General features: G+C 36.9%; 1 long non-coding RNA gene across 2 annotated transcripts; it reads right to left on the bottom strand.

The window, feature by feature from the left end:
• Positions 1-9,383: 9,383 nt before the first annotated feature.
• Positions 9,384-24,516, bottom strand: LOC122453963. Of its 2 annotated transcripts, none has more exons than XR_006273243.1 (3): positions 24,234-24,516; positions 14,596-14,717; positions 9,384-9,690 (listed from the first exon to the last, which is right to left on the bottom strand). It is a non-coding gene; the product is annotated as an uncharacterized LOC122453963 (long non-coding RNA). The 2 variants fall into 2 exon arrangements; XR_006273242.1 differs by lacking the exon at positions 9,384-9,690 and adding an exon at positions 13,976-14,000.
• Positions 24,517-72,089: the final 47,573 nt, after the last annotated feature.

Below are 72,089 nucleotides of genomic sequence, written 5' to 3' on the forward strand. Positions count from 1 at the left end.
CAAATAACTTGTGTTTTGAAAGACAGCAAATGCCTTCTGGTATAATCAGCTTGTTTCAATTCCAAAGTAAGTCATGGTGTTTCCATATTATGTTGAAGTGCCTGCTTAAGCACAAACTTAATAAAAAGTGGCCCTAAATAAAGATCTTTCTTAATGTAGATGAGACCACATGAAACCTAGGAGAAAGAAAAAAAGCAACACCCATAATTTTTAAGGACTAATTCCAAAAGCAAGATGGAACCAGAGACTCAGACAAGGATGTCCCCTATGGCCTTTATAGTTCATTGTAAATAAGGATATGTTGACAACAGTTCTCATGGTAAACTACAGTACTAACCTTGCTCATCAAATCTTTCCATACTGTGCATAAATCTCCAAGTGATGCAACCCCTTTCAGTATATATAGATACTATAGCCAAGCAAGGTCAAGATTCTGATGATTTAATAAAAACACTGTCTTCTGACTTAAAATACATATCCCTTGGTATGTTTTATATTATACTTCTTTACATTGTGTCTTTTATCCCTGCATGCAAAGTTGTGTGGAAATATCTTCCTGTGTGTTTCTGTCTTTTCTTTTGTGGCTGTATTTTTTTAAAATCTACTATCTACATTCTCAGAAGAAAGTCAGAACTACAGAAACCTGAGACTACACAGAGACTTCTTGAAATTAGGAAACCTTGAATGTTCCCAGATTTTCTATATTTTCTCTACATATTTAGAGGCAAAAATAAATAAATAAAAAGATTCCACATTTGTCAGCTAACTTGGAGAAATAAAAATAACTCCGTGCTTGAGGCAGCAAGAAAGGAAGAAGAGTGAAACTACATCCCACTCTTCAGCCAGTCTTGGGAGGAGAAGAATCCCGAAGAATAAAGTGATAACCCACCTCAGGAAAGAAATGTAGACATGTCCTCAAGAGCCATAGGTTACAGCCTGCAGACTGGGTGCATTTGAGAACTAAGTGCTAACAGGGTTAGTGGTAGAATGCCTAGATGGTTCCAGAACATGCAAAGTGGTATTCAATATTGAAATAGGCAAGGATTATGGTGTCAGACATGGGGTTTTCAGTCTAATGCTGTTCCAAAGACTAGAAATATGACTTTGAAGAAGTCATAGCTTCTGACTCTGTTTCTTCTCCAGCAAAACAGGCATGTGTATACCACCTCGAAGAACTTTTTGTAAGGACTTAAAAAGATGATCTATGAGCACATCTATCTCAGTGTCTGGAACATTAAACGCTTATGGAATAAAGGAAAATATAAATGCAATACTGCAAATTACACAGAACAATAACATGCTCAAAATATACCTTTCTGATTGCCCTACCAAGCTCACTGAGCCAGTTTAAACCCAGTAAAATAATGTATTATCTCCTAGAATCAAAATCATTAAATATTTAAGATGTAAGAATCCATATAATTTTATATTTGAAGTTATTAAGCTTCTATGTATTTGTTTACATTTTCAAGGGAAAAATGGTTAATCATCTTCACTATTTCTTAAAGTGAAGTGAATTATATTTGATTTATATATCTATACAAGATCATTGCCAAAATTTTATGCACTATCACCTTATTAAACTCTATGACAAAAGAAATAGCTAATACCATAGTTAAACAGCTCCTAAGTTTGGCTTTACTGTCTGAGTAACTCAGAAAACAGAAATTTCACCAAATATTTAATTAATTCATCAAGTTTAAATAGAAAATTCCTCAAATCTGTAAAGAACCACAAAATAAAACATTCTCCATACATACTTATTTTGCTGAATATTTGCTTCAGGAGAGAGCTAAATAAAGCCTAAAAACACAGTGAAAAGCTTGAAAAAGAACTAGAAAATATTTTAAAAGAATCATCAGAACTGAAGAAAAATAACAATGAAACACACACTAGAAGGAATGAACAGCAGACCAGGTGACACAGAAGAACGTACAGATGATCTGGAAAAATAGAATAGTGGATATCACACAATCAGAACAGCAAAAATAAAAACAAATTTTAACAAGTAAAAGGGACTTTTGGGATACCATCAAGCATACCAAAATTCACATTTTAGGAGTCTCAGAAGCAGAAGAGAGAGAGAAAGGGGCCAAAAATATATTTAATGAAATTATGGCTGAAAACGTCCCAAACCCAAAGAAAGAAATAGAGATCAAGATCCAGGAAGCATAGAGGATCCCAAAAAAGATGAACCCAAACAGACCCACACTAAGAATATCCTAACAAATAAGGCAAAAGTTAAAGAGAGAATTCTAAAATCATCAAGAGAAAAACGGAGTCATAGACAGGGGAACTCCTGTAAGGCGATCAGATGATTTTTTTTTTGCAGAAACTGCAACAGGCAGTGGCATGATATACTTAGGGTGCTAAAAGAGAAAAATTTGAAACCTAGGATATTCTACTCAGCAAGATTATCATTTATAATTAAAAGATAAATAAAGAACCCACCCAAGCAGAAACTAAGGGTTCATCAATACTGGCATACATACTTTGAGACACGTATAAAACAGGAACATGTGAACCAGAATTAAAGAAAAATGGTTAGTAGAAATCAGCTTTCAGAAGACACAGATGTCAGAACCATACAAGAATTTTTAAATAATGTAATAAATATATTAAGGGATTTAGGACCAATTTATGAGAAAATGTAGGTAATTTGCACCAAAAATGTGGAAAGTATAAAAGAACCAAATGAAAATTGCAGAATTGAAAAATACAAAATCAGAAATGAAGAAGTCATGTGATGATCATAGCAGCAGGATTTATATAACAGAGAAAGGATCAGTAAACTTAAGTACAGGAAAAATGAACCAACTGAGCAAAAAGAGAAAAAAGAATTTTTAAAACCTAAAGAGAGCAAGCAAAATGTGGACTAACAGCACACATCATTCAGTATGTGTAGTTTGAAGTCCCAGAGGGATTCCCTGGTAGCTCAGCTGGTAAGAATCTGCCTGCAATGCAGGAGACCTGGGTTTGATCCTTGGGTTGGGAAGATCCCCTGGAGAACAGCTACCCACTCCAGTATTCTGGCCTGGAGAATTCCATGGACTGTATAGTCCACGGGGCCGCAAAGAGTCAGACATGACTGAGAGACGTTCACTCACTCACTTGAAGTCACAGAAGAGGGGAGAAAAAAATAGGAAATATTTATTTTAAATAATAATGGTTAAGAATTTTCTGAAATAAGTGAAAGACGTTGTAATGGTTAATTTTATGTGTCAGCTTGACTGGGTCATGGGGTGCACAGGTATTTAGCTAAATATTATTTGTGGGTGTCTGTGAGGGTGTTTCTCAATGATATTAGCATTTCAATCACTAGACTCAGTAAAGCATATTGCCTTCTACAGTGTGAGTGGGCACTATCCGATTCCTTGAGGGCGTGAATAGAACAGAAAAAGGAGGGCAGAATTCATTCCCTCTCTGCCTGACTGCTTGAGCTGGAACATTCATCTTCTCCTGCCCTCAGACTGCAATTTACACCATAGCCTCTCCTGATTCTCAGGCCTTTGAACTAGGACTAGAATTACACCACTAGTTTTCTTGGATATCCAAATTGCAGATGGCATATTTTAAGATTCTCAGCCTCCATAATCATGTGTGTCAATTCTTTGTAATCTCTCTGTATCTATCGACCTATCTGTCTGTATATCTATCTATATATACATTCTATTTTTGGAGAACCCTACCTAATTTGGATAAATCCAAAAGAATAGCACTCATCTCAATATATTCAAAATAATCAAAAATTTTTAACACTAATTTGAAATTTAAAATTCTCAGTGAATAGTAATAGATAGGAATTCACCAAATAAAAAAAAGCGAGTTATGAAAAGAATTAACATTTTTCATAACAGTGAAACACTGAAAGGTGTCCCCCTACAACTGGGATTAAAGATATCTCACCTCACCACTTCTTTACAGTACAAAACTGGAAGTCTTTAGTGCAAAAAGACAAAATAGCCAGAATAGAAAGAAATTAAAAGCAACCAACATTTACAGATAACATTGTGGTATATGAATAAAACCCTAGAGATCCTCCAAAAATTTATTAGGACTAACAGATGAATTAGCAAGGCCTCAGAATATAAGATTGGTATACAAAAATTGATAATATTTAAATACTATAAGCAAATAATTAGAAAGTATTATTTTAAAACAACACCTTTCACAATAGCATCAAAACTATCACATACCTGAAACTAAATCTAAAAAAAAAAAAAAGAAAAGAAGATCTTTACACTAAAAAATAAAAACTATTCCTAAAATTAATTAAAGATCTAAATAAATGTGAAGATATACTATGTTCATAAAACAGGGAGATAAATTTGTATTAATAGATTCTCTTTATCTTCAAATTGATGGATAGATTTAGTGAAATTTCAGTTAATTATTCAGTAGATAATTTTGTAGAAAATGACAAGGAATTTTTAAAATGTGTATGCAAAGACAAAGGACCTAGAAGAAACTAAGCAATGTTAAAAGAGAAGAAAACAAAATTAAAATCTTGCATTATCTGATTTCAAGGCTACAAATATCATGTAGTATTCACGTGAAGACAGACATGTCTGTCAATGGAACAGAATGGAGTTCAGAAATGGAACACACACATACGGTCAACTGGTTTACAAAAAAGGTCTCAAGATAATGTAATGGAGGAAATTACAGTCTATTCAATTAACTGTACTACAACAATGTGATATACATATGGAAAAATAAATAAGCCTCTACATTTACTTCACACTATATGTAAAAAATTAACTCATCACTGATCTAACTATAAAATATAGAGCACAAAACTTCTAGAAGAAAAAGTGAGAGAATATATTCATGACCTTAGGGAGACAGATATTACTTACCCAAAACATATTAACCATAAAAGAAAAGGAAAAATTAAAATTTTATCTTAGTTTCATCATAATCATCAAAAGTTAAAGATTCATCAAATTAAAAATGTCTAGCAAAAGAAACCATTAACACAAAGCTAAAGTAATCAAAGGGGCTTCCCTGATAGCTTAGTTGGTAAAGAATCTGCCTGCAATGCAGGAGACCTGGGTTCGACCCCTGGGTTGGGAAGATCCCCTGGAGAAGAGAAAGGCTACCTCACTCCAGTATTCTGACCTGGAGAATTTCATGAACTGTATAGTCCATGGGGTCACAAAGAGTTGGACACGACTGAGCAACTTTCCCTTTCAAAGTAATCAAAACTGTATGGCCCTGGCATACAGATGGACATACATATCACTGGAATAAAATTCAGAGTCCAGAAATAAACTCATATTGCTCATATTTATTGCAATTTATTGCTCAATTTATTGCAATTGATTTCCAACAAGGGGACCAAGACAATTCAATGAGGAAAGAAATAATCTATTCAATAAATGGTACTGGGACAATTGGATAACTACATTCAAAAGAATCAAACTGAAACTGTGCCTCATACCATGTATAAAAAATAATTCAAAATGGATCAATGACCTAGTTTTAAGAGATAAGATAAAACTATGAAACTCTAGAATAAAACCTAGATGTAAATCTTTGTGACTTTGGATTAGGCAATGGTTAATTAGACATAACATCTAAAATACAAGCAACCAAAGAAAACTAAGCTTTATCAAATAGATTCAAGGGATTGGATCTGATAGAATGCCTGAAGAACTATGGACAGAGATTCATAAAATTGTATAGGAGAGTATGATCAAAACCGTTCCAAAGATAAAGCAATGCAGGAATGCAAATTGATTGTCTAAGGAGGCCTTACAAATAGGTAAGAAAAGAAGAGAAGCAAAAGGCAAGGAGAAAGAAAAATATATACCCAACTGAATTCAGACTTCCAAAGAATAGCAAAGAGAGATAAAAAGCCTTCTTAAGTGAACAATGCAAAGAAATAGAGGAAAACAATAGAATGGGAAAGACTAGAAATCTCTTCAAGAAAATTAGAGAAACCAAGAGAACATTTCTTGCAAAGACAGGCAAAACAAAGGACAGAAAATGGCAAGGATCTCCTAACAGAAGCAGAAGAGATTAACAAGAGGTGACAAGAATACACAAAACTGTACAAAAAAGGTCTTAATGACCGGGATAACCATACTGGTATGGTCTCTCACCTAGAGCCAGACATCCTGGAGTATGAAGTCAGACGGGCCTTAGGAAGCATCACTATGAACAAAGCTAGTGGAGGTGAAGGAATTCCAGCTGAGCTATTTCAAATCCTAAAAGATGGTGCTGTTAAAGTGCTGTACTCAATATGCCAGCAAATTTGGAAAACTCAGCAGTGTCCACAGGACTGGAAAAGGCCAGTTTTCATTCCAGTCCCAAAAAAGGACAAAGTCAAAGACTGCTCAAACTACCACACAACTATGCTCATTTCACACGCTAGCAAGGTAATGCTCAAATCCTTCAAGCTAGGCTTCAGCAGTTCATGAACCAAGAACTTCCAGATGTACAAGTTGGGTTAACAAAAGCAGAGGAACCAGAGATCAAATTGCCAATATCTGTTGGATCATAGAAAAAGCAAGGAAATTCCAGAAAAACATCTACTTCTGCTTCATTGACTACACTAAAGCCTTTGATTGTGTGGATCACAAAAAAAACTGTGGAAAGTTCAGAAAGAGATGGAATACCAGACCACCTTCCCTGCCTCCTGAGAAGCCTCTATGTGGGTCAAGAAGCAACAGCTAGAACTGGACATGGAACAATGGACTGGTTCAAAACTGGGAAAGGAGTACATCAAGGCTGTATATTGTCACCCTGCTTATTTAACTTATATGCAGAGGACATAATGGGAAATGCCAGGCTGAATGAAGCACAAGTTAGACTCAAGATTGTGGCAGAAATATCAGTAACCTCACATATGCAGATGATTCTACTCTTATGGCATAAAGTGAAGAGCAACTAAAGAGTCTCTTGATGAAGGTGGAAAAGGAGAGTGAAAAAGCTGGCTTAAAACTCAACATTCAAAAAATGGAGATAATGGCATCTAATCCCATCACTTCATGGCAAATAGGGGAAAAAATGGTAACAGTGGCAGATTTTAATTTCTTGGGCTCCAAAATCACTGCAGACAGTTACTGAAGCTATGAAATTAAAAGGTGCTTGCTCCTTGGAAGAAAAGCTATGACCAACCTAGGCAGCATATTAAAAAGTAGAGACATCTCTTTGCCAAGAAATGACCATATAGTCAAAGCTATGGTTTTTACAGTAGTCATGTACAGATGTAAGAGTTGTACCATAAAGAAGTCTGGGCACCAAAGAATTGATGCTTTCATCTCCAAACTGTGGTGTTGGAGAAGACTCTTGAGAGTCCTTTGGACTGTAGAGAGATCAAACCAGTCACCTAAAGGAAATCAGTTCTGACTGTTCCTTGGAAGGACTGATGCTGAAGCTGAAGCTCTAATCCTTTGACCACCTGATGCAAAAGCCGACTCACTGGAAAAGACCCTGATGCTGGGAAAGAGTGAGGGCCCAAGGAGAAGTGGGCAACAGAGGGTGAGATGGCTGGAAGGACATGCGTTTGAGCAAGCTCTGGGAGGGAGTGAAAGACAGGCAAGTCTGGTGTGTTGAGTCCATGGGGTCACAAAGAGTCAGATATCAGCTAGTGACTGAACAACAACAAAGGCTTTATCAAAACTAACACTTTTGTGCCTCAAAGGGCACTATAAAGAAAACAAATCTACAATCCAAGAATGGGAGAAAATATTTGCAAACCATGGATCTAACAAGGGTCTGGTATCCAGAATATATAAAGAAAACTCTCATAGCACAATAATTTTAAAAAAAACTTATAAATAAGCAAAAGATCTGGATGGATATTCCTCCAAAGAGGATACAGAAGTGGTTAATAAGCACATGAAAAGATGCTTATTAGTCATTAGAAAAATGAAAATCAAAACCATAGTAGTAACTATAATTTTAAAAAACGGTCAATAGCAATGGTTTGCAAGGGTATGGAGAAATTAGAACCCTCATACATTATTGGTGAAAAGGTAAAATAGTACAGTTAGTGTGGGAAACAGTTTGTCACTTCCTCATAAAGTTTAACAGACAGTTACCATATGGAATTGCTCGTAATTCAATTCTAAGTAATTGTCTTAGTTCAGGCTAATATAACAAAAATACCATAGATTGGTTGGCTTAAACAATAAACATTATTTTTCACAGTTCTGCAAGCTGGGAAGCTCAGGATCAAGGCACCAGCAGATCCACTGTCTGAAGAGAACCTGCTTTCTGGCTTGGAGACAGCCAATTTTGTTCCATATCCTCTCTGGATAGAGAGATAGGAAGCAAATGCTTCCTGGAGGAGAAGACCTGGAGGAGAGATAGGAAGCAAATGCTTTTATGAGGGCATTAATGCCTCATAAGAAAGGCTCCACCTTCAAGAACCAATCACCTCCCAGAGGCCCCATTTCTAAATGCCATCATATTAGAGATTAGGATTTCAACATATGAATGTTGGGGGAACACAAATCAGTCTATAGTAAGAATACACTCAGGAGAACTGAAAATATATCCTTACATAAAACCTTATACATGGATACTCATGGCAGTATTATTCTTAACAGCCAAAATAAGTAGAAACAACACACTATCCATCTACTGATAAATAGAAGCCACACACAAGAGGCCACAGATTGTATGATTTCATGTATATCCTCTGTCCAGAACAGGCAAATCCATAGAGACAAAAAATATATTAGCAGCTGCCAGGGCCTGAAGGAAAAGGAGGAAATGGGGCACAAATGATAATGGATATGGGATTTATTCTAAATTTTATGCTATGTGAATAATTTCTCAGTCAGTAAAAGAAACCAATAAGGAAAGAGACAATACAGAAACTAGAAGAAAATGTTCAGAAAATATTTATCTAACACAGGGCTTATAGAATATAAGGATAAGTCTAATCAAAAAAGGATATTGATACATGGAACAACATGGATGAATCTTAAAAACTCATTGGGTCAAAGAAACCAAACCCAAAAGACTCTATACTGTAAGATTTAATTTATATGAAGTCCAGGAACATGCAAAACTAATATGTTCTTTTTAGTATATGGAGGTGGGTAGGAAAAAAGCCTAGAAAGGGGCACAAGGAAGCTTCGTGGGTGATGGAAATGGTTTATATTAATTTGGGTGGTAATTACACAGAGTTGAAAACCTTTTGAACTGTAAACTTAAAAATGTTCATATTAAATAAAGTATAACTCTATTTTAAGAATTAAAAACAGAAAACATCTCTAAGCAATATATCAATTTTACAAATTACTCAGACTCCATAAAGTATCAAAGAATTTAGATTCAGGATTTTGAATTTAGATTCAAAAGAATTTTGAATTTATGGACTAAGGATTAGGTACTCTTTTTCCCTGGCCTATTTTTTGGTTCATTCTTAACTTTGATAACTATGTTTATATGATATGTATTTGTGCTTCCATTTTGCCAAATTCAAACAACGATATTTAAAACTAGATTAAATAACCTCAGTATACACATGCACATACTCACAGAAATACTCCTTTCTAGCAACATTAAGTGCTTTTGACATCCTTTTTATAATGAAATGAAAGCATATGTCTGCAATTACTAGTACTATAAGCTTTCAAAATTATGGGAGTAATGTGAACTACTTTCTTCAAAGACAACTGAATTAAACATACTCACAGAGGAATCACAGATATGGATCCTGATTTTTATCTGTTTTAAGAGAGTAGAAAAAAAGAAGGAGTTACAATCTTGTCATATTGTGCAACTCTTCTGCTACAATATATCAAAAACTTGATGAACTAAGGTCATGCAGGACAGCTGAGAAGCAATCAAAGTAAACAATGTACATTGTCGCCAAGAAAGCCTGCCAGTTTGAGATTAGAACTCTCCATTTTAGCAAAAAAAAAAAAAAAAGGTCTTTGGAAAGTTCCTTATAACATTTTATGACTCATAGATATTCCCAGAGGTTCCTGTTTCCATTCTGCAGTAGACAGTGTTTGAAGACGTGCAGTTCTAGTCAACTGTTGTTCTTAGGCAACTTGGCTGAAAGATCTGTTTGAAAAACATTTGTTGGAAAGATGGTATGTTTGGATGTTTTCATTTTTTAAACAAAATTCCAGATATTAAATTTGTTTAACTCCTAATTCAACATTAACTTAAAGGATATCCAATGAAGAATTACTATGTTACATAATATGTATTATGAACTCAACAGTTTTCGCATTTGAAAACTCCCATACCAGGGGGTATATATTCCTGGCATAGTCCCTCTTGCAGATCCTTCCAAACTGCCTCCAGATCCCTGGCTCTGTGTTCAATAGTTCTGGCTCTGATCTTGGCCACCCAGTTCAGTATCTCACCTTGGCTTCTACTTTGACGAAAACTGCCAAGTCACCTCCCAGCCCACCAGGACTTGATTCCTGGCTATTCTCCACTTTTGTCTAGCCCCAGTTCTCGCTTTCTCTTCTAAGTATTGAATGTCACTCATGAGATATTTTCTCCCCATACTCATCTAAATCTACTTCACTCCATTTACAGATCAGTATCTTCACCTCTAAGGCTTATTCTCTACTCCCAACCAGCTTACACATTCTTGTCTTTTCCTCCCCATGTCCCAAACAATAAGCCACCTGGTCCTTAATAATTTTCATCATCTATATATGGTTCTTGTTGGTTTGTTTCCTGACAATAACTATAAAGATATGGACATGAGAAAAGGCATAATATCATAAAACATTTTAGCACTATCCAAATAAAAGTTATTCCTTCATATAGTAGGTATGTTAATAGAGGAAGGCCTGATCTCCCTTGACTCCTTAAGTGACTCATCAGTACTCTACTCCCAAGCTCAATTTCCATCCCTCCTTTACAGATGGCATTTCCCTCACACATGGTCTCTTTGAAAATGTAGTTCCTTTCCCCTGTTCCACACACATCTCTCCCTTGATTCTTCTGCAGATCAGACTCTGCACAGATATGGTAAACTGGGTCCAGACCAAACACATGTTCAGTTTGACGTACACACTATTTTAGACTTTTTGCAGTTAGTTTCTAACATTTAAACATGGGAAAAGTCAAAAAGTAGAGATTTCCAAAGGAAATGAACAGATATCAAAGGTATATCTGCATTCCCATGTTCACTGGAGCAATATCCACAACAGCCAAGATGGAACAACTCGCGTATGCATCAATGGAGGAGTGAATAAAGAAGATATGAAACAGATAGACAGATACACACACATGGAGTGGAATATTATTCAGCCATGAAAGAAGGGAATCCTGCCATTTGCAGCTATGTAACTATAGGTAATTTAAGGGCACTAGGCTAAGTGGTGTAAGCAAGACAGAGGAAGACAAATACTGCATGGTATATTTACATGTGGAATCTTGAAACATAAAAAGTCAAACTCATAGAAACAGAGAATTCAAAAACAGTCACCAGGAGCTGGGGGGTGGAGGATATAGAGAAAGATTGGTCAAACAGTATCAACTTTCAGCTAAAAATTGAATAAGGTCTGAGGATCTAACATGTAACATGGTGACTAGGGTTGATTACATGGTATTGTATAAATTAAAATTTGCTGAGAGAGTAGAACTTAAATGTCCTCATAAAAACGTAAATATGTGAGGTGACAGTTGTGCTCATTAACGACATAGATGGGGGAATCCTTTCACAATGTAAACGTGTGCCAAATCACCGCAGTGTACACTTTAAATACCTTACCATTTTAAACGTCACTTATACCTCAATAAAGCTGAATTCCTTTTTAAAAAATGAGAAGTTATTTGAGATCAGGGGTCAGGAAGCTATGATTTCAAACTTGTGTTCATAAATAAAGTTTCATTTGAACATAGGCATGTTCATTTGTTTATCTGTGGCTATTTTTGTGCTAAAACGGCACAGCTGAGTAGCTGTGACAGAGTTCATAAGGCCAAACATATTATAGATACTACCAAAGCCGAAAATATTTACAATCCAGTCCTTTACAAAAAATATTTGCCAACGTCTGTTCAAATGGTCCTCAAGCCTGGGTGCCTCACGCACAGAGATTACAATATGATTAGTCTGCAGTGGGTATTGGTGTCAATGCCCAGAGATTCCAATGCCACTGATCTGAGTGGGTGCTGACACAGGCATTTTCAAGTTCCCAAACGGTTCTAATGTACATACAATGGTTTGCGAACCACTGAGTTAGGTAATCTGGATGTCTTCAACAGTCTATCATTCTTTCCTCTCTCTCCGGGAATAGCTCTAAGACAGTCAAAAGTGATACTAATGCACTGACACATGTCGTTACCTCACATTATTATATATTAAAAGTTAGTACATATATCATAAGCTAATTGATGGAATATAAATGAATAAATGTTCAGTGTAAAGAAGTAATTGACTTTCATCAGAAGGCAGCAAGTTCTCCAACACTGTCCCTTCCAAATGAAAGTTCTCAGTATAATGTGTTAATATAATTATTAACTTAAAGAAACCCTAGATTAATTACTTTATTTATGCTCATTTCTGGCCAGAAGAAAACAAAAAAGGAAACAGAAAGAAAATCAGGTTCAGTTCTGTTCCAGGTTTCTAACCACTCACTTGTATAACCTTGAGCAAGTCTCTTCATCTCTCCTGGTCTTGGTGTGCTTTCTGTAAAATGGAGTATGAACTAGGATAAAACCTAATTAGAACCCCACTAGCAATGATTAAATATTTTTGCAAGGAAGTATTACTGTCAATGTTAACACCCACTTTTGCTTTTGACTGTGGAGGTTTTATACGTTTTACATGGGGTGTTTCATACCACATAGTGAAAATATATGTGATATATTTAATATGTGATGTGTTTGTGATGGTACATGTGATACATGTGATACATATATTATATGTATGATGTGTGCGATATATGTGTGATGATGCATTGGATATACATGGGACTCTTTGCAACCCCATGGACTATAGCCTGCCAGGCTCCTCTGTCCATGGAATTCTCCAGGCAAGAATACTGGAGTGGGTAGTCATTCCCTTCTCCAGGGGATCTTCCCAACCCAGGGATCAAAGCCAGGTCTTTGGCATTGCAGGCAGATTCTTAATCGTCTGAGCCACCAGGCAGGTAAAGGATATATATGACGTATATTTTACATATATATGTATGTGTGTGTGTATATATATATATATCAGTTCAGTTCAGTCGCTCAGTGGTGTCCAGCTCTTTGCGACCCCATGAACTGCAGCACGCCAGGCCTCCCTGTCCATCACAACCCGGAGTTTACCCAAACCCATGTCCATTGAATCGGTGATGCCATCCAACCATCTCATCCTCTGTTGTCCCCTTCTCCTCCCGCCCTCAATCTTTCCCAGCATCAGGGTCTTTTCAAATGAGCCAGCTCTTCGCATCAGGTAGCCAAAGTATTGTAGTTTCAGCTTCAAAATCAGTCCTTCCAATGAGCATCCAGGACTGATTTCCTTTAGGATGGACTGGTTGGATCTCCTTGCAGTCCAAGAGACTCTCAAGAGTCTTCTTCAACACCGCAGTTCAAAAGCATCAAATATTAGTGAAAAAAACCACACAGAAGGAATTTCAACAGAAGGGATTTAATGAAAAGACTTGTCTTCACATGTGTTGGAGGGCAGAATAAGTAAAAAGGTAACAGTGAGGTAACCCAGGAGGCAGCTACAATGCCTGAGATTAGGGGACCAAAAGGGGAAAGGAGGGGAAAACCAGAACCTAAGAACTAGAACAAGTCCCTAGATGTGATGTTTTAAGGAAGGGGCTTGGTCTAGCTGCTGCTAACCCCTCTGAGGGAACACAACGAGACTAGCTCTGGGAGAGCCACAGGGAGCTGGAGCCTGGGGCCACCTCCACAGCTGTGGCCATGGCTGACACCCAGGAAAAGTGCCTCCCTGGAACTGAGGCCAAGAGAATGGTTCAAATTCAGAAACGGAAAGTCTTACCTCCTTTCCTGCTACTCACCTCCAACACCTTCAAAGTCCCACCCTAGTGCCTTCAAGAATCCAGCAAAGAAATCTGAGGAATGAAGTTTGCAGAGTCATAGCCCTAGCATCACAGAAAAGAGTCCAAAAGGTGGACACAGAGACGGTAGGTAAATGACTGACACAACTTCTTTACTCAGAAAAGTGAATGTCAGTTGCACTGTAGTTAACAGCATGAATATTAACGTTGAAGAAAGTATCTTAGAGAATATAAGACTACGGAGATTTCTACGTGAACAGACAAGCATGTTTGAGCAGAAAAGTAAAAGCTATCCCATGCTTAAGGAATGACATGCAGAAAGAGGGAAGAAATAAAGAAAATTTGGACATTGTGGAAAAGATCTCTATTAAAAAAGGAAAGTGGCACTGGTATAAATATCATAATCATAACATTAAAAGTCTAATGTAATCGACTATATCTCAAAAAAAAAAGTTCTGTGTAATTATACTAGGTTCCAAGGGTAAGAAATTGGCCCTTATGTTGGTGCTAAAAACAAGCATGAAGAGTCCCACAAGACCATGGGAACTAAAATTTAGGATTACTGGGCTCATGTGCTCATGTGCAAACACTACTCGTCAAGCACCCCAAAGTTAAAATAGACCAACAGTGACATCTGCTGTGGACTTACTTTGAAAAATGGCCAGCCTCAACGTTTTGAAGTTAAGTCTCCTGCCAAACCACTGGACTTCTGCTGTGATGAGTCAGCACTTCTGGAACTCCTGTTTGTCATTTGTACTGTTAGAAGCTTTGCTTAAGTGAACACAGAACATGGGAAAAATGAGAGAGCATTTGGAAAAGTAACTAAAACAAATAAAAAACAGTGGGGGTGGAGGCATAAGTGATGAGAAAAAGAGACTTCATATTGTCTTTTCTCATCCTGTTTTTCCTTGAGCTAAGTAAATCCAAATTAATTTTGTAGCTGTCAGCAAGCATGAGCATGTCCTCAGTAAAAAGAAGGATTAACTGTTGCCAGCTTCAGTGGACTCCAACACAAAATTGACAGCATAATATCCATACCAGGAAAAAAAAAAAAAACAAAAAAAAGGTTAAATGATCAAAGGAGAGTATGTGGAAAATATTTGGAGTTTCTTTTGCTTTGGAAACCTCTTCTTAGTTATCTAATTGTTTACATTAATTATACTTCCTTCAACATCTGCTGACCCTCAGGCTTTTTCTTTTCTGAAAGCCAATAGAACAGAAGGTTTGAATCAAACAGCATGGCTTTTAAAAATTACATATACTCTCCAGTGTAAAGTGGTCAGTGGGGCTCATTTGTGTAAACAAATAAATATGAAAATCATGGGTCAATGTACTTGCTCAAGAAAAAAGATGGCAACTGATACTGAATCCCAACTCTGGTTATTGTAAAAGAAGATGAATGCAAAGGCCTTGCAGTGAGAGAGAACTGAATTAAGAGTTCTGACTTCTAATGTAGGTTCTGATCACTCACTAAATGTGTCACTGTGAGGAAATTGCATAGCCTATCTGAGCCTCAGTTTTCTCTTCCATAATACTAAAGGCCTGAGCTACATGAGAGATGGAAAGTGGATTTCAACTCATTTTCCTTCTTTGGTTAACTGGCAATGGTTGCTTGTAAGTAATCCTAAAGCTGCATCTAGACACAATGGAAAAGCTGCTGACCAACTAGCAGGGTCTGCAATAAGCAATACAAATGTGAAAGGGCAGCGTGCATGTCACATATATACCAAGCTCAGACAAAATTATTTCTCTCATTTTCTTGCAGCTGTAGATTTTGCTGTTAGCTGCCATTTTTAGTGCCTAGTCTATTTCAGCTTTGCAAGATGCTCAACAGATATTATTTCTAATCCTCACCATATTTTAAGGACATGGAAACTCAGAAACACAAAATAATTTTCTCAAAACCACCCAACATAGCTGGACTCAGTTACTAGCAAAATAACCCAACATTCTCTATTGTGAATAAAATCTTCGCTTCTCATGTTTTAGATCACATACCCTAGCCCTCTTGCAACGTAAACACTATAATACCATTATGTCTTAGCTGGTGATACCCTAATACATCTATATTTTCCCAGAAAGAAAGGATGGTTTGGATATGAAACTTGGCTAGTTTGTGTAAACATGAAAGGGCAAGGCAGGGAGAAAGTATCCAAGAAAATGTTTTTTTCAGGATTGCATGGTAAAAATTAAAAGTGACAAAGGAATGGACAATAACTAAAAGTCATATTCAATTTTAAACCAAATAGAATTATAGATGAATAAAATAACAGAATTGAAAAGATTCCTGAAAAATAGGGCATTGTGTATTACATCGATTGGGTCTGTGTAGGTATTGTAGCTTAACTGGTATAGTACTCGGGGATGTACTCAGATATAGTACTCATACACACTTTTTGATGATGATGGTTTAAAAATAATTAAAAAAAGAGATTCCTGGCAAGAAACATTTTTGAAGCTTCCTTAATTTGATACACCATTGTGGACATTCTTTGGGTTACAATCTCCAAATACAATAGAAAACAAGGCACTCTAACTTGTGGTTAGAACAAACTGACTCCATCATATAGCAGAAACTTTGAGACTGACATCACAAAATCGGTCTACCCTAACTATAGAATTACATACTGATGCTCTCAGAGTATATACTCAGAAACTTATACTTGCCTTTAGAAAATAACCCAGAAATACCGATTAGTTAAAAAAAATTTAAGGAAACCAAATGCAGTATTGCACCCATAGGAGAAAAACTATTAGTAGTAGTCAAGTTGAGTTTCATGTCAAGGTATCTCATGGCCTATGATTAGCTGGCTGATTCATTCATGTTATAAACATCTTTTCTTTACTTACTATGAACCTAGGCACTCCGGAATACAAAATAAAATAGTCCTGAGGAGTAGAGGTCTAATTTGAAACAGCTACATAAATAAATTAAAATACAGAATGACATGTAAATCAACTGGGTAATGTTTGAGGTACATATGTATTGCATGAAAGTGGAATTACTAGTTTTCTCTCATGGGGCCAGAGAAGGATCAGAAAGACGCATAAGTACAAGGCTGAACTGAAGATCAATATATTTCTTAAAATACCCATAATTTTCAAGTTTTTAATGATATTAAGACAGTTAAAAACAACATTAAAACCAGAAGCATAGACCCTGAGACTGGCCTCACTCACAAGATAGCTCTGAAAAGAACAGTCAATAACCATATGGAGAAAATGGCACTTGTATACTTAAGTAAAACAAAGTGTTGTGTATTTTTCATCCTACTATTTTAAGGTAATAGCATTCCAAGGCATTAGGGCCCAACATCTTGTCATGCACGAAGAAAGTCAACACAAGAAAGTCCTGCAAAGAGTGTTGCTCCACATACAGTCCATGACTAATTCTGTTTGTGGAATGAACTGCGCTGTGGTCATGGGTCACATTCAGCCAGCCAAGAGAATGTTTCCAGAGTGTAATTGTTCTGGGCATCAAGGCACTTTACAGCATGTTCCCATTGCTTTTTGATACTCTGTGGCCAGGAGACTGCTGAGAAAATATTATTCACCCGAATTAGACTGGAGTAGTCAACCGCCTGGGTATTACATCTCCATGTCAGCACAAGCGGTGTCTGCAACCGAACTTAACAGATGTTTCTAATTTCTCTACCTTCTGAACTACAACTTGGTTTTCTTTTCCTGACTTTGAAATATTTTAAACAAAGGACTTTCTGTACTGCCTCGGGAAACTTACAAAATTAAAATCCTGGGGTTAATATCAGAATAAGAGCTCTGAAACTCCTGACACTGCCACACTGAGATTTCCACCTTGCGACTCACTACCTCAGTTTCTCTCAAACGCTCTTGAGCTGCATGAGTCTCATTCACTCTAGAGATTTCCCCCAGCTAACAAATTGAAAAACACTGAATTCTGGCGGCAACTACATGTCCCCTGTTGCTATATTACCTAAAATAAATGCTACTTCAAATTAAGGCCTTCATGTTAATAAAAATGATCAAGCTTTCAAATCAGCAACTGCATCTCTAGAAAGTTATCCAAAGATTTTCACACATGTTCACAAGGAATCATATATAAAGATATTCATTGCAGCATGGTTTGTCAGACATCGAACTTGGAAACAACTGAAGCATCTTGCAGCAGAGGACTGGTAGAATATTTTATGCTATATCCACACAAGAAATAATATGCAGCCCAAAAAGACCTTGGCAGTTCTCCACATATGATAAGAAGGGAAATCCCCATAATAATTGTTAGGGAAAGAACTAGGCCAATATGTATATGTAAAAATACAATACATACTGTGTAACTTTTTGTAGCTTTTGGATTTTAATTTTTGCCGTGTGCAAGCACTATTTATTCAAAAAAAATAAGTTTGGTGAAAATAAAGTAAAATCAAGATAAAATGAGGTCTTGAGGAAACAAAACTAATGGAAAAGGAACATGGTAAAAGAAGGGAAGGAAGAAAGAAAAGAAAATTGTGAGACTTCAGGCTTCTAAAACCGTGGAAGGGTCTATCTCATATTCTCAACAAAATTACCAACTTGTGACAGGTTGGCCTGACTCAGTTCTCATTCTTTACAAGCGCTCCGGAGTGCATTTGACTCATGATCGGAGACTCTCCTCTTCCATGAACTGCCTCACCCTGATTCTCTTTTTTTTTCTTTCTTTTTTCCTTTTTTAAAATTGAAGCATAGTTTATTTACAAACTTGTTTAATTTCTGCTGTACAGCAAAGAGATATACATCCTTTTTTAAAATGTATTCTTTCCCATTATGGTGTATCATAGGGTATTGAATACAGTTCAGGCTTCCCTGATAGCTCAGTGATAAAGAATCCACCTTCAAGGCAGGAGACCGCCTGCAATGCAGAAGACACAGCTAGATCCCTGGGTCAGGAAGATCCCCTGGAGAAGGAAATGGTAACCCACTCCAGTATTTCTGCCTGGGAAATCTCATGGACAGAGGAGCCTGGGTGGGCTACAGTACATGGAGTGGCAAGACTCAGACATGACTTAACAGTTAAACCCAGCACCACCACTGAACATAATTCCCTGTGCCAAACGGTAGGATATTGTTATCTACTGTCTATATAATAGCTTACATCTGCTGACCCCAACCTCCCACTCCATTCCCCCTCCCTCTTGGCAACCACAAGGCTGTTCTCTATGCCTTGAGTCTGATTCTGTTTCATATATAGGTTCCTTTGCGTCATATTTTAGATTCCACATAAGTGATATCATATTGTATTTGTCTTTCCTTTTCTAATTTACTTCAATTAGTATGATAATCTCTAGTTACATCAATGTTGTTACAAACGGCATTACTTTGTTCTTTTTTATGGCCGAGTAGTATTCCATTGTATATATGTACTACATCTTTTTTATCCATTCATCTGTTAATAGACAATATCCATTCATCTGTTAATAGACATGGAAACATTGTTTCCTTGTCTTGACTAGCACTGGTGTGAACACAGCAGTGCTATATCTTTCTGAATTACAGTTTTGTCTGGATATATGCCCAGGAGTAGATTACTGGATCATATGGTAATTCTATTTTTAGTTTTCTGAGGAACCTCCATACTGCTTCCCACACTAGCTGCACCAACTTACATTCCCACCAATAGTATAGGAGGGTTCATTTTTCTTTACACCCTCTCCAGCATTTGTTATTTGTAGACTTTTCAATCATGGCCATTCTGACTGGAGTGAATCGATACCTCATTGTAGTCCTGATTTTCATTTCTCTGGTAATTAGCAGTTGTGAGCATTTTTTCACGTACCTGTTGGCCATCTGTATGTCTTCTTTGGGGAAACAGCTGTTTAGGTCTTCTGCCCATTTTTCTATTGGGCTGTTTGGTTTTTGTTGTTGAGTTGTATGAACTGTTTGTGTATACTGGACATTAAGCTCTGTTGATAATATTGTTTGCAGATATTTTCTCCCATTCTCCCATTCTGTAGGTTGTCTTTTTGTCTTGTCATGATTTCCTTTGCTGGCAAAAGCTCATGAGTTTGATTAGGTCCTCTCACCCTGATTCTCGACATGGTCATCGGTCACTCCTCTCTGCTCTCAGGCGGCTCTTCATCCCCCTCCACCCTGAAATCTCCCTTCAAAGCTTTGGTTCTGGGCATTTCCCAGAGCTTAGTGACTAGACCTCCCTTGATGGCATTTTATTTGTAGATGATTCATAAAACTGTATCTCCAACATTTGCCTACATTTTGTCATTTGCCTCTTGTCTTCCCTTTCTCTTTTCATTCTCAATGCGTTCCAACCACATTTTCTGACGTCTACAGAAAACTCCCAACAGTTGCTATTTAAACACTGAACTTGATCTTTCCCAGTCTCTCTTGCTCTCATGTTTTATGTATGTGCATGCATTGCCTTCAAGATGAAATGCCGCTTTATCCCAGGAATGCAAGGATTCTTTAATATCCGCAAATCAATCAATGTAATACACCACATTAACAAATTGAAAGATAAAAACCATATGATTATCTCAATAGATGCAGAGAAAGCCTTTGACAAAATTCAACACTCATTCATGATTAAAACTCTCCAGAAAGCAGGAATAGAAGGAACATACCTCAACATAATAAAAGCTATATATGACAAACCCACAGCAAGTATCACCCTCAATGGTGAAAAATTGAAAGCATTTCCCCTGAAATCAGGAACAAGACAAGGATGCCCACTCTCACCACTACTATTCCACATAGTGTTGGAAGTTTTGGCCACAGCAATCAGAGCAGAAAAAGAAGTAAAAGGAATCCAGATAGGAAAAGAAGAAGTGAAACTCTCACTGTTTGCAGATGACATGATCCTTTACATAGAAAACCCTAAAGACTCTACCAGAAAATTACTAGAGCTAATCAATGAATATAGTAAAGTTGCAGGATATAAAATTAACACACAGAAATCCCTTGCATTCCTATATACTAACAATGAAAAAACAGAAAGAGAAATTAAGGAAACAATACCATTCACCATTGCAACAAAAAGAATAAAATACTTAGGAGTATATCTACCTAAAGAAACAAAAGACCTATACATAGAAAACTATAAAACACTGATGAAAGAAATCAAAGAGGACACAAACAGATGGAGAAACATACCATGCTCATGGATTGGAAGAATCAATATTGTCAAAATGGCTATTCTACCCAAAGCAATCTATAGATTCAATGCAATCCCTATCAAGCTACCAACGGTATTTTTCACAGAACTAGAACAAATAATTTCACAATTTGTATGGAAATACAAAAAAACTCAAATAGCGAATAGCCAAAGTAATCTTGAGAAAGAAGAATGGAACTGGAGGAATCAACCTGCCTGACTTCAGACTATACTACAAAGCCACAGTCATCAAGACAGTATGGTACTGGCACAAAGACAGAAATATAGATCAATGGAACAGAATAGAAAGCCCAGAGATAAATCCACGAACCTATGGACACCTTATCTTTGACAAAGGAGGCAAGGATATACAATGGAAAAAAGACAACCTCTTTAACAAGTGGTGCTGGGAAAACTGGTCAACCACTTGTAAAAGAATGAAACTAGAACACTTTCTAACACCATACACAAAAATAAACTCAAAATGGATTAAAGATCTAAATGTAAGACCAGAAACTATAAAACTCCTAGAGGAGAACATAGGCAAAACACTCTCCGACATAAATCACAGCAGGATCCTCTATGACCCACCTCCCAGAATATTGGAAATAAAAGCAAAAATAAACAAATGGGACCTAATGAAACTTAAAAGCTTTTGCACAACAAAGGAAACTATAAGCAAGGTGAAAAGACAGCCCTCAGATTGGGAGAAAATAATAGCAAATGAAGAAACAGACAAAGGATTAATCTCAAAAATATACAAGCAACTCCTGCAGCTCAATTCCAGAAAAATAAATGACCCAATCAAAAAATGGGCCAAAGAACTAAACAGACATTTCTCCAAAGAAGACATACAGATGGCTAACAAACACATGAAAAGATGCTCAACATCACTCATTATCAGAGAAATGCAAATCAAAACCACAATGAGGTACCATTACACGCCAGTCAGGATGGCTGCTATCCAAAAGTCTACAAGCAATAAATGCTGGAGAGGGTGTGGAGAAAAGGGAACCCTCTTACACTGTTGGTGGGAATGCAAACTAGTACAGCCGCTATGGAGAACAGTGTGGAGATTTCTTAAAAAACTGGAAATAGAACTGCCATATGACCCAGCAATCCCACTTCTGGGCATACACACTGAGGAAACCAGATCTGAAAGAGACACGTGCACCCCAATGTTCATCGCAGCACTGTTTATAATAGCCAGGACATGGAAGCAACCTAGATGCCCATCAGCAGATGAATAGATAAGGAAGCTGTGGTACATATACACCATGGAATATTACTCAGCCATTAAAAAGAATTCATTTGAACCAGTTCTAATGAGATGGATGAAACTGGAGCCCATTATACAGAGTGAAGTAAGCCAGAAAGATAAAGAACATTACAGCACACTAACACATATATATGGAATTTAGAAAGATGGTAACGACAACCCTATATGCAAAACAGAAAAAGAGACACAGAAGTACAGAACAGGCTTTTGAACTCTGTGGGAGAAGGTGAGGGTGGGATGTTGTGAAAGAACAGCATGTATATTATCTATGGTGAAACAGGTCACCAGCCCAGGTGGGATGCATGAGACAAGTGCTCGGGCCTGGTGCACTGGGAAGACCCAGAGGAATCAGGTGGAGAGGGAAGTGGGAGGGGGGATCGGGATGGGGAATACGTGTAAATCTATTGCTGATTCAAGTCAATGTATGACAAAACCCACTGAAAAAATTAAAAAAAAAAAAAAAAGATGAAATGCCAAATTCCTCAAAGTTAGGAAGATTTTTACAATTATCTTAGTACATACCCCATCCTTCTGTCCTTCCTCCAGCCAAGAACAGTGTTCTAACCAGGTTGTTAGCCAATAAATTCTTATGTAATATTATATTTTTGTGAATAAACTACTCCTCATGCAACCACCAGATTTAATTCATAATTATACATATGGTATGTATAATAGGATACGGGAATTATATCTATTAATTATTAATATATTTTTAATCTATTCCACAGTGGGTTATTATTACACAGTGGATCTGAAACAGCCTATGTTAGAATCGTTGTTTACATTTTCCTCCTCATTTAGCTTTTTGAGGCTAGTACCTGTGTGTTATTTGTTTCCATATTGCTAGAGACTGACTCCCACTAGGAACTTATCATATTTGTCAAAAGAATAAATATTTTTTTAAAAGAAAATACATGAAATATTTTCCAAAAAGGATTTTAACATTTAGTGCATTAATCCTTTTGTAACAAAGTCATGACTTGTATTCACAAGGAATAAAGTTAATCAGAGCAGGGAATAAATAGAGGCCATAAATTCAGATATGCAATTAATGCAAATGTATTTCCCATTACTCCAATGAATTGTTATTGTGAGTCTGAATGTCAGGCTGAAGCTTCCCCTTGAGTCTTTTTGAAGCCTCCCCCAATTCTGCAGCATTTTGTTGAGGTTTAAAGAAGAGTAAAGGATTTGGGGGAATTGGGGAAGAATTGGGGAAGATGGGGAAACTAACACAGCCCTAACACCACTTCTCATATAAAGGTTACAACAGAGAAGTCCCTTAGGCCATGGAATTATGGTCTTTCTGATGCATCTTCCTTTCCATTCTTAGAGCATAGGAATGTGTCCACAAAGTTTCCCACTCCCCATCTGCTAAAAGCCTCATGTTGCTGTTTCTTTGATAGCATCTTACCAAATCCTGTCCTCTCAAGGACATTGCCAGAAAGCAGAATTGGACGGTCAGATCTGTAGGATGCCATGAATCTCCCAGGTTTTCTCTTCCTAGCCTAATCTATTTTCTTCTAGTCTCAAAGCAATTCTCCCTTCAGAAATCCAGCCAAGACACTTTCCTTTGTATTCACATTCCCTTTGTTGTACCAATTTCACAAAACCTTACTCCATTATGAGGTTTAGATTTCTAAAACAAAAGACAAGTTGTGTGGCTCCAACCAGCCATATCCCTTCCCTTAGACAATGATCTCAGAACCAAATACTTACTTGACTAGGAAAAGAAAAAGGGAAAAACACAATGCAAAGTTTAAAACTAGGTTACTATATCAGTATATTATCCCATTCTGTTTTTCCCCAATCTTTCCATTATTTATCTTCTCTTTCCCTTTTTCATTCTCATTGCATTCCCACTTCATATCACCCTTTTCTGGGTGCTTACCTCACACTTGGATTATGTCAGTATTCTCCTTGAGTCTCCAGTTCATCCCAGCTTCCACCATTTCTGTCCTCTACAAAACTGATTATCGTGCCTCTGTATAATCTTCTGCTCTCTGTGACAGAAAGCATAAAATGCTCCTGCCAACTTGAAATACTTGCATGTTAAGTTATTAATATTTCAACCTAACTTATTTTCACCTGATTTGGAGCAATCAATCTCTTTTCCGACAAGACCAATCTTTTCATTAATCCCTCCATGCTTAGAGTACTTGTTCCTGCTTCTGTGCTTTAACTCACATCATTTGTCTCATCTTAAAGGCCCTAACTGTTTTCTCCTCTCACATATATTTCAGCCAACATTTAGGACCAACTCTAAATTCACTACCACAACCCAGTCTCTCTCATGCACAGTAATTTCACCCATAGGGCATGACTTGCCTAATTTAAAATTTAATTATTATGTATTTTTGCACTGCACTTTAATTATTCCACATTTTTTGTTTTTTGCACACTCCACTAATTACATGCTCCCTGTCAACAGGGAGCATATATTCTCATTTCCTTCATTTTACCCAAAGCAGAGTCTGACATGCAATAAATTCTAAATCAATATTTGTGTGCTGGAAATATCATTTTAATTACTTACCAGTGTGGTTCCTCTCAACCTCTGCCTACGCCTCCTTCCTCCAACATGCACACAAACAACACTTCCTTCTAACTGATCTCCTTCCTCAAATTAGGAGGTGGCAAAGGAATTCTATAATTCTCAAAGTAGAGTTGTTCCAGCAGAAATGCAGAAAAAAATAATAATAAACGATGGAACCAATTCTCAGCTCTTGACTTTCAAAATAAAGTTTTATAGCCCACACAGAGACAGCAAAAAGTCATAAAGTCTATAATACAGAGCACGAAATGCATGCTTTAAACAACTGAAGGATGATGAAGAAAGAAATTAGCTCTCCAATCTAGGAAGAAACTTTTAAAAAGAATAATAGCATGAGATGCGTATGTGAGTCTCTTAGAAGGGACTCTGCCCTCACTTGTTTCCATTCCAAGGTGTAAATAGAATCTCTAGTAAATTTAAGTACTGAAAGCTTATTCTTTGTTTCCCATCTGCTGCCTTGAGAAGAAGCAAGCTAACAGGCTCCAAATATTCACTGGCATAAGGTTATAGAAATGACTTCATGCATATTTGGATGACTTAAGGGGTTCAAAAAGTATGGAGAGCCTTGAACTAAATGGGTGAATAAACTTTTTCACTTTTTGAAAGAGGCCAAGCAAAGAGAAAGTAAGTGCACTGCAAAATGACTAGATTAAACTTCCTGCCCCTAGATAGAGCAGAAGTTGAAAATGAAGCTTAGGTTGAGTCACAAAAAAATAATGAGAGCTACTTTACACATTCAAAATTATTACCTAAGAAATATCACACCCAGTAGTGTATTTATGCTTAAGTGATTAACTCATTGATCAATTCATGATGAAATAAAAGTTTGAGCTAGACTTCGTTGAAAACAAAGTTGAAAACACAATTTCTAAAAGGTCTTAGGTCCATTTTAATAAATCTATTAAAATATCCATAAAATTTAAATAATAATATAATCTCATAAATAAGAAAAACACCCTCAGAAAAGTACAAATGGCTTCCCTGGTGGTTCAGACAGTAAAGAATACACCGGCAATCTGGGAGACTCGGGTTCGATCCCTGGGTTGGGAAGATCCCCTGAAGTAGGGCATGGCAACCCACTCCAGTATTCTTGCCTGGAGAATCCCTATGGACAGAGGAGCCTGGAAGGCTACAGTCTGTAGGGTCGCAAGAGTCAGACACGACTGAGCAACCAAGCACATGTTTATACCAATAAATGTAACATTTGAATGAGAAAATGAAAATACAAGCCATCACATAGTATTATATAAATATCGTGACACAATAAGAATATACTGGACCATATTTTTAAGGCATTTGTCTGTTTTCACTTTTACATGGGCTAGGATACATAGAATGAGATGTTCATGATTTTTAATACTACAGAATAATTTATGCTGAAGTCTTTTACTAATCTATCAACTGCCACCATTCACAAAGCTTGAAAAGCAAGAATTTTATCTATGGAATCTTTAGGTAATTATATAATGAGTTTATAAGGTTACCAGGCTATTATTAAAGAAAAGTGTAGAGTGTTAGAATGTTTCAAACCAGTAGGAAAAAAAGTACCCAACTTATGTCTTAAATAAATAGACCATTTTTCCCTTTACTCACAGTTTGTCTCCTAATTTTACCAACAGCACTCTGTCAACCCCATACACTAGAACCACGATGATGGAAAATATTGGTCCTTTGTCTCCTTCTTATACTTGATGAGTTACTAACCCAGAGCACAGCTGGATGATGACTAACTATTTGTCTTAGTGCAAAATATTCCAGTTGTGTCCTCACTGTCAGAATTTTTTTCATTTTGATTTATAACTTTCTTGGCAAGCATATTATTAACTTTACATCTCTGTAGTTAACTGCCAAATGTGAACAATAAGTTATTCAACGTATTAGCTTCCCTATTCTGAATTGCCCGGGTTCTACTTGGTAAGAAAACATTCAGCAGAAACTACTAATTATGGTAAGAAAATACTCCATATTTTGAAATTAGGAATCCAAACTCACAGGTCAATAATTGAATGTTATTAATATAAGCCTGGTTTAAGTACATTTTGACTTCAAACATTTTTGAACTTGTTTTCAATCTCACTGAATAATGTTTAGATCATGTTTTTTAAGTATCAATTTTAAGTCATTAAGAAGGGAAAACAAAAATCAATTTCTTATACCATGTATAATCTTTGAGGAAATAGGTCTTCAAAAGAATACTCTGAAGCAGATGGAAACAAATTCATTTCTTTTAACACTGATTTCTAAATTGTAGCCGAAAGACCGTGTAGAAGCCTCAACGGAGGCAGATGCCTTGCTAGAAAACACTGACCACCTCTGATGTGCCTTTCTTTACTCTCCTGGCCACTAGATCCATGTCGAGGGCTGTGTTACCATACCTGACTTGGGAACTGTTGTCTCTACTAAGGGGAAGGGGACTTTTCCACCAAAGCTGCTATCAGTCAGTCAGTTCAGTCGCTCAATCGGGTCCAACTCTTTGCGACCCCCATGAATTGCAGCATGCCAGGCCTCCCTGTCCATCACCAACTCCCAGAGTTTACTCAAACCCATGTCCATCGAGTCGGTGATGCCATCCAAACATCTCATCCTCTGTCGTCCCCTTCTCCTCCTGCCCCCAATCCCTCCCAGCATCAGGGTCTTTTCCAATGAGTCAACTCTTCACATGAGGAGGCCAAAGTACTGGAATTTCAGCTTCAGCATCAGTCCATCCAATGAACACCCAGGACTGATCTCCTTTAGGATGGACTACTTGGATCTCCTTGCAGTCCAAGGGACTCTCACGAGTCTTCTCCTACACCACAGTTCAAAAGCATCAATTTTTCTGCGCTCAGCTTTCTTCACACCCATACATGACCGCTGGAAAAACCGTAGCCTTGACTAGACTGACCTTTGTTGGCAAAGGAATGTCTCTGCTTCTTAATATGCTATCTAGGTTGGTCATAACTTTCCTTCCAAGGAGTAAGCATTTTTTTTTTTTTTTTTTTTTTTAGCATCTTTTAATTCCATGGCTGTAAGGCCATGCTAATATGAACTGGTAAGAAGCAGGACAGCATGCCTTGAAAGTCCTGAACCAGAAGAGGATCTGAACTTAAAGCTGGATTTGTTTGTTTTTGGCTGAGCCTGTGAGGCATGCAGGATCTTAGTTTCCCAGCTAGGGATTGAACCCACACTGCCTGCAATGGAAGCACAGAGTCTGAACCACTGGACCATCAGGGAAATCCCAGGAAGAATTTGTTGATATAGGGGTATGCTCTGTGACTCAGGATTTAATGCTCTGGCATGTTCTGATATGCTGCTGGGATGAATCTTGGAAGCTTGAAAAAAAAAATATAATGATGGCTTTCCATTAAATCTGAGATGCCAGAACTGACAGGCTGCTGAAGGAAAGAAGAAAATGAACCAGAGAAATGAACATGGCAAAATGAGTCTATTACATAATATGTGAGAACCCACCAGCTGACTTTTCCTGGAAGGGGCCAGAGAAGATATTAACTGTGGTGATAAGGAATGCAGTAGAAACAGAAATGCCACCATTAATGAGAAGCTTAGTAGTGGCTGGCCTCTGCAGGCTGAGGCTGATGGCAGAACATGCTGCTATGGAATCTGGCTCCCCAGGATCAGCAAAGAAGATGGGATTCCAGAGTAGTATAGGCAGCTGGTAGCACTAAATTGTCAGAGAAAAGATGCATGTAATAACTGTAACTGACAGCATAGTTGAAATGGTGGCATCCAGGGCATCCTGTCCCACAGTGAACTATCATGATGATGAATAGTCCATAGTTCTAAAGAGCAAGACAAATAAACAGTAAATAGGGAGTTTCTTCACATAATTGATACATGCATATATACATATACACACAATATAAATAGATTCAAGGAGATCAAAAATGGACGAACAGAAAGATGATACCAGCTGCCCCAATGGAACTAATCAAATGCTACAATCTGTCACCAACATTCTATACCTGAGCCAGTTCTTAGACAAGAACTCGTCAATTAAAAAAGAAATCAGATCTCTGTAAGGAAAAACTCTCAAATACCATAGTAAGTGAAGGTAGCAGTCCCCTCAGTTTTTCCCCGCAGTGGCCTAGGATCATTCATCATTTACATATACATTTTTCAGATTATTTTCCACTATAGGTTATTATAAGATACTGAATATAGCTCCCCGTGCTGTATAATAAATCCTTGCTGCTTATCTATTTTATGCACAGTAGTTTGTATCTGCTAGTTCCAAACTCCTAATTGATCTCTCCATCCCTTTCCCTTTTGGTAATCACAAGTTTGTTTTCTCTGTCTGTGAATCTATTTCTGTTTCGTACATAGATCCATTTGTATTTTTTATATTCATATTTTTATATTCCACCTATGCGATATCACATAATATTTGCATTTCTTTGCCTGATTTACTCTAGGCATTCTCTAGGTCCATTCCTGTTGCTGAAGTGTCAATATTTCATTCTTTTCTGTGCTTGAGTAATATTCCATTTTATCAAATATATGTATATAATATATACACACATATAATACATATGTTATTAAATAATGTAAATATTTTGCATAAATATATATGTATATATTTATAAAATATATATAGTATAAATATATGTGACAAATAATATATATTTGGATATAATTATAAATATATATTTTATATATATATAAAACATATATATCACATATATTTATAAATTACATATATTTGTGTATAATATAAATATAAATATATATTTTATCAAATGAAGTGGCAACCCCTCCAGAATTCTTGTCTGGAAAGTCCCATGGACAGAGGAGCCTGGCAGACTACAGTCCGTGGGGTCGCAAGAGTCGGACACGAATCAGAGAAAAAACCAGCTCCATATATAAAACATCTTCTTAAACCGGTCACCTATTGACAGGCACTTGGGTTCTTTCCAGGTCTTGGTTATTGTAAATAATGCTGCTATGAACAGTGCTGCTTCTGAGTTAAAGTGTTGCTCTTTTCTGGATACATACCCAGGAGTAGGGTGTCTAGATCCTGTGGTAACTCTATTTTCAGTTTTTTTAAGAAACCTCCATACTGTCTTCCATAGTGTCTGTACCAATTTATATTCCCACCAACAGTGTCTGTGTGTTTGGAGAGGCGGGTAGCCAGGATCTTTTGAGGTCTACCAAATTCAGAATCTAAACTGACTCTGATAACAGAACTACAATGGATACCCCACCCAAGAAAAATAGAAAATCAAGAACAATACTGAACAATACTGCATTCCAGATAGAAGGGCAGTTTAATGCCAATCTCAAATGCCTGAAAAAATGCATTGAAGGTGTTTGCTATTAACAATCAATTTAATTCACCAATTTGGCCATAAAAAACTAAATGGAGCATGGCAGATGACAGTGGATTCTAAAATTTAATTACACATGAATCCCAACTTTAGCTTTTTTGCTAAATGTAGTGTATATGGCAGATCAACATGAATGGCTGTCCTCTGCAGGCTGAGGCTGAAGGCACGACATGCTGCTATGGAGCCTGGCCCCAGCATCAGCAAGGAGGATGGGATTCCATCTAGTATGTGATATGGAGCTCTGGTCTGGTAAATAACTGGTCAGGAAAGAGGCTAAAAAGCAGTTCTCACTTACCAGAGATAAATAACATGATACATTTATGGCATTGCCCAGGGCTATGTTGAATCGCCTCTCTTCTGTCACTGTATAGTCTTAATGTATCTCGATTACCTGGACCTTCCATCGGTCCTTTAGTGACTTTCTCATTGGTCTAGTATATTGATAACAACATGGCAAATAGAACTGATAAGCAGAAAATGGCAAGTACTCTGATGGCAAAGAAAATGGCAAATAACATACATGAGCTCCTAAAAATGGGCATTAAGTCCTACAAAGTCCCAATTTATCAGTCAACTGCTTAGAAGTCCAGCAGTATGCTAAAATATCCTTTTCAAGATAAAGAACAGGTTATTGTGCCTTGCACTTCCTACTGCTTAGAAGCATAGCACCTGGAGGGCTTTATGAACAGTGTTTCAACTCACTTATCATGTGACTCAAAAGAGGGCTTTACAGTAAATAGAGGCTGACATACAAATAGTCCTGCCACTTGGGCCACACTGCCCATCAGACCCATAAATCTAAAGGAATTTATGTTAATCTACATAATCAACATTATGTAGAGTCTCTGGGAACACCCAATGGGAGAGCTGCAGCAAAGAACTCTAGGGTTCTGGATCAAAGTCATTCCATCTACAGTAGAGAACTGTATTCTATTTAGAAATCTGTTCCTAGCATGCTATAGAGTCATGGTGAAAACTAAGCATAAGACCACAGGATAGCAAGTGACCATTGACTATAGCGTCCCATAACAAACTAGATTCTGTTAGACCTAAAGATGCCGTAAGGTTCAACTGGCCTGTGTGTGTGCTTAGTCACTCAGTCGTGTTCAACTCTTGTGAGCCCATGGACTGCAGCCCGCCAGGCCCTGTCCATGGGGATTCTCCAGGCAAAAATACTGGAGTGGGTTGCCATGCCTTTCTCCAGGGGATCTTCCCAACCCAGGGATCAAACCCAGGTCTCCCACATTGCAGGCAGAGTCTTTAACATCTGAGCCACGAGGGAAGCCCTCAACTGGCCTAGCAAGGATATGTCTTTCAAGATAAGCTTCATACAGGTACATCTAGGACAGAATGAAGGAAATTTAGAAGACACAGTAAGCTTCATGATTAGGTTTATTATGTACCAATAACTCATCCTTTTCTTATACCTATGGGCTCATGGAACAGTTTTTACAGCCAGCTAGCAAAGGGTAAAAAACAAGAACTGGTTCACAGATGTCTACTAGATATGTTGAGGCAAGATTAAAAATAGACTGTGGCTGTACCAACTCAAGGGTGGAGCCCAACTCAAGAGTGGCCCTGAAAGACAGTAATGAGAAGAAATTTTCTCAATGAGCAAAACTTGGGTCAGTGTATCTGGTCATCCAGTTCATCTGAAAAAAACAACTGGCCAAAAATAAGGACGTACATGGACACATGGACAATGAAAAGGTGGTTTGACTGGTTGGTCAGAGGCCAGGAAAGAGCAAGACTGGAATATCAGAGATAAGAAAAAAAGTCTTAGAAAAAGTGTTTAGATGAGCCTGTAGCAGTGGGTACAAAGATTGCTGCTGCTGTGGCTGCTAAGTAACTTCAATCGTGTCCGACTCTGTGCGACCCCGTAGAAGGCAGCCCACCAGGCTCCCCCGTCCCTGGGATTCTCCAGGCAAGAACACTGGAGTGGGTTGCCATTTCCTTCTCCAATGCATGAAAGTGAAAAGTGAAAGTGAAGTCACTCAGTCATGTCCAACTCTTTGCGACACCATGGACTGTAGCCCACCAGGCTCCTCCATCCATGGGATTTTCCAGGCAAGGGTACTGGAGTAGGGTGCCATTTCCTTCTCCTGGACAAAGGCTGAGCATCCTTGAAACACACTAAATGCCTTTATAGAGCATCAACTGCAAAAGACATCCTAAATAACACGTACACAGGATTACTTATCCAGTGGCTGTCTGCCAGCCTCTGCACTTTGGCACACAAGTACTTTTTCAATGGGCCAAAGAATGAAGTAGTGGTGGTGGAAGAGATGAACCTATACATAGGCTCAATACCATGGAGTCCCATGTGTATACACACACTCACACACACACACACACACACACACATCACATGCTCTTTATCCATTCATCTATCGATGGACATAATTTAGATTGTTTCCATGTCTTGGCTATTAATTAGTGCTGCAATGAACATTGGGATGCAAGTATCTTTTCAAATTATGGTTTTCCAGATATATGCCCAAGAATGGAATGCAGAATCATATGGTAAATCTATTTTTAGTTTTTTAAGGAACCTGCATACAGTTCTCCATAGTGACTAACCAATTTACATTACTACCAACTCTTTAGGAGGGTTCCTTCTTCTTCACACCCTCTCCAGCATTTACTATTTGTAGACTTTTTGATAATGGCCATTCTGACAGAGTGAGGTGATATCTCATTGTAGCTTTGATTTGCATTTTTCTAATAATTAACAATGGTGAGCACTTTTTAGTTTTTTTTTTTTTGGCCATCTGTATGTCTTCTTGGGAGAAATGTCTATTTAAATCTTCTGTCCATTTCTTGATAGGGTTGTTAGTTTTCTGATATTGAGCCATATGAGTTGTTTGTATAATTTGGATATTAATCCCTGTTGGTTACATCATTTGCAAATATTTTCTCCCATTTCATAGGCTGGCTTCTTTTTTTTATGGTTTCCTTTTCTGTGCAAAAGCTTTTAAGTTTAATTGAGCCCCATTTGTTTGTTCTTGTTTTTATTTCTATCACTCTTGGAAGTAGATCCAAAAAGATAACAGCTGCAATTTGTGTCAAGGAATGTTCTGTCAATATTTTCCTCTAAGAGTTGTATAGTATCCAGTCTTACATTTAGGTGTTCAATTCATTTAATTTTTATGTATGGTGTTAGAAAATGTTCTAATTTCATTTTTTTTAATGTAGCTGTCCAGTTTTTCCAGCACCACTTACTGAAGTGACTGTCTTTTCTCCATTGTAAATTCTTGCCTCATTTATCATAGATTGATTGGCCATAAGTGCCTGGGTTTATTTCTGGGCTCTCTCTCCTGTTCCATTGATCTATATGTCTGCTTTTTGTGCCAGTACCACAGTTTTTTTATTACTATGGCTTTGTAGTATAGTCTGAAGTCAGGAGGCCTGATTCCTCCAGTTTTGTTCTTCTTTCTCAAGATTGCTTTGGTTGTTGAGGGTCTTTTGTGTCTCCAAACAAATTTTAAAACCTTTTGTTCCAGTTCTGTGAAAAATCCCAATGGTAATATGATAGTGATTACACTGAATCTATAGGTTGCCTTGGTTAGTATAGTCATTTTGGCAATACTGATTCTTCCTATCAAAGAATATGGTATATTTTTCTATCTGTTTGCAACATCTTTAATTTTTTTTTTATAAGTGTCATATAGTTTCTGGAGTACAGGTCTTTTGCCTCCTTAGGTAGGCTTACTCCTAGCTATTGTATTCTTTTTGATATGAATGTAAATGGGATTGTTGCCTTAATATCTCTTTCTGATATTTCATTGTTAGTATATAGAAATGCAACAAACTTCTATATATCAATGTTGTTAAAGAACTGATATTTTAAAATGAATTATTTCATGGTTCTACTTCAAGTTTATGTATGTCGAGTTTTTTAAACTACTTAATATTATTTAAATTTGCATACTTTATATATAAAACATTGAAAATGAATAAAAGTCTTTTTCTTGTTGTTCTGTCACTATGCTATGTCTGACTCTTTGTGACCCCGTGGACTATGGCATGCCAGGCTCCTCTGTCCTCCACTATCTCCGGGAGTTTGCTCAAATTCCGTTGACTATGAATAAAAGTCTATCTTTCACTATTTGCTAATACGTATGAAAAAGTTCTGTAATTATATACAAGAAACTATAAATGACAATATTTATGCAAATAAATTAGCAGGAGACTTTTCACTTTTAATTTTTAGTCTCTCTGAAAAGTCTGAGGGTTTACAAAGACCATGAATTACTCACAAAATCATCAAATAAGCACATACAGATTTTTCCAAAAAAATACACTCATTATAAAGAGGAATTTTCCCCTTTTTTCTTCTGAGGAAGCATTTTTGCATAAGCTTGCATATTTTAAAATTACATTTCAAAAGGTAAGGTTTGTTGACTTGTTTAGCCATTACTTCAGCTTTGGTGTGTAGATTTTTATAATATGTATACAAATATATTTTTTAATGCTTTTCATGAAATTACACCTCTCACATTTGATGTTAGGACTGTTCCAGAGGGTGAATTTTGCAAGCCAGTCAGTTAATATAAAAGGCAATGACTTCATATTTTGGGAAAGTTGACATATGTTTTAAAAGTTTTTCACATACTACGTTTGGCACAACTTCAGAAGGCCCTATATTGTTCTGAATCATTTCGTAGCAAAATTAATTTCTGTATTACTTCACTTTTTCCTCCAAAGGATGCCATTTTTTTTTCTATTCCAGTTAAGTAGATATTAATATCTCAACAGGGAGAGTATGACTTTTTAAATAATAGCTTTTTTACTCCCAAACATTACATTATTGGTTACAGTTACTATTTACTAACCAGAAAATGTTCTTTTCAGTTCAGTTCAACAAACATTTATTGATCATTTTATATACCACAAACTGGATAAAGCTCAAGACTAACAAAGAAAACTATGTTCTCTGCTGTTTGAAATATTCATCAACTAAAAGAGATATCTAAAGAGAATTTCAATACAATCATTGAGGACTAAGGACCCACAACAGACATGAACTTCTCTCATTTCTACTTTTCAAAATAGGTATATACTCTTTAGTTTAAATTTACCAATTTAAATTTAATTCTAATTCAATTATACATTCCTGCTTGGTAAAAATCCCTTTAGACCTTTCTTTGTGCTAGACTTTCCAAATAGATATGAATAATCCGACTCAAAATAACATTCCTTGTGAATGACAGCAATGAGAAAGGTCTGGGAAGAAATATGGCAGGGACATAAGAGTTTCAGTTTCATGTGAAACAAAATTTTATATGAGAAGATTAAATTATGAGAGAACAAGAAAGGAAATAGCTGATACAGAAAAAAAGGGAAAAGGAAAGAAGTGAGGTTAAGAATATGAAAACTAAATCAGTTCTGTAATTCCTGTGCACTACACACGGAAGTATCTCCAACTCAGAAAATGCCTTTAATCTCCCACATGACTAAGGTCGTGGCATGGCTTACAGATCCTATTTTGAACTTTTTTTTAAGCAATGGGACAATATGTCATTGATTTTTGCTGTGAAAACACACAAGTGAAAAGAACTCATCCTTGAAACTGACTTTTCTTTTTTTCAAGAAAATGTCCCATGAAGAAATAGAAAGTAACCTGCACAAACTCTGTCTAAGAAAAAAGCCATAAAAGAAGCATCAGGTCATTAGAGGAGAATACTGTAAAGAAAGCATAATATGAAAAGTGAAATGACAATTGCATAGTGCATGAGTGATAAGGTCGGGCTGGACACAAAATTCACTAAATATTGAATTATTAAAATATCATTTTCATATATTTTTTCTTACCTAGGGAAATCTCAAAATTTACATATCTTTATTGAGGGGGAAATATTCAGATTCCTATGGTTGTTGAAGTCCAATTTTACTGTTTTTTAGTTTTATAATCACTCTTAGGAAGAAATTGATCATGACCTCAAAATAATCTTTAATAAATTTTACCTATCATATTTAAATAAATGACTACTAAAGAATCAATTTTATGGAATAACTCAAGAGCTATATTTATAGAAAACATAACTGTTAAAAGATGCATTGCTTCAAAATAATTATCAAAGATCCACTTTTTTCTTAGTATTATATGATATATTCTCCACTGAAAGTGTGCATTCACAATGAAGGAAACTATAAGCAAGGTGAAAAGACAGCCCTCAGAATGGGAGAAAATAATAGTAAACGAAGCAACTGACAAAGAATTAATCTCAAAAATATACAAGCGACTCCTGCAGCTCAATTCCAGAAAAATAAACGACCCAATCAAAAAATGGGCCAAAGAACTAAACAGACATTTCTCCAAAGAAGACATATAGATGGCTAGCAAACACATGAAAAGATGCCCAACATCACTCATTATCAGAGAAATGCAAATCAAAACCTCAATGAGGTACCATTTCACACCAGTCAGAATGGCTGCTATCCAAAAGTCTACAAGCAATAAATGCTGGAGAGGGTGTGGAGAAAAGGGAACCCTCTTACACTGTTGGTGGAAATGCCAACTAGTACAGCCACTATGGAGAACAGTGTGGAGATTCCTTAAAAAACTGGAAATAGAACTGCCATACGACCCAGGAATCCCACTGCTAGGCATACACACCAAGGAAACCAGAATTGAAAGAGACACGTGCACCCCAATGTTCATCGCAGCACTGTTTATAATAGCCAACATAGAAGCAACCAAGATGTCCATCAGCAGACAAATGTGTTAAGAAAGCTGTGGTACATATACATGATGGAATATTACTCAGCCATTAAAAAGAATACATTTGAATAGGTTCTAATGAGGTGGATGAAACTGGAGCCTATTATACAGAGTGAAGTAAGCCAGAAAGGAAAACACCAATACAGTATATTAACGCATATATATGGAATTTAGAAAGATGGTAATGATAACCCTATATGCAAAACAAAAAAAGAGACACAGATGTACAGAACAGACTTTTGGACTCTGTGGGAGACGGCGAGGGTGGGATGTTTCGAGAGAACAGCATGAATATTATCTATAGTGAAGATTCTTCTTAAACACCACAGTTCAAAAGCATCCTTTCTTTGGCACTCAACTTTCTTTATACTCCAACTCTCACATCCATACATGACCACTGGAAAAACCATAGCCTTGACTAGATGGACCTTTGTTGGCAAAGTAATGTCTCTGCTTTTTAATATGCTGACTAGGTTGGTCATAACTTTCCTGCCAAGGACTAAGTGTCTTTTAATTTCATGGCTGCAATCACCATCTGCAATGATTTGGGAGCCCCCAAAAAATAAAGTCTGTCACTGCTTCCACTGTTTCCCCATTTATTTGCCATGAAGTGATGGGACTGGATGCCATGATCTTAGTTTTCTGAATGTTGAGCTTTAAGCCAACTTTTTCACTCTTCTCTTTCACTTTCATCAAGAAGCTCTTCAGTTCTTCTTCACTTTCTGCCATAGGGTGGTGTCATCTGCATACCTGAGGTTATTGATATTTCTCCTGGCAATCTTGATTCCAGCTTGTACTTCATCCAGCCCAGCATTTCTCATGATGTACTCTGCATATAAGTTAAATAAGCAGGGTGACAATATACAGCCTTGATGTACTCCTTTTCCTATTTGGAACCGGTCTGCTGTTCCATGTCCAGTTCTAACTGTTGCTTCCTGACCTACATACAGGTTTCTCAGAGGCAGGTCAGGTGGTCTAGTACTCCCGTCTCTTTAAGAATTTTCCATAGTTTGTGGTGATCCACACAGTCAAAGCCTTTGGTATAGTCAATAAAGCAGAAATAGATGTTTTTCTGGAACTCTTGTTCTTTTTCAATGATCCAGCAGATGTTGGCAATTTGACCTGTGGTTCCTCTGCCTTTTCTAAATCAGCTTGAACATCTGGAAGTTCACAGTTCATGTATTGTTGAAGACTGTCTTGAAGAATTTTGAGCATTACTTTACTAGCACGTGAGATGAGTGCAATTGTGTGGTAGTTTGAACATTCTTACAGTCCATGTAATTCTCTAGGCCAGAATACTGGAGTGGATAGCCTTTACCATCTCCAGGGGATCTTCCCAACCCAGGATCGAACCCAGGTCTCCCACACTGAAGGCAGATTGTTTACCAGCTGAGTCACAAGGGAAGCCCACGGGTACATGCAACTTTCCGACTCAGAGTTCTTATTTTCTTCAGATGAATACGTGGAAGTGAAATTGCTGGATCATATGGCAGTTCTACTTTAACTTTCTAGAGGAAACACCACAGTGTTTCACACAGAGATTGCACCAATTTACAGTCTTACTAACAGTGCATGAGTGTTCCCTTTTCTCTGTATCCTTGTCAAAACGTATATGTGACTTTTTGATAATAGCAGTTCACAAAGAGATGAGATCTCATTTTGGTTTTGATTTGCATTTCCCTGATGATAAATGATATAGAGGATATTTTTATGTGTCTATTGGCCACCTATATTATCTTGTTTGGTTTTCTTCTAAGAGCTTTCAGGTCTTTCATTTAATTCTTTAATCCAGTTTGAGTTTATCTTTGTATGTGGTGTAGAAAGTACTTCAGATAGATTCTTTTACATGTAGCTGTGCAGTTTTCCCAGCACCATTTATTAAAAAGGCTGTCTTTTCCCTACTATATATTCTTGCCATCTTTCTTTCAGATTAATTAACCATACTAGTGTGTCCTTATTTCTAAGTTCTCTATTCTGTTCCACTGATTTATTAGTCAATTTTGGTGTCAGTGCCATATGCTTTCATTACCATAGTTTAATGTATGGCTTGAAATCAGGAAGTGTAATACTTCTAGCTTTGTTCTTTTTTTTCAAGATTGCTTTAGCTATTTGTGTTCTTCATACACTGCATGGGGTCACAAAGAATCAGAGAAGACTTACTGACTAAACAACAACAGGTATTTCCATACAGATTTTAAAATTATTTGTTCTAGTTCTGTGAAAAATGCCATTTTATTTTGATGGGATTTACACTGAATCTAAAGATTGTCTTGGGTAGTAGGGTCCTTTTAACAATATTAATTCTCCCCATTTATGAGTACAATATAAATTGTTTTTCCATGAGTTTTTTATACTCTTCAGTTTCTTTCATCAGTGTCTCATAGTTTTCTGAATCTTTTACCTCATAGGTTAGATTTATTCCTGATTTATTCAGAAATAAGAACAAGAATAGTATCTTATTCTTTTTGATGCAATTATAAATGGAATTGTTCCCTTAATTTCTCTTTCTGTTAGTCTGTTGTTAGTGTATAGATTTGCAACATATTTCTGTATATTAATTTTGTACCCTGCAACTTTACCCTGCCTCCTGAGAAACCTGTATGTAGGTCAAGAAGCAACAGTTAGAACCAGACGTGGAACAACAGACTGGTTCAAAATTGGGAAAGGAGTATGATAAGTCTGGATATTTTCACCTTGCTTATTTAACTTATATGCAGAGAACATTATATGACCTGCTGGGCTGGATGAATCACAAGCTGGAATCAATATTGCTGGGAGAAATATCAACAACCTCAAATATGCAGGTGAAACCACTCTAACGGCAGAAAGTGAAGAGGAACTAAAGAGCCTCTTGATAAGGGTGAAAAAAGAGTGAAAAAGCTGGCCTCTTGATAAGGGTGAAAAAAGAGAGTGAAAAAGCTGGATTGAAACTCAACATTCAAAAAACTAAGATTTTGGCATTCAGCCCCATTACTTCATGGCAAAGAGAAGGGGAAAAGTTGGAAGCAATGACAGATTTTATTTTCTTGGGCTCCAAAATCACTTCAGTTGATGACTGCAGCCATGAAATTAAAAGAAGCTTGCTCCTTAGAAGGAAAGTTATGACAAACCTAAACAGCGTATAAAAAACAGAGACATCATCTTGCTGACAAAGGTCTGAATAGTCAAAGCTATGATTTTTGCAGTAGTCATGAATAGATGTGAGAGCTGAATCGTAAAGAAGGCTGAGTGCCAAAGAACTGATGCTTTTGATTGTGGTGCTGGAGAAGACTCTGAGAGTTCCTTGGACTGCAAGGAGATCAAACTAGTCAATTCTAAAGGAAATTAACCCTGAATATTCATTGAAAGAATTGATGCTGAACCTGAAGCCCCAGTACTTTGGCCACCTGATGTGAAGAGTCGACTCACTAGAAAAGACCGTGATGCTGGGAAAGATTAAAAGCAGGAGGAGAAGGGGGCAGCAGAAGATGAAATGGTTAGATAGCATCACCAACTCAACAGACATGAATTTAAGCAAACTGCGGGATACAGTGGAGGACAGAAAAGTCTGACATGCTGCAGTCTGTGGGGTCACAAAGAGTCAGACATGACCTAGTGACTGAACAACAACAACTTTACCGAATTCATTGGCGCATTTTAGTAGTTTGTTGTTAACATTATTAGGATATTCTATATATAGTGTCATGTCATCAGCAAACAAAGACAGTTTTACTTCTCCTTTCCAATTGAGATTCCTCTTAATTTTTTTCTTCTTTTCTGATTGCTGTGGTTAGGACTTCAAATAATATGTTGATTAAAAGTGGTTAGAATGAGCATCCTTTTCTTATTCCTGATCTTAGAGGAAAGGCTTTCAGCTTTTGATCATTGAGTATGATGTCAGTTATAAATTTGTCATTTATGGCCTGATTAAATTGAGATATGTTCTCTCTATACCAACTACATTGAGAGTTTTTGTCATAAATGAATGATAAATTGTGTCAAAAGCTTTTTATTCTTCTATTGAGATAATCATGATTTTTATCTTCAAGTTGTTAATGGGGTGTATCACATTGATTTGTAGATCTTGAACCATTTTGCATCCCTGGGATAAATCCCATTGGATTGTGGTGTATGATCCTTTTAACATATAATATTATTGAATTTACTAATATTTTGTTGAAGATTATTGTATCTATGTTCATCAGGGATATTGGTCTGTAATTTTTTGTGTGGTGTCCTTGTCTAGTTTTGGTATCATAGAGATGCTGGCCTTATATAATGAGATCAGAAGCATTCCTTCTCCTTCAGTTTTTTTGAATAGTTTAAGAAGAATAGGTATTAACTTTTATTTAAAGGTTTTGTATGACCCACCTATGAAACCATCTATTCCTGGAATCATGCTTGTTTGGAGTTTTTTTATTGCTTACACAGTTTCACTACTGGTAATCAGTATGTTCATATTTTCTACTTTTTCTTGATTCAATTTTGGGAGATTGTACATCTCTAGGAATTTATCCATTTCTTCTAAGTTATCCAATTTTTTGGCATATACTTGTTCATAGTACTCTCATGATCCTTTGTATTTCTGTGGCATCCATTATAACTTCTTTTTCATTTCTGAGTTAATTTGGCGGGAACTTTCTCTACTTGCTTACTGAGTCTGGCTAAAGGCTTATCAATTTTATCTTTTCAAAGCTTTTAGTTACGTAGCTTTTAGCTACGTTGATCTTTTCTATTATTTTTTAGTCTCTAATTCATTAAATTCTACTCTCAACTTTAGTATTTCCTTCTCTCTACTAACTTTCAGGTTTGTTCTTTTATAGTCCCTTCAGGTATAGGGTTCAATTGTTTGCTTGAGATTTTTCTTACATCTCCAGATTTTTGAAAGTCATCCCTAGTAACTGAAAGTCCTTCAATGCCCTTACTCCTTTCCTTTACAGTTCCTACCTACTTGTCAAGACCCAGGCCAAAATTAGCTCCTCTAAACGCTTCTCTGAACTTGAGTTGCCAATTATTCTCCTGTGTTCTTAGAGCACTTTCTACACAGTTATGTTGTGCTCACTGCTTCATGACACTATTACTAATCTGCCATAAACTACACATATGATCCTCACAGGCAGGAAACACTGATATTCTCATGTTTGTGGCCCATTTCTTGAATAATACCTATACAAAGTAGAGACTCGAAAAAATATATTCTGAATGAATAAATGCACATTTGAACAAATCATCGACTGTATAAAATGAATTCAGGTTACAATCAAGAACCTTTTGTAGGTTCACACCAGTCTCGCTGCTCCACTACCCAATTCTTAATTGTGTTATTTTTACAAGGGTTCACTCAAAAGTGGCAATCCTGCAGCTTCTGTATTTCTCTATCATAGCCTCTCCACCCTCTCCTCATCCCTGGAAATGGCAAATACCATAGGGAGAAATTTTTTTTTTTATTTGAAAGACTCATACATCATTACAGAATAAACATAATAGTTACAAGATTTTTTCCCCATTGTGAATCATTTATTCAATAACTTTTATTGAGTACATGAGCCAGATTATTCTGAGGATTGAAATATGTTTATAAATCACAACTGACTCACTGTTTAAGGATATAGGAGGCACCCACCAGCTAATCAAATCCCTTTTGAGAGTTATCTGAGTTAAATCTGAAGAGAAATGATTTATATTATATTTTAAAATGTTATCATTTTTGCCGTTTTTCTCTCTCTTCCTTGAAGAATATATTTTCCCTGGTCATTGTGATAAGGGAAATCTTCCCCTCCTTGAATTCTACATGGCCAGTTTCAGAAGAAATTTCTTTTTTAATGCACATCCATTTATATCCTACTGTTTACATAAAATATTTGAAGCAGTTTATAACAAAACACATAAAATAAAATTAGAAACAGAAAAGAGTGCCTTGGAATAGATAAATATGATATGAATAAGAACAATGTAGATGCTGTCATTTCAATTAAATTCTAGTTTTGGGCTGCCTGAAAGCTAAGGTACAAAGGAAAGATAAAATGAGTAATCTATTTTCATTATTTACAAAGGAAAAGAAACTAACGTGATAGATACTAAGAGTAAGCAACGGTTTTTCTGGCACTGAACTCTCAAAGTTCTCATGTGAAATTTGATATATGCAATATATATATATGAAATTTCATATGCTCAAAATTCTCCAAGCCAGGCTTCAGCAATACATGAACCGTGAACTTCCAGATGTTCAAGCTGGTTTTAGAAAAGGCAGAGAAACCAGAGATTATACTGCCAACATCCTCTGGATCATCGAAAAAGCAAGAGTTTCAGAAAAACATCTATTTCTGCTTTATTTACCATGCCAAAGCCTTTGAGTGTGTGGATCACGATAAACTGTGGAAATTTCTGAAGGAGATGGGAATACCAGACCACCTGACCTGCCTCTTGAGAAACCTGTATGAAGGTCAGGAAGCAACAGTTAGAACTGGACATGGAACAACAGACTGGTTCCAAATAGGAAAAGGAGTACATCAAGGCTGTATATTGTCACCCTGCTTATTTAACTTATATGCAGAGTACATCATGAGAAACGCTGGGCTGGATGAAGCATAAGCTGGAATCAAGATTGCTGGGAGAAATATCAATAACCTCAGATATGGAGATAACACCACCCTTATGGAAGAAAGTGAAGAGGAGCTAAAGAGCCTTTTGATGAAAGTGAAAGAGGAGAGAGAAAAAGTTGGCTTAAAGCTCAACATTCAGAAAACTAAGATCATGGCATCCAGTCCCATCACTTCATGGCAAATAGATGGGGAATCAGTGGAAACAGTGACAGACTTTATTTTGGGGGGCTCCAAAATCACCACAGATGGTGATTGCAGCCATGAAAAGGAAAGGTATGACCCACCTAGACAGCATATTAAAAAGAAGAGACATTACTTTGTCAACAAAGGTCCATCTAGTCCAGGCTGTGGTTTTTCCAGTAGTCATGTATGGATGTGAGAGTTGGAGTATAAAGAAAGCTGAGCAACAGAGAATTGATGCTTTTGAACTGTGGTGTTGGAGAAGACTCTTGAGAGTCCCTTAGACTGCAAGGAGATCCAACCAGTCCATCCTAAAAGAAATCAGTTCTGAATATTCATTGGAAGGACTGAGGCTGAAGCTGAAACTCCAATACTTTGGCCACTTGATGCGATGAGCTGACTCGTTAGAAAAGACTCTGATGCTGGGAAAGATTGAGGGCGGGAGGAGAAGGGGATGACAGAGGATGAGATGGTTGGATGGCATCACCAACTCAATGACATGGATTTGGGCAGGCTCCGGGAGCTGTTGATGGACAAGGAGGCCTGGCATGCTGTGGTCCATGGGATCGCAAAGAGTTAGACACGACTGAGCGACTGAACTGAGCTGAACTGAACTGTATATGCAATATGAAATATTGATTGCTATATTTAAAATGGATAACCAACAAGAACCTATTGTATAGCACATGGAACTATGCTCAATGTTATGTGCCAGCCAGGATGGTTGAAGGGTTGGGAGAGAACTGATACATGTATATGTATGGTTGAGTCCCTTCACTGTTCACTTGAAACTATCACAACATTGTTAATCTGCTATACTCCAATACAAAATGATTCTGATGTTTAAAGATTTAATTTAATTTAAAAAGAAAGTGAACTTTACTCTCAACAAGTATGTATATAATATTTGCTAGAAAAAATATATCACTGTTATTTATTTTATTGTATTTTATGGGTATATTATTAAAACAAAACTCAGTGAATATGATTGTACAACAGGCTAAGCTATTATGATACAAAATATAATCTTCCTGTGACTCAATTTCTCCAAAGACATTTGTCACAGTATCTAGGAAAGTGGTTCTTAATTCCATTTAAGCTTTGAATACTTTTATGAGTCTGCTGAATACTATACTATTCTCAGCACAGAAATGCACATGCACACCCACTTGCTTTTGTATACAATTTCAAGAAGCTCATTGACTCCTTGAAACACAACCATAGATGCCAAGGACAAGTGTAAAGATGGATTAGACAGCCTTTAAATAATTTCTCGATATATTTCAGACATGACTTTTGATTAAAGATGAGAAGTAAATGATTCAAGGCTGCAGCTTCACTGAAATTCCTAAAATATTTAATCTGAATGACTCTGAAAACCCCCAGGGCAAGATTTCTTCCTCTGATAACAACTTTCCTTATAATAACAGTATATTTCTCTGCCCAGGCAACATCACTTTTGTTTCTGCAGGTATTTTTTATGGCTGGATGAAAGGGGATCTTTAGCCTCTGGTAACTGAACTGATTGTAAAGTTGACTTTTATTATTAAAGGTTAAAGGGGAAGACAGAGGATGAGATGGTTGGATGGCATCATTGACTCGATTGACATGAGTTTGAGTAAGCTCCAGGAGTTGGTGATGGACAGGGAAGCCTGGCATGCTGCAGTCCATGGGGTCGCAAAGAGTCGGACACAACTGAGCAACTGAACTGAACTGAACAGAGAGGCAGGGTACAGAGGTACCTAAGGCAAAACAAGTATGTCTTCAAAGAGATATTTGAGATTTATTGCAGCTGAAGAAATGGTAGGTGATACTGAATACTTTTTATGTCCTTGATACTTTACAGACATTATTTCATTTAATTAATAAAACAAATCAGGCAGTATCATATTATAAACATGAGGAAACCAAGGTTCTGAGATTTTAGATAACTATTCAAGTTTTCATAGTAAGTGACAAAATCAATATTCACTCTGAGGTTGTTAATTCTAAGCTTGTGTATGGTATGCTACAAAGCATACCATATTGACAATCCTCCTTACTCTGCTTTGCACACTAAGATTGGAAGGATTTGGGAAACCCTACATTCTAACTCTCCCCAGAAAGGCAAATAAGATCAGGTTTTTGGTTAAAATTATACCTTTGGCATTATGCTAGGAGTTTTCCCTTAATGGAATCTCTCATCTACTTCCTCAGTAGTTAAGTAGTTATTTATTTAACCTGATTTGTTCAGTATGCACTAGTTCTTCTTGGATTTTAGAATATGGGACTCTTCTTAAAAGGAACCATAACAAATGGTGAAAGAAATAGTCTCAGTATTTAAAAGTAGTGATTATCATTATTGCAAGGAATTTGGCCTCTAGGTTTTCAGAATTGCTCACATGAAATATTCTAGGAATGTCAATGATAAATGGAATAAGATATGGGATCTAGGGGAGGTAAATGAGCTGTTCCAGAACCTACTAGGGTGAAAAAGAGCACTGAGTCTCCCTTATTTGGAATGTAAACTGTGCTTAAATTAAAAATTGTCACACAAAACTTTTCCTCCCTACCTTTACATTAGCTAAAAAATAAAAATACTAGACTATTTTAAGCTACAAAATTTTAAAAATAAACTCAGAAAAAATAACATTAAAAATTATAAAGATTTAAGGCAAATCATTCAGTGTTGTAACCAGTGGGGTGAGAATAATCCTGGCAACAGAGTTTTGCAAAGTACCTTGGTCATATAGTGCATTAAAATCTAGGCGTATATTTACTAGTTCTTTCATATGTTTCCAGGTTCAGAGAATCAAGAAAGCTGTTAGAAAGTTCTGGTTACCGAAGGGGAAGGGGTGGAGAATAGATAAATTAAGAGTTTGGGATTAGCAGATATAAACTACTAGATATAAAATAGATAAACAGCAAAGCCCTACTGTATAGCACAGGGAACTATATTCAATATCCTGTAATAAACTACAATGGAAAAGGATATGAAAAAGAATATATATACACACACACACACATATATATATATGCATATATATATATATATATCTGAATCACTTTGTTGTAACCAGAAACTCATACAAGATTGTCAATCAACTGTACTTCAATTTAAAAAAAAAAAGATTGTTGTTAGAATGCCAAAAAACAAAAAAGATTTAAAGCAAATCAGAACTGAAAACTAACAGTATGAAATAATCAGCACACCAGGAAAAAAATCATGTAAAAAATAAGAGAAATTTGCCCCCATTTTGGCCTTACTTTTTAAATGAAAATTATAATGGTATATTACATATTAAAAAGCAGAGACATTACATTGCCAACAAAGGTCCATCTAGTGAAAGCTATGGTTTTTACAGTAGTCATGTATGGATGTGAGAGTTGGACTATAAAGAAAGCTGAGCACAGAAGAATTGATGCTTTTGAATGTGGTGTTGGAGAAGACTCTTGAGAGTCCCTTGGACTGCAAGGAGATCCAACCAGTCCATCCTAAAGGAGATCAGTCCTGAATTTTCATTGGAAGGACTGATGTTGAAGCTGAAACTCCAATACTTTGGCCACCTGATGTGAAGAACTGACTGGAAAAGACCCTGATGCTGGGAAAGATGGAAGGCGGGAGGAGAAGGGGACGACAGAGGATGAGATGGTTGGATGGTATCACCGACTCAATGGACATGAGTTTGAGTAAACTCTAGGAGTTGGTGATGGACAGAGAGGACTGGCGTGCTGCAGTCCATGAGGCTGCAAAGATTTGGACACGACTGAGTGACTGAAATGAACTGAACTGATATTCCATTTTAAAAACTAGAGTTAATTTTTAAAATAATAAAAGCACAAGTAAATAGTTAATATAGATCCTGATATAATTATATAATATGTATATTTATGACATCTGATGACTTTTCCATATTAAATATGGAAATTCATTTCTGAATAAATCCACCCTTCCAGGCAGAAAATGAAAGGAGTTACCTCTTGGATATTTTTGGATTGCTTAAATGTTTATAAATAGTATTATCAATTCTGTGAATAATAATAATTCTATAACATTTTACTTAAAATCACAAAAACATTATAAAAGAAGATGGAACAGTAATTTTAAAATAATAAATTGTTGAGGTATCTCACACATTCTTCTATATATAGAAAAGATTGCACAGTAATTTCAGAAGAGAAGATTGAATGAGAAAATTTGAAATAAAATTGCATTGTTTCAACCACTTGAATAAATTTGTAAGATGACATATCTTTCCTACTTCAAAGAGTCTAAATAAATTTCAAAGTTGAAATTAAAACTAGAAAAGTACTATGATTTTCATTTTTAGTAAAACTGATTTGAAAAATATGCTCTTATTATGTGTATTACTGGATAATCAAATTAGACTATAACAAAAATTATTTACTTTCAGATTGATTTTCAGAAACTGATAAAATTTAGTGAAGTGAAAATGATATTATGCAATAATTTTCTGCTAATGTTCAATATTTTTTTCACACTGATTATACATAATATGAATAAATAACCATTCAACAGTTAACATTCTGAGTAATTTAAACTTTTCCTTTCAATAATTAAGGAGACAATTATTTACATGCCTAATGATTTCAGGTAGCAATAAATAGAAGGTGGAATAAAACTGAGTGTCTTTGGGTTGAAGTCAAAGAATTTCCTTTTAACAGTCATAAATAGTGAAATGATAACCAATGTTTACCCAAGTAGTTAAAGATCAAGATATTAACATTTTGTCTTCATCATATAGTTAATTACATTTATGAATTTTTTCTAATTTCCACTTAGAGGTGGCCATATATAACATTAAGAAAAATTTTGATTCAAGTATAATTATCTTCTATGCAGCCATCTTACCAAATTCACTTATTTTAATTTGTAGATTTTTATTATTAATAGGATGAGTATGTCATGGTTTTCTGTATTCGTTTTCTAAAACTACCAAAACAAAATAAGACAGACCCTGTGGTTTAAACTCCAAAAATTAATTTTCTCACAGTTCCGGAGCCTAGAGTCCAAGACCAAGGTGTCAGAAGAGTTGGTTTCTTCTAAGACTTCTCTCCTTGGCTTGGAGAAGACAACCAAACTTTCGTGCTGTGTCTTAGCATAGTCATCTGTGCTGTCTGTGTCCTAAAAGACTCTTCTTATAAAGATGCCCATCATGTTGGATTTGGGTCTCACTCTTATGACATTATTTTCACCTTATTTACCTCTTTAAAGGCTCTATCTCCAAAGAGCCACATTGGGGGTTAGGACTTCAACATATAAATTTAGAGGGGGCATAATTCAGTCACCAGAAATTTCTAAGAATATTAAGATATTATGGACAAAAAAAGAAAGAAAAAAAATTTTATGTTTTTGCTTCCAGTATTTCAGTTGTTATTTCTTTTCCTATCGCATTTTAGAGAACCTCCAAAATAATGTTTAACACTAATAAAATACTGGTCATCTCTGCTCTTTTCCTAGTTGTGACAGAAATATCTATGTTTCATCATTTAGAATAACATTTGCTATTTACTTAAAAAATTAAGAAATCAGTTAAGATAGGACTCCAAATGGGCAGGTCCCCCCTTCCAGTGTGTTTTGTATTAAGTACAGCCTTTAATGATTTCTCCACCCTTTTTTAATATTTATAGGAAAATTTATAGATTATTTATAAAAGGAACATAACTGGGGATTTCAACTCAGGAATTCTCTGGTTTTGTACATTAGGAGATCTGTAAGTTTTATCAGTTCTCAACAACTTTTATTTTCAGAACAGTCTCTGGTTTTGAGAAACAAAATCTTCTGTAGTTTTGTGTATTTATCCACTTTCTCACATTCTCTTTCCTATGGATCTCACAGTAGGTCCTGTCACCCCAACACTGTGTAACAGTATGCTACCTATTTTTCAAACTAAAAATATAGCTTTGAACTGAGTAGGGAAGTAAGCAAGCTTTCTTCCTCTGGTTTCTTTTGAAGCGTTCTGGGATGTCAGAAAGATTTATTGGATTAAGTAGGATGGAGACAGCAACAGAGAGGAGGGAAATACTTGGGAGCTGGGGGTCTGCTATCACAAACCCTGTAATAAGCCTCCCATGCCTGGTGGGATGATGCTGGGAAGAAAGGTCCTGAAACGACAGGCCACGTAGTGCCCTGGTTTCCCCAGGATTAAGACTGCTAGGAGAACATGAACAATGAGACTGCCATTGAAAACACTAGCCTTGAATCCTACCGATGATTCAAAAATTCAGGCTTATTTGTGTTTTCTCAGGAGTGGGATTCTGTGTCATGAGAGAAATCTATCTCCTTATTCCTTTTAAGTGTTTCTTTAGGCCTGGGAAGTTTCTTCACTATGTTAATAGCTGTCCTGTGTCCCTCTCCCAGGGAATAATTTTTGTCACCGATGCTGAGGAAATAAATATTTTCTGTCACAAACGGCAGCACCAGTTTGGATCGATATGTTCTCCAAGACATCAACGTGTGGCCACAACTGTCACTATCACATCCAACTATAAGTCACCTGAAAAACACTTCATACTTATGAATTGCTAATGACACGGGACACTGCATAAATTACTATTCACTAGTATACGTGCCTCAAAAATTATAATAAACAGACTATTAAACACATCTTGAAAGATGTAGAAGCCCCTCTACATTCTAGTATAGTTTACGATAGTGTTGTAAGAAAGAAAACAAAAGCAAAAAATCAAACTCATTGTTCTCATACTGGAACCTCCTAGGTAGAACCTGCTAATGCCAGGTCAGATGGGACGCTCGGCGTGCTGACCGGACAGTGGGGTGGTCCCTCAAGTGAGACTGTTTTGGCTTCCTTCATGGCTCAGATGGGAAAGAATCCACGTGCGGTGCAGGAGACCTGGGTTCCATCCCTGGGTTGGGAAGTTCCCCTAAAGAAGGGCATGGCAAGTCACTCCACTATTCTTGCATGGAGAATCTCATGGACAGAGGAGCCTGGCGGGCTACAGTCTACGGGGTCGCAAAGAGTCAGACGAGACTGAGCGACTATCACTTTCACTTCACGCTTACTCAGTTCAGTTCAGTTCAGTCGCTCAGTCGTGTCCTACTCTTGGTGACACCACGGACAGCAGCACACCAGGCTTCCCTGTCCATCGCCAACTACCAGAGATTGCTCAAATCCACATCCACTGAGTCGGTGATGCCATCCAACCATCTCATCCTCTGTTGACCCCTTCTCCTCCTGCCCCCAATCCCTCCCAGCATCAGGGTCTTTTCCAATGAGTCAACTTTTTGCATGAGGTGGCCAAAGTACTGGAGTTTCAGCTTCAGCATCAGTCCTTCCAATGAACACCCAGGACTGATCTCCTTTAGGATGGACTGGCTGGATCTCCTTGCAGTCCAAGGGACTCTCAAGAGTCTTCTCCAACACCACGGTTCAAAAGCATCAATTCTTCAGTGCTCAGCTTTCTTCACATTCCAACTCTCACATCCATACATGACCACTGGAAAAACCACAGCCTTGACTACATGGACCTTTGTTGGCAAAGTAATGTCTTTGTTTTTTAATATGCTTCCTAGGTTGGTCATTGCTTTTCTTCCAAGGAGAAAGCATCTTTTAATTTCACTGCTGCAGTCACCATCTGCTGTGATTTTGCAGCCCAAGATAACAATCTGCCACTGTTTCCATTGTTTCCCCAACTGTTTGCCATGAAGTGATGGCACCAGATGCCATGATGATAGTTTTTTGAATGCTGAGTTTTAAGCCAGCTTTTCACTCTCCTCTTTCACTTTCATCAAGAGGCTCTTTAGTTCTTCTTCGCTTTCTGCCACAAAGGTGGTATCATCTGCATATCTGAGGTTATTGATATTTTTCCCAGCATAAACTTTGATTCAACAATGTCACTTCTAGGCCTCTAGCTCACCAAAAGAAATCACCAACAGGTGAAGACTTTTATGCTTAAAGATGTTAATTAGCAAATGTTAAGTAGCACAGTTTACAATGAGAAAAAAATTTTAAAGAGTTATCCTATAAAGAAGTCCATTTTAAAAATTCCATCTACTGACTAGATAGATGATGTTTTCAGCATAACACCAGTAATTTTGCAGCAAGGTTGGATTGTAACTGATACAGAAATAAAGGAATTTTTTGTTTATTTGTTTTATTTTGCTGTGCCGGGTCTTTGTTGCTCCTCGGGCTATTCTATAGTCGCAGTGCGTGGTCTTTTCATTTTGCTGGCTTCTCTTGTTGCGGAGCACAAGCTCTAGGATGCTCGAGTTTCAGTAGTTGCAGCACATGAGCTCAGTAGGTGCGGTTCCTGGGCTCTAGAGCACAGGTTCAATAGTTGTGGCGCACAGGCTGAGTTACTCCGAAGCAGGTGGGATCTTCCTGGATGAGGGATTGAACCTGTGTCTTCTGCATTGGCAGGTGTATTCTTCACCACTGAGCTACCAGTGAAGCCAGGAAAGGGTTTATTTAAATGTTTACTGATTAAAATCCCAGTGGCCCACTTTTGTAGAACTTGATAAGCTGATTCTAAAATTCACATGAAAATTGAAATTACATGAATACCCATAAAAAATTGAAAAACAAAGTTTGGGAACTTAATCTGATTTAAAGACTTATAGTAATCAAAACAGTTAAGTACTGGTGGAAGGATAAATTCATGGCCAGTGAAATAGAATATAGAGCCACATCCATGGTATATTGATTTTTAACACAGATCTCAATAAAGAAAGGTAACAAAAAAGAAAATAAAGCCTTTTCTACTAATAATGCTGAAATAATTGAATACATATATGAAAAAAAATGAACCTTTCTTTATATAAGGCTGTACACAAAAGTAATTTACAATGCACATAGTCCTGAACATAAAAGCTAAACCTAAAAATTTCCAAAAGAATGTATGAGGAAAATAATGAAGGAATGAAAAAACAAACTGATATATTCAGAAAATGTAATATTACTCAGAAACTTAAAAATTAATCAAGTAGCATGGAAGAACCTAAACAACATTAGACTGAGGAAAGAAAGCCAGACACAAAAGAGCATAAATTTCATCAGCCCATTTGTGTGAAATCTAGAATAGACTAAACTAATGTACAGCCACAGACAGTAGAATAGTTACTGCTTGGGGCCAGAACTGGAGATGGTGGTTAATTTTAAACAGACTTAAAGAAACTTTCTTGTGTGTGAAGAAAATATTTTATCTTTTAATTGCAGAGACCAAAATACTTGAAAGTATACATTTTATTTATTTTTTGCATATTATTTTATTTATATCCCCACTATTTTATATGTACATTTATGAACTTCCCAAAAGCAGTATTCTTTTTGCAATCTTGGAAATTTTAAATATTCTAGGTTACTCTTGAAGATTCAAATTGTCAGATTTCTCACCAAGACATCCATAGGTCATCTTTGTGCTCCCAGAAAGTAAATAAACCGCAGGCAGCAGTCTATGTTCCAAGCGTCATTCTTTCACCTGTAGAGCTGGTGATGCTTATTTGATCTCTGCGAAGTTCTTCAGCACAACACAATAATCAAGATCTAAACCTTAAGTGGCACTTTATTTCTGCCGTTGACTGGCTTTCACATCATGACAAGGTAGGCATACATGCAGTTATACAGTGAGGCCTTTCCCTTTCACACACATGAAAACCCTACTTCTATTAAAAATTCCCTAACATACAATCCATGGCAAATAAACTCAGAAGCCCTCGCCCCCATCGCCTCATCTCCCGGTGTGTGAATGCAGACCTGGGGCCACTTCTGGGCCTCCTGGGGTCTCACCAACAACATGGTGGAGGCCAGGCCAGACCACTGCCCTCAACTTGTTCAGGGCCCAGCAGCCTCCGAAAGTATATGTTTTAAATGGGTGTATTTATTATATGGAAATTATTTCTCAACATGGTTGATTAAATAAAAGGCAAGAAATATATTGATTTTTTTAAAAGCCTTATCGGCAAACTATTTAGAAAAATGCAAAACAAAAAAAGCAAGAATTCAGTAATCAAGTTGCTGAAGCATCCAAGCTCAAAGTGGGTGAAATAAGCCCTTTGTGGGACATATGGAATCTATGATTACATCGTCCAACAGAATTGTCTGTGATGATGTAAACGTCTTCTATCTGGACTATCTGACATAATAGCTATAAGCTATTTTTGACTATTGGTACTTAACTGTTATTAGTACACCTGGAAACCTTAATTTTTAATTTTAATTAATTTCTATTTCAATAGTTACACGTGGTCGTTTGCCACCATACAGGAAATCATAGTTTTTCATATGCAATTACTAAAGCTATTTCCAGTTTTTTCAGGAAGAGAAATTAAAGAAAAATAGTAAAACCCACTATGTGTATTACTTATATTTAGTTGTATACAATAACATAACATACTCTAGAAAGCCTTCATTTTTTTAAAAATCATTTAAATATTATTTTTATTTTAGAACAAGAATATAATATGACATCCTTTGAAAGCAGGAATATATGCTAAATGCTCTGTCAACATTCTTGCATCTCCTTGCATCTTCTCCCTTCCAAAACTCTTATGCTGGAGGGGTCAGAAAATGTGGTTGGTGAGATAGAAAGATGGAGTAAAACAAGGAAAAAGCAAGGAGCAGACCATAACCCCTGTCTTCTCCTCAAATACCTGTCTGAGTATTACTAGTGCTTGAAGAGGTGAAGAGACACAAATACAAAATAAGACTGAAATTTTTTTCTTTTTTTTTTAATGTTGTTTTTTTTATTTATTCATTTGTTAATTGAAGGATAATTGCTTTACAGAATTTTGTTGTTTTCTGTCAAACCTCAACATGAATCAGCCATAGGTATACATATATCCTCTCCCTTTTGAACCTAACTAGTACAAGAGACTGGGCATTTTAACAACTAAACTACAACTCTGATATTTAACTTCAAATAACCAGAACATATTTAAAGGGCAAATAAATTATGAAAATTAAGTCCCTTTGCAATTACACGTGTGAAGGGATTTAAAGAAAAATTATAGAAAAATGAACTACATACATCACCCACTACAGTATTTTTTTGCAGCAAATAAAAATGTGTGTCCAGCATCACTGAGAATTGAATTGTTTCCAGGAAATTGAAACTATAATGAGGGCCTAATCAAAAGCTGCTGCATCAGTGTGAAAAAGGAAAGTTCTGAGCATAAACCTGAAAAACTTTAAGGAGGACAGAGCTGACTTTTAGAAAAGAAATGCAAGACCAGGAGAATCAACTGTTTTCAACATATGGTAAATACATTTGATCCTGCAAAGGGCCTCGAACAAAACAGACAATAGGCAATGTTAAGATCCCTAAAAGGAGTTTTAATCTGTTCCAAGACACTGTGCTTCAGAGCAGGGAAATCATATAAATAAAGAGGCATTTAGGAAAGTGTGTTCCTGTTCCAACCCAGGTGACAGAGTATGGAAGGAAAGATTATTGGTGAGAGGAAAACCTCTAAGGAAGCTGCTAGAAGACTTTGACAAATAATGCAAATATGCTGAAACCTTAGTATTTAAAGCTAGAAGGAACCCTAGAGGTTTTCTCGGCCAATATTTTCCTTTTGAAGTCAAGCAAGGAAAATAGGTTTATAAAATGTAACAGACGTTAAAACTCAGATGTGCAGCAAAAACTTAAGTTCCTTATTTTGTCTAAAAGTAATCTGTCCTGCTTCCTTTTTCTGCACGTAATACCTAGTGGGTTTCTGATCCAATTGGGTCATTTAACATTCCCTTCAAGTAATGCTCAATCTCCATATGGATAAAAATTCTGTCTCACAAGAGCCTCTTATCTTACTCAACCCTCAGTGAAGTCACATCATTTTAGGCATTATAGTCTCCTGGTGTTGGGATGAAGTGACCACCAGCCTCATCAGTCCTTGCACTGGCTCTGCTGGCATCTGAACGGAGGTCTTCTGTCCTCTGGGTGATGGGTTGCTGCCCTGGCCTCTGTTGCTACAAATTACAGCCAGAAAATTCATGGTCTATGTCTTTGGTTTGGATTTTGTTCCCAGAAGAAACAAGCTTCTTCCTCTTTCCAGTTCAGCTTTCCCGTGATTTCCATTGACTTCACGCTTGCAGTTTTCCCTACTGCCTGCATACAGTCCCCTGGCCTGAGGGCCTTTTCTCAGCCCTTGCTGTGGGCTCAATCACCTCACCTCACTGTCTCTCATGTTAGTGTCCAACCTACTCCCTTCTCCATGTTGATCAGGATCCCTCTGCTCAGCCTCCTCCTTCAGTCCCAGTCAGGAGAACAAGGAAGAGTCACATGCCACTGATATCCTAGTTGCCCAAACTCAACCCAGGCTAAAGCCATGCAAGGGGAAATCAGGCCACATGTTTATCAGGCTCCATATTCTCTCTGTCCACCAAAGCTCAAGGCCAAAAAGGGGGTTAGTTCTTCTTCTATTTTCCTAACTTCATTCCTCTCTTCTTTCTGACTTGAATATCTCTGTTAACATTTAGAGGAGATTAGGGGAACCGTCTCTAAACAGTATGACAAGAAATACACACACCTAAGAACTCCAGGCTAATCTTAAAATAATAAATGGACTTGAAGGGTTAGGGATTCCTAACCCTTCAAAACCTGACTTTCAAATCTATTATCTTGAAAATTCATCAAGTGTCCGCCTGCTATTAGTAAAGTGTTAATCATCAGAGAAATGAAAATTAAAGCCACAATGAGATATCACCTCACACCTACAAGAACGGCTATCATCTAAAAGAACACAAATAACAAATGTTGGTAAGGATGTGAAGAAGAGGGAATCCCACTACACTGCTGGTGGGAATGTAAATTGGTGCAGCCACTATGGAGAACAGTGAAAAAGAGTTAAAATAGAACTAAAAATAAAAATAGCTAAAACTAGAACTATCACATGACCCAGCAATTCCACACCTGTGTATATAGCCAAAAAAAAAGAAAACACTAATTCGAAAAGATACATGCTCCGCAATGTTCACAGCAGCCTTATTTACAATTGCCAAGATACGGAAGCAACTTAAGAGTCCATCAACAGATGAATGATAGAGAAGGTATGATGATGGAATACTACTCAGCCATAAAAAGAATGAAATTTTGCCCTTTGCAACAAAATGGATGGACTTGGAATGTATAAGTCTGAGTGAAATAGGTCAGGCAGAGAAAGACAAATACTCTATGAAGTCATGTATGTGGAATCTAAAAAAATTAACTAGTGAATATAACAAAAAAGAAATAGGCTCACAGAAGTAAAGAACAAACTAACAGTTATCAGTGGGGAGAGAAGAGGGAAAAAAGATGTAGGATACGGATAGGTGATTAGGAAGTACAAACTATTATGAATAAATAAGTAAGCTACAAAGATGTATGTACAACACGGGGAATTCAGTCAGTATTTATAACTATAAATGGAATGGACTTCCCTGGTGGCTTAGACAGTAAAGAATCTGCCTGCAGTGTGGGAGACCTGGGTTGCATCCCTGGGTCAGAAAGATCCTCTGCAGAAGGGAATGGCAAACCACTCCAGTATTCTTGCCTGGAGAATTCAATGAACAGAGCCTGGCAAGCTACAGTTCATGGAGCACGAAGAGTTGGACGTGACTGGGCAACTAACACTTTCACTTTATAAATGGAATGTGTTGTGTGTATGTTCAGTTGCTAAGTCATGTCTGAGTCTTGAATACAACCTTTTAAATTGTGATCACTATGATGTACACCTGTAATTTATGTAATATTGTACATCAACTACACTTTAAAAAATGAAAAAAAATGATAATATTCAAAAAAGAAATAATGAAAGTCACTAGACCAGCTATATTCAAAGGATAGGGAAACAGACCCCACCCAGTAGTGAGTGAAACTACAAAATATTGTGGCCAAATTTTTCAAGCTACCATGGTACAATAAGAGCTGAATGAATCCATTAAATACTTTTCCCAAAGTTCCACTCAACATCATCTATTTGCACATCATTGTCTATACCTAGCTACAATGGAGGCAAGGAAAAGAAACCTTTCCATTGGGCCCATGATTATCCAAAATAAAACCAGGATGTTGATAGAAAAGTAGAAAGGGAAAAGGGATTGGAGAGGTAAGCAATCAGCATTCTCTGGCACACTGATCATTTCCCAAGGTTATGTGTGGCTTTCTGAGTCTGTGTTCTTTTTTTTTTTTTTTTTTTTTTTTTTGAGTCTGTGTTCTTAACCCTTAAATAAACATGACCCAAAAGTAACATCTGCTTTCATTGTATGTTGTGGCATCATTCTCGTGTCATCATCACTCAGTCATGTCCAACTCTTTGTGATCTTACGCACTGCAACCCTCCAGGCTTCTCTGTCCATGGGATTCTCCAGGCAAGAACACTGGAGTGAGTTGCCATGTATCTTCCCAACCCAGGGATTGAACCCACATCTTGTGTGTCTCCTGCACTGCTGAGCCACTGGGGAAGCCCTGGATGTGGCATAACATATGTCTAATAAATTTAAGCCTATCTTTTTTCAAATTAACTTACTGAACTCTGGTATGACCAGAATCTGAAACCTACTGACATGAGATGCCAGAGATCATCCCAAATAGGAGATTACAATTGATGAACAAGAAGGTGAATAAGTGGTAGGATGTACAGTAACGCAGTAACTACCCATATACACAGAGAGCACCGAGAGCTCAGACAAGGAGCAAAATCAATCTTCAACCATCTTCCTGGAAGAGACGTTTTTTAATGGAATAAAAAACACTTCATTCTTAAAATATTTGTTTATGTACTTATTTATTTGGCTGCATCAAGCCTTAGCTGTGGCACATAGGATCTTCACTGCAGCATGTGGGACATTCATCTGAAACTAGAATAATGTTATATGTTGATTATTCAGTTCAATTCAGTCACTCAGTCATGTCCGACTCTTTGAGACCCCATGGACTACAGCATGCCAGGCCTCCCTGTCCATCATCAACTCCCAGAGTTTACTCAAACTCATGTCCATCGAGGCAGTGATACCATCCAACCATCTCATCCTCTGTTGTCCCCTTCTCCTCTTGCCTTCAATCTTTCCCAGCATCAGGGTCTTTTCCAATGAGTCAGTTCCTCACATCAGGTGGTCAAAGTAATGGAGTTTCAGCTTCAACATCAGTCCTTCCAATGAATATTTAGGCCTAACTTCTTTTAGGATGGACTGGTTGGATCTCCTTGCAGTCCAAGGGACTCTCAAGAGTCTTCTGCAACACCACAATTCAGACAAGATCGGGTGCGTTCAGGGTGATATGGCCGTAGACAACACCACAGTTCAAAAGCATCAATTCTTTGGCACTCAACTTTCTTTATAGTCCAACTCTCACATCCATACATGTTGATTATACTTCAATTAAAAAAAAACAGCATTTAAACAACTTAAAAAACAGCATTCAGCCTGCACCAGCTCCTGTTCTAGACAGTGAGGACACAGCAGTAAAGATGGCTCTCCTAGGAGATAATATCATAAAGTAATTACTGCTCTATGAAAATAGAGTGACCTGGCAGGAAGTGCTACAGGAGGTTCAGGAAATGGGTGAGTGGTCAAGACAGACCTCTTTACCATGATGACTTTTGGTGAAAACTATATAATGGAGAGAAGCCAGGTATGCAAAGGTCTGCCTTCCAGGCAGGGGTAACAGTCCTGAGGTGGAAACCAGCTACAAACAGAAAGAGGGACAATGTGACCACTGTGCAGTAGAAGCGGAAAAGAGCCATGGAAGATGAGCTTGGATATGTTTGGGTAAGGATCAGACTAAATATGTATTTGTAGGTCATGATAAATGGTTGAACTTTGTACTAACTACAATGAAAATTAGAAGAACTCAAAACATAAGTGTGACATTATATCATTTATGTTTTTTAAAAGTTACTGTTTTCTACAGGATAAATATGTGAATACCAGGGGGGAAGGGAGTTTGGGGGATTGATTGGGAGACTGAAACTGGCATATATACCATACTATGCATAAAAAAGATAACTAATACTATTCTATATAAAATAGCTAACTAATGAGAACTGACTGTATAGCATGGAAACTCTACTCAACCCTGTGTGACAACCTAAATGAGAAAGAAATTCAAGGAAGAGAGGATATATGTACATGACAGATTTACTTTGCCGTACAACAGAAACTACTAGAACATTGTGGAGCAACTACACTCCAATTAAAAATAATAAAAAAAATAAAAGTCACTGTTCTGTAAACAATAGATTATAGGTATAGAAGGTTAAAGGAGGAAGAACACTAAATTAAGAACTAGGAACCTAGTACATTCACAAGCTGAAAGGCAATTATGCTCCCTTCGTTTTCGTATCATTAAGTAAGAGTAATGCTAAACAGAGAGTAGCAGTCTCTTCAGTCTCTCTAGTATATACATCCTACTTTCCATTCTTCTCTCATTCATTCATCCTACAGACATTTTAAAGGACATTTTATGTTCTAGGCACTGGTACTAATCAACAGAGTATAAGATTATCCCCAGTGCCTTAGGCAATCTGATCCCAGGAAATATGAATGAAAAAATTACCGAAAAATACCTAATATCCTATCTTAAGCTATGTGGAATGGCTGTGATCAAATATTGTAAATCAGATATCTCCTGGCTCTAATATTCTATGACCCTATGATCAGTCCAGTTCAGGTCAGTTGCTCAGTTGTGTCTGACTCTTTGCGACCCTATGCACTGTAGAACGCCAGATCTCCCTGTCCAGCACCAACTCCCAGAGCTTACTCAAACTCATGTCCATTGAGTCAGTGATGCCATCCAACCATCTCATCCTCTGTCGTCCCCTTCTCCTCTTGCCTTCAATCTTTTCCAGCATCAGGGTCTTTTCAAATGAGGCAGTTCTTTGCATCAGGTGGCCAAAGTATTGGAACTTCAGCTTCAGCATCAGTCCTTCCAATGAATATTCAGGACTGATTTCCTTTAGGATGGACTGGTTGGATCTCCTTGCAGTCTAAGGGACTCTCAAGAGTCTTCTTCAACAACACAATTCAAAAGCATCAATTCTTCAGCTCTCAGCTTTCTTTATAGTTCAACTCTCACATCCATACTTGACTACTGGAAAAACCATAGCCTTGACTAGATGGACCTTTGTTGGCAAAGTAATGTCTCTGCTTTTTAATACACTGTCTAGGTTGGTCATAAATTTTCTTCCAAGGAGCAAGTGTCTCTTAATTTCATGGTTGAAGTCACCATCTGCAGTGATTTTGGAGACCCCAAAAATAAAGTCTGTCACTGTTTCCACTGTTTGCCCATCTATTTGCCATGAAGTGAGGGTACTGAAGGCCATGATCTTTGTTTTCTTAATGGTGAGCTTTAAGCCAACTTTTCACTCTCCTCTTTCACTTTCATCAAGAGGCTCTTTAGTTCTTCTTCACTTTCTGCCATAAGGGTGGTGTCATCTACATATCTGAGGTTATTGATATTTCTCCCATCAATCTTGATTCCAGCTTATGCTTCATCCAGCCCAATGTTTCTCATGATGTACTCTGCATATAAGTTAAATAAGCAGGGTGACAATATACAGCCTTGATGTACTCCTTTTCCTATTTGGAACCAGTCTGTTGTTCCATGTTCAATTCTAATCATTGCTTCCTGACCTGCATACAGATTTCTCAAAAGGCAGGTCAGGTGGTCTGGTATTCCCATCTCTTGAGAATTTTCCACAGTTTACTGTGATCCACACAGTCAAAGGCTTTGGCATAGTCAATAAAGCAGAAACAGATGTTTTTCTGGAACTCTTGTGCTTTTTCAATGATCCAATGGAGGTTGGCAATTTGATCTCTTGTTCCTCTGCCTTTTCTAAAACCAGCTTGAACATCTGGAAGTTCACGGTTCACGTATTGTTGAAGCCTGGCTTGGAGAATTTTGAGGATTACTTTACTAGCGCGTGAGATGAGTACAATTGTGTGGTAGTTTGAGCATTCTTTGGCATTGCCTTTCTTTGGGATTGGAATGAAAGCTGACCTTTTCAGCCCTGTGGCCACTGCTGTGTACTCTAAATTTACTGGCATATTGAGTGCAGCACTTTCACAGGATCATCTTTTAGGATTTGAAATAGCTCAACTGGAATTCCATTGCCTCCACTAGCTTTGTTCATAGTGATGCTTCCTAAGGCCCACTTGACTTCACATTCCGGGATGACTGGCTGTAGGTGAGTGATCACACCATCATGACCGTCGTGGTTGTGAAGATCTTTTTTGTATAGTTCTTCCGTGTATTCTTGCCACCTCTTAATATCTTCTGCTTCTATTAGGACCATACCATTTCTCTCCTTTATTGAGCTCATCTTTGCATGAAATGTTCCCTTGGTATGTCTAATTTTCTTGAAGAGACCTCCAGTCTTTCCCATTCTATTGTTTTCCTCTATTTCTTTGCACTGATAGCTGAGGAAGGCTTTCTTATCTCTCCTTGCTATTCTATGGAACTCTGCATTCAAGTGGGTATATCTTTCCTTTTCTCCTTTGCTTTTGGCTTCTCTTCTTTTCACAGCTATTTGTAAGGCCTCCTCAGACAGCCATTTTGCTTTTTTGTAGTTCTTTTTCTTAGGGACGGCTTTGCTCCCTGTCTCCTGTACAATGTCATGAACCTCTGTCCATAGTTCATCAGGCACTCTGTCTATCAGATCTAGTCCCTTAAATCTATGATAGTTTTATGGTATTTTAAAAGAGTTTTTAATAAATTATTTTTGGGAAGTAACATGCCAAGAGAAATATGGAAACATTTTATTCATCATACTATAAAAATAAACTTTTTAATGAAATCATTATGGACAAATTGGCAAAGATTCTAGGAATGTTTTCCAAGATTTCTTACCTTCTCCCTCAGAGAATTTATCTGATCTGGTGTCTTTAGAATGCCCAAATCCTTACTGTCAGTCCAATATTTATAAAACTCTATAAATTTTAGGTTGGGAAAACATAATTTGGCTTTACAACCAAGTACAGTCTGCTCAAAATTTGTAAAGGGGCTGTGACATTATTTCTTACTCCTCAGGAGAAGAAAATACAATCAGCTAGGGCTCCTAATCCTCACACCTCAAACACATATGTATTGTGATCATTAACTGAATCATTAATGAAAACAACTGCTATTCCAATCTAAAGTGAAGATCACTGCAATGGGAAATTTTAACTTCTAATGATCTGCCAACATTAATGAGTTTTAGTAATTCTAAATATATCTGAAAAATAAATAAATAAATAAATATATCTGAAAACTGAAAAGAAGATATTATTGCATTAAGAAGCTAGATTTCATCAACACATTTTGTCTCTCATTAAATTTCATGAAACCTGGAAATACTGTGAAATATTTTGAATTGTGAAAACACCTTCCTCAGTGGAGGCAAACTGGTCTATCTATTCTAATGAACAAGATGACAGAGCCGTGGAACAGATGTGAACTATTATGAACCTCCTGGTTCTCAGGGGCATGCCACAAATCTGTAAATTCCAGCCCAAAACATTGCCTAAATAAAGCATAATGTTGTAAAATGTGTCCCCAGAGGATCATTCTGTGCTTAACTACAGGTTCACCACCTTAGCAACCCCAGGCCTAGGAACTCACCAACACAGACCGCAATAGCACATACCCAGATGGCTTGGTCCTTCAAGCTAAAATATGCATGGTCAGGACAGAATGTAACTATGTGGCATGACTCAAGAGTCACCAAAATGGTTTGCAGAAGGACAAAAACAGATCTAGTAAATAAAATATTTATTTTAATTAAAATGCCAAGATGATTGAAACTACCAAATTTGAGCACAATTTCTGCTGGACCAAAGAGTAAAGGTAAACTGGACTGTCCATGTGTCCTAATGGAGAAAAGACCCCAAAAGAAGGGAACAGAAGACAAGTTAGAATTAATGTGAATAAAGTCAAATCTTACTGCTGCTGCCTAGCAAAGCAGGGCCATGGGGTTGGAATAGAGGAAGGGGGCAAATAAGGTTATGAGGTAAGGGCTACAGACAGAAAAATCAGGCAAAAAATTTGGGGATAATAAGGTATCCAAATACTTATTGTTGGCTGCCTTGCTCTCAAAGGGCACAAGAGCATGTGGTAGGGACTATGCTCACCTATATCCAAGATTGTTTAATGATCTAAATAACCCATTTCCAACTGCAGTCTTTTCTTTACAGTCTAAATGAATACAAAAAAATTAAAAAACCAAAAGACTAGGTATTCAGTACTTGGAAGCCATTTCCTGGATTTATTTAGCAAATTGAGCCATTTATAACAAATTAATAAAGCACTGGTAATTGATTTTTGGAATTCATTAAAACTGAACTATTGCCATGCTCTGAAACCATCACCTGGGGGTAAGATACTCACTGTATTAATAGAAGCCAATTTCTTAAAGTAATAAAGTTTTCCTTTTGGTCAAGTCTGTTTAGTTTAAATGTGAGTTTATTAAAGTTGGCTTAAAAGGTAAGTCATTAGGAAAATTGATGGTTGCTATTTTCAAAGATTTTTTTTTTAAACTACTTTGAAATTAACAAATGCTCTAAGACTCAAATTTGGTTGGATCATTTAAGAGAGATTGAGGTTTCGATCTGAAATGGAGGTAGGATGGTGGGACACTGCCTGTGTTCTACATACAATATCTGACAGACAGGCTCTACAGGACGTTCAGTTTGGAGCTGAAAAAGTTCCTAGGCTGCATGACAGTGAGAAGTATGGGGAACATCACTGACTGTGGCTGTCATCCCACTGATGATGACAAACTTAAAATGAGAACCTGTTTCTCTCATTTCATAAAAGTAACGAATTGGGTAGCTCCTTAGACAAAGGCTCATTGTTTGGGGTCAGAAAAAGCAGAAGTAGGGTGACTGGGGTGATATAACTTCTTGTTGATGCTATTGCTAATAGGTCACTAAGATTTCCATTTAAACAGATATGTTTTCCTCACATTAATTGTACATCTCAGTGTTACTAAGTTTGACATCATGTGGAAATGGTGTCCCCATTAGGTAACTAGTCTATGTAAGTTATTAATGCTCAGCTGAGATATTAGCTTAATCTTTATTAAAAATTTCCTTGTCATGTCAGTACATTATAGAATTCCTTTATTCTCATCTTAAAAATAAAATGATTTGAGAAAACTTAATATTGGAAAGTACAGAACCAGTTGTACTTTTATGTTATAAAAATGTTTAACCTGTTAAAAAAAAAACAAAACAGGTTATAAGATGTCTTAAAAGTTAGGCACTGAGCTTGATTCAGTCACTCAAAATTCCACATAAACCTGGAAAGAAAAATTTGCAAATGTGAAAAACCAGTGCAGTACCAAGACAGAGTTTGTTTACAACTCTGTTGAGAGATCTTTGGATTCCAACAGAACTAGAAATTTGTGTAAAAAATTCAGGAAATACTTCCTCAAACATGTCATACTGACTTTGACCGTATCCTCAACAGTCCAGGTATTGTCTTCCTGTGCTCTTGGTTGTCTCAAACTTCAACATTCATATCAAATGATTATCTCTCCCTCTTCTTTAACTCTTAGAAAACAAAATAGGGGTTTACATTTTCCTACCTCTAATGGTAAAGACTGTGTCTTCCTTGGCCCTTCAACTTCACAGGACCAGTGTGCTTCCATATCTCCTGATCTAAAGAAGCAAACCATCCTAGTTTACCACCAGGAGAGTAGTCCCCCTCCCTCCCATCTCTTCCAGACTGTAAACACCTTGGACCAAGCCGTGCAGCAGAGTTGGGGGGAGGACGGGGTAAGGCAAAGTGAGAACTCACTGCAGTGTTAGTAGGAGTCATCAGCAACAATAAATCTCACTTTTCATGTGGCCCAATCTGCTGGGAATCATTTGAAGCAGCAACTATTTTCTAGCCCTGCTCAGAAGCTTTGTTTAGCATCCTCTCTTTGTATTTATTCTGATCATAAATTACTTGCTCACCTGAACAACTTAAGCACCTACCTTGAGAGTACTGTCACCAAGCAAGGGGAATTAATTTAAGACAGGCCATATCTATCTATTAAAAAAAAGAAGAAGTGGGGTACTGTATACTAGTTACATCTGGGTTGCCCTTGTAGTCTTATTACTCCTGTTTGCTACATAGAACTCTACCACAAATGAAAATTTTAATTGTAAGAATAAATAGACTAAAACAAGTCAAATTTGCTCCCAATTAGCAATGCCAATTTAGCACCATATGTGTACCCCTGGAACTCACAGTCTCCCACATTTGGGACACATTTTTGAAATCTTCCAAATTTTTTTACAGAAAAATACAAAAGAAGTTGGTTCCAGCTGGGACTTCACTCCCTGTAAAGGTACGATGATTTTCCAGTCTTGGGTCTGGCAACATTGATGTTTATTCATAATATTAATTGTAAATTGAAATAAAACTAATAACAAAATAGGATTAGACAATGTCCTATTTTATAGTAAATGAAAATTTTCATATTTTAAAGGTTTTACACAGTCCCATTAATTCATTTTTAAACTCTTTTTATCAGCTTAAACACTGGCTAGAACTACAGAGACCTATCTTTCTAGTCTAACTATCTTCTTAAATTTTACAAGACTTTCATTTCTACCCAGAAAGGGAATGTGAGTCATTGTCAAAGTAGTATCTGTATAATGTCTGATGGTTGATGGGCTGGGTTCATGGCTTAAGGAATGTTGTTTATAGCAGGGAGATTTGAAGTTGAATTCCCCTGGACAACAGTGATGCAAACAAACTCCTAATCTACAAAAAAAAATTAGTCATAAAGTGATAAGTGGTTCTTTTAATAACTAGTTCTTACCCCTCCATTCTTATAACTTCTCTTTGGTCTGCCATTCCTAGAATGCCAAAAGAAATGAACTTTGATGCAAAAATTCCCTCAATATTTCTCAGTTACAGTGGCAAGAAATATTATTTGACTTTTCAAGACACCTTCACCACACACTAGCTCCACCCTGCTTGCCTGCTGTTCATGCATGAAAAGACATTCTGTCCACTTAATTTTCACTCCTTCTCAGCCATATTTTTTACATTTCCCCATGCTGAGTAGGCAAGTTCCCTCTGCTGAACTATATTAATCAGAAACTATGTTAGACCTCCTCTTGGGCACACCTCCCAATCACAAGCAACCAATAATCAATCCTTAACAAAGCAAAGACTGATAAGCAATCAATCCTTATAACTGCTACTATCGTCACTGTGCTTTTTTTCCCAAAGGTTCATCCCTCTTGCAGAAAAGTTAAGTTGTTCTTGGACAATGTCAACCTTAAAGCAGCTATAGAAGGTGATTCTCTAAGAGAGATATTTATGTAATAAGACTAAGGAATATCAAGAAGCTTCTAAAGAAAAAATTCCTTTAAGGTTCTTCATACAAATGTTCTCCTTTAAAATACAAATAAGCATGGAAGGGTTATGCAATGGATGAGATGATCATGCCCCCACCCCAAACTTTATTAATTTATGTTGAAACTCCTAATCCCCAACATGATATTATTTGGAGATGGAGCCATTAGGAGGTAATAGGTCATGAGTGTGAAACCCACATGATGGGATTGGCGCCCTCATAACGAGAGAGAGGAGAACCTGGATCCCCTCTCTGGTCTCTGCCATATGAAAACACAATGAGAAGATGGTTGTCCGCAAACCAGGAAGAGGACCTTCCCCCAAGAATCCAACCATGCTGGCACACAGATCTCAAATTTCAGCCTCTGAAACTGTGAGATATACAGGTTTGCTGTTTAAGCCACCTGGTCTAAGGTATTCTGTTACAACAAACCAAACTCAGCAAACTAATCACATGACAAAGTCAGAGACTTGTAAAACATTTTCCTCTTTTACAGGCTTACAAAGGCACAAAGATTGAGGGGCAAGGTGGTAAGGGGAAAGGTATTCAATAAAATGAGATGAAGCTCACAGAAAGCTAATTCTACCTGATTAAAAATGGTTCCCATCACACATAGTCACATTTTGTTCATGACACTGAACCTACTCTAAACTACACAGAACAGTAACTAGCCTTGATTTACACACTTTATTTTAGTCACTCATTTTAGGTTTGTCTTTTCGTGAAATGGTTTATAGCAGCTCCAGAATTTGTTATCCTCTTAGAGTACAATGTTTGTTATTGAAGTTTCCACAAAGCTCTTTAAATTAAAAAGATACCAGGGAAATTTGAGTCACTATAAGCATGATCATCTGAAAAGAATTTCAAAGTCAATAAAATTACTTCCAGATTAACACTATGAAAGTAATTTAATTTAAATAAAAGATGAGAAACTATCCAAAAGTGCCTAAGATGCTGACAAGTTCTATGTCATACTTTTTTGAACACTTTTTAACACCCCTTAAGATTTTTCCACACTTTTCAAGACTCTATGAACAAGGATAATTTTTACATAATGAATTAGAATAAAATGAATTTATAAAGAAAAGCATAATGTAGATATAAGCTGAAAAGCAAAGAAAGAATTTTCATCAATTAATAGTTTCAATTTTACATTACAATTTGTAGACCAAACTTTAGTGTCTTCTCTTCTATTTTCCAAAACCACTTCTAGGTGAATACTTGTTCTTCATCACACACACAATAAAAGTATCAATAAGCTCCAAAAGTTCTCCTTTGGTTTTTATCTTAGAGATGCCAGGTGCAACTTGGAACTTACTGTCACTACTAAATTATTTGTTTTAATTAACAGTTTTAGGAAAATAATAGCTGATAGTACATATCTCTAAGTAAAAGTTGAGCAAAGGCAGTATAGAATGCCCTCTTAAGAGGTTAGTGGTTAATTTCACAATTTTGCATGAAAAGTGGTAGCTACATGTTTTTGTTGCTGTTTTGTTGGTATTTAGAATATACTAGTAACAAAGAATATGTATAAAACATCTACTAGATAGGAATTAGGATATTTGAGTGAGAAATATACTCAAATATCTCTTTTTGATATTTTGTCCTACTATAGGATTCTTTTTAACCATTTGGTCCCAATTTCTTACTGGTATCAGCTTTGTGTGTGTTAGTAGCTCAGGCATGTCCAACTCTTTTCTACCCGATGGACTGTAGCTTGCCAGGCTCTTCTGTCCATGGAATTCTTCAGGCAAGAATACTGAAGTGGGTTGCCATTCCCTTCTCCAGAGGATCTTCCCCAACCCAGGGATAGAACCCGGGTCCCTGGCATTGCAGGTAGATTCTTCACCATCTGAGCCATCAAGGAAGTTTTATTAAACTCTTTAAAATTTAAGAAATGTATAGATATGTTCTTAATGGTAAATGTTGTTGCTGTTATTTAGTCACTAAATCATGTCTGACTCTTTTGCAACCCATGAACTATAGCCCGCCAGGCTGCTCTGTCCGTGGGATTTCCCAGGCGAGAAAATCGGAGTGTGTTGCCATTTCCTTCTCCAGGGAATCTTCCTGACCCAGGGATTGAGCCTGTGTCTTCTGCATTGGCAGGAGGGTTCTTTACCACTGAGCCACCAGGAAAGCCCAACCGGAAATATACTAGGTGAAAAGGCTAGTGTGTGATCTCAGGTTATTTAAACCTCTCCCATTCTCAGTCTGCGCCTTTCTAAAATTTTCTTTCTTTGGTTAAGTACCCCACTAGGGTACATGCAGTAAATTTGGAAACCACTAGTATAGTAGAAAGAAATGGGCTTTCCGCCCCCCACCCCACCCCTTTCTCCACAATTATGTCTCATAGATACAAGGTCCATAATTAGCATATAATTTCAAAAGCAAGATGGAAAGCAAGCTAGTAGATACAATAATTTGGGTGAAAGAACTCTTTGGAATAAAATAAATATCCCCAAATTGTGCATGTGCTTGTTATAAAACTTTTATAATACTTTGTATTGTTGTTCAGTCGCTTAGTCATGTCCAACTCTTTGTGACCCCATGGACTGCAGCACATCAGGCTTCCTGTCCTTCACCATTTCCCAGAGCTTGCTCAAATTCATGTCCGTTGACTTGGTGATGCCATCCAACCATCTCATCCTCTGTCATCCCCTTCTCCTCCTGCCTTCAATCTTTCCCAGCATCAGGGCTTTTCCAGTGAGTCAGTTCCTTGCATCAGGTGGCCAAAGTAATGGAGCTTCAGCTGCAGCATCAGTCCTTCCAAAGAATATTCAGGACTGATTTCCTTTAGGATGGACTGGCTTGATCTCCTTGCAGTCCAAGGGACTCTCAAGAGTCTTCTCCAACAACACAGTTCAAAAGCATCAGTTTTTGGCACTCAGTCTTTTTATGGTCCAACTCTCACATCCATACATGACTACTGGAAAAATCACAGCTTTGACTAGATGGACCTTTGTCAGCAAAGTAATAGCTCTCCTTTTTAATATGCTATCTAGGCTGGTCATAGCTTTTCTTCCAAGGAGCAAGTGTCTTTTAATTTCATGGCTGCAGTAAACATCTGCAGTGATTTTAGAGCCTAAAACAACAAAGTCTGTCACTGTTTCCAGTGTTTCTCCATCTATTTGCCATGAAGGGATGGGACCAGATGCCATCATGTTAGTTTTTTGAATGCTCAATTTTAAGCCAACTTTTTCACTCTCCTCTTTCATTTTCATCAAAAGGCTCTTTAGTTCCTCTTTGCTTTCTGCCATAAGGGTGGTGTTATCTGCATATCTGCATAAAATTTTTTAACACTTTAAGTATATTAAAATGTTTTGCATTTTTCAGATGTTTTCAGATATATATCATTTTAGTAATTAATCACACTTTTTGCTATAATAAAATTAAAACAATCTAATTAGTTAATAGAGGTATAGTAGATATAAAAATTCATCTAATTATCTTCCATATAAGATACAATCACCATCTTGATCTCATGTAGAATAGAACCACAGTGGTGTGCAGTAATGAAAGGCACTCCAGTTAAAGATTAACACAATCAATTAACCACATTATCCTAATTTATCCAAGTTTACGTATCAGTCTGAGCTGTTCTGACATAATGAGAAAATACTGTAAATTATAAAACATACATGGCAAGCTTCTGCATTTGTAAAACATCAATAATATATAAAATATATACATATAGAGTATCTAGAGAGATTTGTACATGTGTGCTCAGTCATGTCTGATTCTTGGCAACCCTATGGACTGTAGCCCACCAGGCTCCGCTGTCCATGCGATTTTCAGGCAAGAATACCAGAGAGGGTTGCCATTTTCTCTCCAGAGTTTCTTCCCAACCCAGAGATCGAACCCGTGTCTCCTGTATTGGCAGGCAGATTCTTTACCACTGAGCCGCCTGAGAAGCCCTACAGAGATACAGTATTTGCAATTTTTGTTAAACGTCTGGTTTTTCATTTACATGTATGTTCTGCCTTTTTTATCCAAAAGAAATTCTAAAAAGAAATGTAGAACTTGGGTGTTCTGCTTTTTACAAACGATTTTATTTTAAGCCAAATTACTTGCTTTTCTTGTTTATGTTTTGTGCCTAAGAACACAGGTGATTCACACTGATTTCATTATCAAATATTTACTTCCTTTCCATTTTTTTCCTATTAACAGAGCCTAAGCAAAGGCTCTGGAGACAGACCATCTGGATACAAATATTGGTTCTGCCATTTGCTAAGTATACAATTTTGGATGAATTATTTAATATCTGTGTGTCTCAGTTTTCTTGCCTACAAAATGATAATAACGGTATCTACTTTATAGGTTCGCTGTGAGAAATAAATCAGATAATCCAGCAAAATAAATCTGCTGGCATACAGGAGGTTTCTCTATAAGTATTAGCCATTTTTATCAATATATTTATTACTAACTAGAAAATATTCAAATTAATTGAATAGAAATGAATAAAAAGAAGCACAAACCAAAAAAAATGACATAGGATATTCATTTGCAATTAAATTACCCTTTAACAAAGTTTAGTGTCACAGAACTAAAGATTATTGCACTCTATAGAACATTCTACATATTGGCCAGTGGGGAGACAATAGGCAGGAAATAGAAACCCAAAAAAAAACCTGGTTAAAGTATAACACAGAGAGTATAAAGTATAAAACAACTACTGTGCTAAATTAAAACAAACAAATGCTTGCACATGATTTCATGCTCACAGTGCATATAAAACCATCTGGGTATCTATAAGCACGAACCTAATGTAGAACTATAGTGCATTTGAGTCAAAAAATCTCTGCTGTCCCAAGGTTTTTTTGATAACTTCTAAAACTACTACCAAAACTTAGTCAACACTTATGACCCTTTAGGAACTATTTTTTGGACTAATAAATTAGTTGCATCATTTGAAAAATTCTTAATTTATTTTCAAAGCAATGAATATGAGTAGCTTAGTTCTTTCTAGAGCATTTGCAACCACATCATACAATGATTAAGGGAAAATGTGCAGATAACTTATTTCAGCTAAGATCAAAGTATATTCACAAACTAATTAATTTTCATATTTATAAGTGCTAATGCTATATCTTTTTAAAAATGAATTACTAATTAAAGAAA

This window comes from Cervus canadensis, chromosome 15 (assembly GCF_019320065.1).
Source record: "Cervus canadensis isolate Bull #8, Minnesota chromosome 15, ASM1932006v1, whole genome shotgun sequence".
Taxonomy (NCBI): Eukaryota; Metazoa; Chordata; class Mammalia; order Artiodactyla; family Cervidae; genus Cervus; species Cervus canadensis.